Source organism: Varroa jacobsoni, unplaced genomic scaffold (assembly GCF_002532875.2).
Source record: "Varroa jacobsoni isolate VJ856 unplaced genomic scaffold, vjacob_1.0 scaffold_499, whole genome shotgun sequence".
Taxonomy (NCBI): domain Eukaryota; kingdom Metazoa; phylum Arthropoda; class Arachnida; order Mesostigmata; family Varroidae; genus Varroa; species Varroa jacobsoni.
In genome coordinates this window covers 1,741-73,829 of record NW_019213401.1, presented here as the reverse complement: position 1 = coordinate 73,829, position 72,089 = coordinate 1,741, and the positions used below count along the sequence as shown (strand labels likewise).

At 43.8% G+C, this 72,089-nt stretch overlaps 1 long non-coding RNA gene across 1 annotated transcript; it reads left to right on the top strand.

The window, feature by feature from the left end:
- Positions 1–36,717: 36,717 nt before the first annotated feature.
- On the top strand, positions 36,718–68,043 carry LOC147753429 (uncharacterized). Its single transcript, XR_015311284.1, has 2 exons — positions 36,718–37,745; positions 67,891–68,043. It is a non-coding gene; the product is annotated as an uncharacterized LOC147753429 (long non-coding RNA).
- The last annotated feature ends 4,046 nt before the right edge of the window (positions 68,044–72,089 follow it).

Genomic DNA, 72,089 nt, shown 5'->3' with positions numbered 1-72,089 from the left:
ACGTCCCCAATAGGGTCTAGATTTAAGGGCATACTAAAAAATTCATTGAAGTGGTGCTTACAAAAATGAACGATCCGGTTGGTCGTACAGACGACACTTTATTTAACAAATTAATATTTACCAATATCACTTGGCATAGATTGAGGAGCGATTTGGGTTTCGAATTGAAATCGTAACTGTCGTGGACGACACTAAATAAATAGGCGTAATCTTTAGAAACGGCATATGACAAAGATTTTTATTTAAAGAAATATATATATATATTTGTTTGAACACAGTCTTAGAAATGTAGCATAAGAAAAATTTCCAATTTCCAGCTATACGTATATGTAGTTGTGTTTCTTATTTGTGCCGTAATGTCAAAGTGCGCTTTCATTTATGAATCAATTGGCACCCGACGTTAGCCATACCTTCAATATAGTTTGTCGTTTTTTAGTATTCTTAGCGTATGAGTGGTTTATCTGTTATTACTACATTACACCCGCCTCTTCACGGTGCAACCAGTAATAGATCTCAAAAATGGGGATTCAGAGTATGGGCCTCTTACTAAAAGCGACATGAAGTCATCGCCTTTGCCGATCGACAGCACGTCTTTCCATCGACTTTATTAGATCTGGTTGCGCTTTTTGAACTTATTTAAATCAATGACAGCAAAGTGGAGAACGACGAACAGAACGATAAAGCAAAATTAACCAAGCAATATCTAGTAGAGCTGGCTCACGTTGGAGACATGATCACCCATTTCTCGATCGGACTATCTTGTTTCTTGCTTTCTAATGCCCCTCGTGCGACATCAGAGAAAAAGGGGGTGTGCTGTTTTTTATCCCTGCTGTTGCCGCCATTAATGGCAAAAAAATGGGAAAGAAAATCAAATGTGGAGAGAGGGAACCTAAGACAGAAAGCAAAATAGAGAGAACGAATGAATGCACTCGGAGGAGAGTACGTAAAACCACCCAAAAGAAGTAGAAATCGGTAGCCTGTTCGGGATCGTCTTGCGGAAGTGGAGCTGGCAGAAAAACAAAAAATTTTTTCTGCAAGAGAAGCGTTGGAGCATTTACTGGTATTCCCACATCTGCCGGTACAAGATCTGATACAGCTACTACTGCTGTGGCCTCGGCTGTGCAACTCTTTCGCTCCTTTTTTCCCGCGCCGACTAGTCGGTCTGTCTATATCTTTGTGCTCACGGGCACTCATGTCTGAGTCGTCCGTATGTAGCCTTCGAGGATAGTAAACTTTGCCTTGCTTGCTTGCTCGCCCACCCAAAACTGCTGGTTGTAGTTGTATCTGGACTTCGAGCGGGAATAACAGAGACATCGTACCCTAGCTTACAGCTTTAGCCAACTGCTTCAGCTCCGAAGGTTTAGCTGCTGCTTCTTCAGCAGCTTCCTCCCGCCATTGGCTGCCGGGCGACGTTCGACAGGCTGGGGAGCCTATCCGCCTGCTAGTTGAATTGCATTGACTTGCTACTGACACGTCGTTCCCACTATCACACGACCGTTCCGTTCGCCTAATGCTGTGGCGTGGCACAACCTCGACGTGCTCGGCATACGCCAGTGGCAATGGGTGGCGAGGCAGACGCAACGGGAGTACGCGCCTCAAGGGCGGAGGCAGAATCCGATAGAGAAACCGGAATGGTAAGAATGACGCGCGGGGCAGGAACGGGGGAAGCTCAGACTAGCAGCATGACTCCTCGCTAGTAAAGCCGGGCAGTGACTACACCATAGCGGCTATGGCAAACGGAAGGCTGAACACACTCGGGCACGGAGACATCGGGCACGGTGGCTATTGCCACGTCGCTGGCCAAACGACGCGGAATGGCAGAAGCCGAGCGGTACACAGACACACGCCGGCCAAGTGGTTCAGTGGACCCCGAATAGGCCAGCGGGCAAGAATGGACTCCGCCTTAGCGGCAGTTTATCGCTTCTCACTTCCTGGTAAAAGTGTACGGGAAGGGATATAATGATGGTGAATTGTAGGGTTGGAGGATACTGCTGGCCGGGTGTGGATCGGAGTGTAAACTACGACAGACAATACTTGAGGCATTCCAGCTCTTTTCTCCTAGTCTCCATCTCGGGAGCTCTGTGGCGCTCGGCGATTACGCCACTAGCCTCCATCGTCTCGTTCGCTCTAGTCCTCAATCTCGCAAGCTCCCTCTGACCTCGATTTTTCTCACTGTCGTCCCTGTCTGTCTCCGTCTCGTTGTTTCCCAGCCAATCTAAGAAATCCATTCCGAGTGCTAATTTCACGCGACATTTTCTTCCGCCGTTGCGTTCGGCGTTGCCGCGCACAAGTTCTCCTTGTTGCTCTCAACTACATTTTGTTGGTGGAGGGATGAGTAAGCGTCTAGACAGGCTGCTTGCCCCTTTTGCGTCGCTCAGGTTCACGACAGCTGAGTCAACAGCCAGCAGCCATTAGGACTAGGTATCACAATGGAGACTGTTAGCGTCGTCAAACTGAAGAAGATGATTATGTGAGACCAATGGGACCGTCGAGATCATCGTTGATTTGAAAGAAGTTTCATTTTACATTGTGAACGAGTGTGTGTGCCTTGGATCTGGGGAGAAGGACTACCAGCGTGCGCGCTCGTAGTGCTACAACTACTTCAGATGTTAATGTACTCGCCGTACCTACGGACGTGGTTGCTCCGCGTAGATTTAATAAAGACGCGGTTCATTCCTGTTCAGCATCTGCTTGACCTAGATGGTTTGTATGGAAATACGTAGCTCTATAGTTTAACAATTCGATGTACAGTTTGAACGTGTAATTGGCAACGGATCACACAAGTGTGCCAGTGGTTTGTAGCGTCAAAGTTGCGGTTCCCGCAAATTAGATTTGAGCATACTGATAGGGTCTTTTTCGAAATATCCGTCACGATTAATGTTGCCAGTGACGCTTCGTAATTTTTTTGACCGGAGCTTTACTGAAAATCCGTCACGATTAATGTTGCCAGTGACGCTTCGTAATTTTTTTGACCGGAGCTTTACTGAAAATCCGTCTAATTCAAATGATTTCAATACCAGTGATTGGAAAAGATAGTCGTGCCCGGCAAAATAGCACCGTGACCATTTTCAAAATTAATATTATTCTTGTAATTACAAAAAACCTATGCAGGCAACAGTGCGGCTAATCTACTAAAGCCACTCCACCCAAATTGGTTTGAGGTAACTTATCAAGGAATATTATAGCTAACTTTTTCAACCGGCGATAGCATCTGACTCGCTAAAAAGCGATCCCCTCCTCGAGCTAGCGAAGTTCCTGATATCCTGAATATATCAAAACTCGAATAAGCCTCGACGGTGAAATAAAAGCTCTGTAATCGAAACCGTGCCATTGTCTCTCGTCGTTTCGGAATCCTACCCAATTCGTTTGGTTACGACATTTTTGGTGAGAACTCGAATTGGCGAAGTATGATTATCATTTTCCCGTAGGTCGCCTTATTTTATCGTACTCTGAAATGCTTCCTTTATTTTTACGCCGTAAGCGTCCGTTTGTTCGTCTCGGTGTTCTCGTCTAAGTAAAGATTTGATTGATTTTTCCGTGATGACCATCTGATGATACTTAACGAGCTACACTTTTGCCCTAGATTTCGAACCATTGTCACTAGTAAGGTCGATAGGACTATTTTTTTTTCCTGTACAAACATTAGTCGGAGACTATTGTTACTACAATTAAGAAACTTAGCGAAGCCTTATCGATCACACCCGATCTATGTAGTAAAAAGTTATCCAAATGTCTATGCCTTATTCTGAGCTCGAAATCAAATAATGACCATATTTGTAATATTATTTTCACACTGTATGTAAATCGTGAGTGTTGCCGATCTTTCTAGCTAGATGGGTATACCTCTGATGATGTAATTTTAAATCTACCCCCCCCCCCCCCCCAAAGATTGTTGAGACGCTTTTTTCAGCCTTCAAATTGAACAGTCCTAACGCGAGTAAAACTCCCGCAAAAACTCATTGTATTGAACAATTTTATTACAGTCAAAGCACAGATGTTGCCTAGACCCACAAAAAATAGTGTTCCTTATGGCGAGCATGCGTCGTCGGAAGAGGGCACCGAAAATTTTAATTCCAGAGATTTCGATGTAAAACATACTGGTCGCAGTGATCGATGAGTTAAGAAAAAGTTCATCAAATTATTGTAAAACTTCAGTAATGACGACACATAGGTAGCCGTGACATCGCCTAGCTAAACATCTACTTCGTGTAAGCTACTTCGTGAAAGCTACTTATTATACAAACTTCCATATATGGATGAATGCAACCAATTGATTCGATCATCGTTCTATCAGGAAATATATATGGAAACACACGACAAAATCATGCTTCTTGCTGAAACGTCGAGTGTACATAGCAATAATGTGCGAAAAAGACATCGTACAAACAAGATAAAGCTCGGTAATCTACGGCAAAGCTCGCTGGACTGACGCTAAAGGAGGTGATGGGTTTTTTGGCTGGCGAACCACTTGAGACGAATATCTACTGTCAATAACAAAAAAAGACTACAGCAGATCATTGCAAGAACGTACTTAACGGAAGGGCGCATTGTCGTCGTGTATTACGACAATGTCAAACCACATACACGTTTAACTACCCGGCAAAAACATATGAATAGGAAACTCTTGAGTGGTGCTAATTTGTTATGGGGTGTTTCTAGGGGAAAAAGCGTAGTATGTTTCATAATACTGTCTTAGAATATTAAAAAGATTGTTCAACTTCAGCTTGGAAACCTAGCTTAGAAAACGTCTATCCTTTTGCGATCGCTCAACATATATAGCCCTTGAAAACACGAAGATGTTTAACGCTCTAAAAGAACGCTGGTTACGTAACCGGGTAAAATTATACTACGCTTTATAAAACAATGGGACCACGAAGTAAGGTGAGCTTTAAGCGCTTTTTTGTCAAGTCCCTTAAATTTTCCAACAGCTATAACTCACAGCAAGACATCGCTGGGCTTCACTCCTGCTACTAATATTCAAAGGCTAAAGAAGGACAACGCTCTCGACCTTCAACAAGGTTGAAAGAAATTTGAAATGAAGCTAGTAAAACGAAAACCACATGCGGTTGGACTCCATATCAAAGAGAATCTTTTGAGTCTGAGGCCCATTGTACAAAGCTTTTTATTATCTAATATAAGCCTATTTGAAGTTAGTGATTACATCACAATGGTAAGCCGTTTACGCCATGGTTTCAGCTATGCTTGTCGAGTGTTTCAGACATGTGTACCTCTCTTGTTTAGCTAGCGTGCGTATATTATACTAGATATTTAGTCTTAGCAGCAGAGTTAGAGTCGACGGCCATGGCAGCATGATACGCAATCGAACAGATTCGTAACGGCCTAGTTTGTTCAGTAAGAGTACAAAATTTGCTTGGCCTCCGTTCATTTTTTCGAGATGGACCTTTCATGCACAGTGATACGTAAGCATCTTTAAGGCTTCTATGATAAATCGAGCACATTGTGCTTAGAAGGCTACGTAGCTTCACCGTAGATTAATAGTTTAAGAGGTAACTTTCCAGTCATACAATTTGTTGGGATAATAAGGCCAGAAACAACATGGGAAAATGTACCTCAAAGATCACGAGACCATGCTAGGTATTCAAAGACCTTCTAAATATTGTACAGCGATAATAACACAAAATATAGATAATAGAAAGATGGCTAAATAACGAGCCTGTTATGGTAGATTTACAATGGAGTGTGTTAAGAATCCCCCCCTGATTATCTACTCATAGTCGCATGTTAAGGATGCTTCAGAGTGAGATTTTTTCTAGAACACTTCATACAGTGTAACAACCAGAAAAACCAGTGGGGTGATATTTCAAGCAACTTTCGACCGCTCCCCTTCGATTTTAGTGTTCCCTTACCGCCCCCTCAACGAGTTTCTTCTGCATCGTCTATAGTAATTTACGACGAATTCGAATTTTCCGAAAGAAAGCGCACGTTATGTCTTACACGTGTTTAGATGCCATCCTTACTTCAGAGTTCATTGTGCCTAAGCCTATTTTATTAGGTTTCGAAATATAAGCCTTTCCTGTTAACTTACGAAAATATCGGGAAAACGGTATTAGAACACAAGGTGCGTAGAAAAATTTATGCAGATGCTTTTCATGCAAAAAGGCTTACGTCTACTCTAATGCAAAAGCTACCAAAACTAGTCTTAGCTAAAATGCCTCCAGGAGGCAGTGTATATTCAGCGATATTTTAACTTTATTGCTTTATTCTTTAGTAATAGAATAGGGCATGTTTATTCTTTAGTCCTTATACAAAAAGAGTTGCTTCTAAGCAAAGTTGATTTCGCTCGCACCCTTTGCATAAAGGGAACTTGTGCTTTTATGCTTCTTCTTCTTAAACCTCACAAAGCCGGTACCATTCTCTAAAGCTTGATTATTTGACATACATAGTTCTCAAACTGGGGCTTCTACGTGCAGCATAAACTGTAGAAATGTGTTTATTATTATTATTATTATTATACGCATATGATTGCGCAAGGAAGAGTGGTTTCAATATACTAGGTTTTACGAAGAAGCAGAAATATTAGAAAGCACTTCAACCCTGTTTTCTAGACCTGAAATACTCATTTTTTGAACCCGATCAATCGAATGACGGTAAGTTCGAACGAATGTAGGAACGAAACCTGTTGCAAACGAACGAAAACTGCAGACGAAAACCATTATCACCTTCTGAATAAGCTAATATTATAAATAATAACAGAGCTTAGTTTTATCTTGTCAAATATACGATCGATATTTTGTTGCGTGTATCACATCTAAAAACTATTTCGATGTCAAACAATTATGGTATCCTTATAAATTACAGGCCTCTGTCCTATTCGCCTTACTGCAACGAGAGTTTGCTCAATCCGATCGGTTTATTACGCCCCGAGCAAACATAAAGCTTTTAGCAAAAGGTATTCCTTAAAAATCTCACTACACATAAGTAGTGAACGTAATTTATGATTGTGTATTTTGCTACAATCGGAACGTATAGAGTCGTGCCATTAACATCCTCGAACTCGTTCAAAATGTATGCAGATACAGGTTTCTAGCCTAATTTTATAGATTTTATGTAATTTGTAATTGTAAATTACAAAAGCACATCTCTACAAGGGGTCCGACACATATTACGAAAATGTACTCAATGCAGAAGCTACTTCTATTATGCATGGAATACAAGTTGACAGAAAAGTCGTTATACTGTGAACGATTATAATTTTTTTTTGTTACAACATCATTTAAGTTCTCAAATCTGAACCTCCGTCAAACGCGTGAACGTTTACCAACTGTTGCGGAGATGCACGACAGGCAAAATAGATGCTTATTTGCACCGTTTAAGAGATGCGATTTTTGCTGGTCATTAAAACGATTTTTGGTAGCTAGAAACGAACGATTTCTGACCGAAGCAACTTTCGAAGGTCAAAAAACGATTTCAGCTTCGATTTCCAGTGAGTTAAGTTCTCTGTCTCTCCTCCACGGGCCTTTTGGTGTCCTTCGGTGTCGGAGAGTGCGCGGAGCGAATCTGGCGGTTAATTTAACCCAGAAAATCCTCTAACGCGTAACACAGTAACTTTGCTGGCCGTTACAGAAGGTGATAGGATTACTGACGGATGCTCCTGGCCTTCGCCTGGCTCTAACGCTACATTCTGGATAAATCGGGACCATGAAAAAATCTCTTTCCCGTTGTCGCCGCTGTCGTCCTGCTTCTCGGCTGCAGATTTGCCCCGCGCCAATATCGGTTAAAGCGAGTGGCAATGGATGGCGGGCAAGTAGGTTAGGGAGAGACTTTGACCTCTCTGGACCACAGCAAAGTGAACGTCTAGTTGCTAGCTGATTTCTTTGTTCTTCCATTTCCTTTATCTCAGACTTATGTTTCCGGTAGTTGTCGATCAAACCACCAGACTTGGCCCCTCCGTCGCTCACTAACTATGGGCACGCCATTGGACGTTCCAGCATTTTCGACGGGCTCGAGGGACGAAGCAGCATCGAAGTTAGCTGTCGTTTTGCGCCTGAATATTGCTATATTCCGATTGTTTTCCGCTTTTGTGCAGAGTAAAACCTTCAACGATAGTGTCGTCGAGTTGCTGATATCGAGAGCTAAGGATTTCCTTTTACAGCTCTCTGTTCCCCATACATTTGCCACTCGATTGCGTAATCAATAAAACCGAGAGATTAAAAAAAATACACGGTACCGCTAAACATAATTGGTTCCTGGCAGCATTTCAACTAGTAGCGACGCCTGTATTTTGCGTACATTCGGATTAAATTGCTTAATCAAAAAGAAGTAGCTTTGTTGTAAAATGTATTATAAAATAGTGGAAAAAAGCGCCCAAAAACAGGGAGAAGGATTTCGCTCTGCTCCATCTATTATAGATCTGGGGCCTTCTTGTAAGGAGCTTACTTTTCGTCCCTAATGATCGTAACTGTATTGTTACTGAAAGTCGTGCAGTACAGCCAATGTAGGAGGTAATCAATATTTTCTCTTGCACGAACTTCCTCTGTTCGATTCTAATTGAACAACGCATTTTTTCTGTTAATCGCTCGATCATAACAACTTATACTAATAAACGCAACCTGCGATGACGTTTCATCTTGAAATTATACACATGAATAGGGCTTGTATCTGATTTAGGTACGGCATACAATCGGTCCATCCAAAAGGCTGCCCTAATGGAAAGATGTAGCGAAGAGTTTGCCACCAGCTTCGCCCAGAGGCAGCTGCATGTATACAGAGCTCTGTTCGTGTACTTCTTTGTGTAGTGAAGGCCGTTGCGTTGATAAATATCTAAGCCTTACTTTACGAACCGCAACGATGCGGAGCAAATAGATATAGCTAACAGAGACTCCTCTCGCCTCAGCTTTAGAGGGCTATTCGTCACGGTAACTGTCGAGCTGCTTTCGAGGACATCGGAGTACCATTGAAATACTGGTCATTCGGCATATCTATTGCGACTACCTGCAAGAGCATTCTTTTGTATATACACAAGTTCTGTCGAATATGCGGTTCGAAACGGGTCAGATATGACTATTTTGCTAGGTCTAGAGCTCTGCTAGCCATTTCATAAAAACATTTAACCCCTCAACTACCTTTCGTTATTTCAGGATCACCGCTCTAGAAGTACAGAACTATGGAGCTATACAGAATGTCATTCTCTGCTTGTAACGAAAGGATGATCCGCAGATATAACCATGTCTAGAACACGTCTAATAAGCCTGCCACAGCATGAAGAATAGGCATAATTGTATAATAACGGGAAAACTCGAAACACACTTTTGAGAAACATGCCTCACCGTCCATGCACTAAAAGTCTGCGAAGACATCGATCCCTGCTTGGTAAGAACGGTCGATGGGACGAAAATAAAACGTGATCGTTAGTACGGAAAATGAAAACATAGACGCAAACATCACAGTGTATAATGGCAATGAATGTGAGACGTTATCTAAGCTTGATTATTTTTTTTCAGTTACTAAAACCCCTTAACGTTTATAGCTCTCAGTGAAAGTACCTGTGATACCATGGAATCGATCCTGAAAATATAAGCAGATGATGTTTATGCTGGTCCAACGTAACCACATGGTGAAGTGAAATGAAACATTTGAATAACTAAAAAAAAAAAAAGATGATCAAGTCAGTTGAAGGTAAACTTCGAGGTTTTATGTAATTGTGGATAGCGTCCCGTACCCTGACAGCTGCGATAGAATGGTGCTAGCGATTCCAAGTGGAAGTTATCCAGCACATAAATTCAAATGATACGAGCAAGCTAAATAATCTTCTAATAAACGGATTCCTAGCAAAATACCTTCCATTGTACTCACATATTTGCGCGCCGAGGAGCCTATCCCGAAGTGCGTTCTAACTTAAATTATACGTCCGCTTGATGATCAGGTGGTTGACGTTTGTATTACCTATTCGACTGACTGTAACAGCACTCGTGTCCTTCCTAGCAGCTGCAGTTGGCCGTTGCTGAAGGCTGGTTGAAAAGACCCCGGGTAAAAAATACACAAGCGAAAGCGACTCTCTGTACCCTCAAGAATAGCTGGCCCTTATAATTATCATTCAACCTCATGTGGTATTTACTTAATGAAATGCCTTGTGTCGAAACGTCTGACGATACGGGTACCTGTTTGTGCACACAGATATTTAAATGAAGTATATGAGCAGAGGTAAAACAGCCCTTATTAGAAGTAATTTTCGATAATCGCAGACATACCACAAATATTCAATCAGGTGTACACCAAACCCGCATTAAAGACCATCGACGTCTCAGGATTGCATAACCTAAACATTAGCGGTCAAGATTACCATATTTCTATCAAATGTATATAAAAATAGTGAACATTTAACGTCAAGTTGAAACCTGTTATGTTACCTTCAGTAGGACGAGGTAGGTACAAACAGATTGGTGTTTTGCAAATAGTACAGGCGTCATAGATGCCATGACACTGTAAAAAATGTCTGGGGAACCAGATCAACTTGGCCTACCTGGGCTGGGACACAGTTGCGTGTAGCACAATTTAACTATTCTACGTTATCGGAACGTTTCATGTCCATGTCCCATTGTCAATAGCAGCAAAGAAAAGATTAATAAACTGTCAAGTATTCATTTGAAAGTCTTATTTTTGTCTTCGATGCCCAACACACGAGTTCTAGTTTACAGCAAATCTGTCATCGCTTCCTCAAACTGGACCTTTTCCGTTGTTTTAATGCAAATAGGATTAGCTCCGAAGTACCATTGGCATTTTTCTTTATCTAATCAAACTGCACAAGGTTTTCAACAGTATAATTCTACATATCTTTTCAAGACGGAAGTTCAACACGACTTTCAGGATCCAATTAGCAGATGTGAGCCATTTTCTGCGTCTCTACGCCTCGATTCGTTTTCGAGAACCGTTAAGCGGTACATTGAAGGCATACAGCAGCACGTGAAGATGAATCGAAGTCGTGATCCAAACGATCGATACCCGGCCAGTGCCCTAAATTGATAATAGGCAGGCTGATACACTTCTGTACGTCGCACTAGCGTTAAGCTGGAGACCGGGCCTTAGAAGCTAGCCCATGGAAGATGTTAATACGAAATCTCGTTTCTTCGAGAAGAAGCAGTCTTGCTTAATAGAGGTACTTAATTTGATACTGGGTCCCAACTAAAATCACGTAATGAGCGGATCATTTGGCGGACTACATCACCGTGTTTTTTTTTCATGTTTGTGAAGTTACTGTCGAGAAAAGCAGATTACAGATTTATAGGAAGGTTCCGTATTTATCTGGTACTACTTTAAAAATTTCTTGCCAATTATTTATTGTCAACTAAACGACTTGGGTGAAGAAGACATTTCAGTGAGGTGATCTTGTAGAATCTGTATGTTTCATGTATGCTTAGCATATGATGCTTCTTCATTTACGTTTCCTCTTGCATAAACCATTACATAACAACAAAAAGATCTGCTAATTTATATACAATAATAAAACATAGATACTTTACTTGAAAGAAATAAACAGAGCGCTCGTTTCCCGGTAACTAACGTGCTTTATACAGTATACAAGGTACTCGGTATATATATATACAGAGATCGTTTTTAATGTTACTACTACACTTAGGTAATCTATGATTACACCTAGGTAATCCCCAGGTCACTTCACTTCGTTTGATTCTTGAAAAAATAACTTAGTGTTCTCGGCTTCCACTTCAATCGATTCCAGATACCACCGCTACTGTTAAAGGTCAGACACCTCACTTTGGCATACTAATATCATAATTACAATGGTAGCAGTTTTCGGGGCGCAGGAGCAAAAAAGAGACCATTTTTAGCTAGCTTATGAACCTATTGTTTACCACAAATGACAATAAAATCCATTTATAATAGCAGGTTTTTTTGTGGACGTAATTAGGTATATTCCACCATCTCGTGCCGTTTCATAACAACGCTGGAAATAGTCCGCACTTCACGTATACTCCATCTCTATCGATATGTGCGCTGGCTTAGATACTTACGCACAGCCACGGAACGTAAAATTGAATGCAGCGCCATCCGTAAGCTAAAGGGAAAGATAAAATTTTGTTTACCGATGCGAATGCCCCAAAACTTTTGCCTCTGAAGTCTCTTACGCTTCGTTATTATGAAAAGCACGTTGCCGCATCCTATATGCTACTCCGATTCCGTTTCATCCTCTCATTATGGTGAACATGCTGTGAAAAAGACCGTTGTAAAGATGTTTTACGCGAAACTGGCTCATACTGCCAGCCTCTGTAACGGCAGCTATCGACGAGACAGCTCTGAGCGTAGCTAGTATAACCTCTTGGTATTATTTGTACGTGGTCTTCATTTTCAATTGAGGATGGAACACCTTTCAAATCAAGTCGATTATCTCGTGTGTAAATTCGAGCTAAGGTTAGTGGACGATCATACCGATCCAAACTTCAGTGGCTCTGCTGAACTTCGAAACCGGTATCCTGTCATGCATGGCTTCATTTTTCCTTCACTATGCATATTGTACCTGTTCATTCTCCTATTTTACAAGGACACACAAAATCAATCAGCTATCTTTTTAAATGTACAATTAGCTGAACTTATCGTAACTATTTTCTCGTCATCTGTTATTAGATATATGATCTATCTCCCTAGTGCTCAAGCGAACATAATGAACAAGGTATTCATACTAAAGAAGCCTCTTAAAAAAGTAGAGAAACCAAAGCATTTCTGTCCTGTGCACCTATGTCCTAACTGATGATATTTTTAGTCGAAATATGGCCTTGTTTTACATTACTAGAAACAGTTAATTAGAACGTGTCTGCCTCTATTGGCACTATTATCTTTGTCCGTTTGGTTTAAGAAAGGACCCTTTTTCTTTAATTTCGTCCTAAATATATATGAGGATCTGATTGGAGCCCAATCTACTTTATCATTACAAAGATACTAAATTCATGGTGTTTTTTCAAGCATCCACATTTATATATGCGGCCGTCTGTACTCTTTGTATTGAAGAGAGGAGCAGGCAATAGTAATAGGACAAGGCAGGCGTTTTGCCAAAACGATAACAGATTATAGATAACGGTGGTTGGTCTGTAATATATATAGTAATTTTTTTGCCAAAATACAAATACATTCTATCTTGATTTATCATTGGTAATTGTGGCTCTAGATTCAGAGATTATAGCCCCCGATATTCGCGCAAGGTCTTCAGCCACCGTAATACAGTGAAAACACATACATCTATTTCGTTCGTTCAGTAATACCGAAGTGGAGTAATCGATCAGAATGCCACTGCACTGTTTATCAATGGCATAATACGATTTATATAGCTTTCTCGAATTTTCGGTCGATTCATTTGTAGAAGGCGTCGGTAAGGGAGGTTGGTATATATTTATAGTAAGTTTTAAGTTCTATAATTGTTAGGTTTACTTCCTCGATTTAAATTTTCTAATTATAAACTCACCTCTTAATATACCTTTGTGTTTATTACACTTAACTCTGATTTGATATATAGTCGGCCAATTTTTATTTTAGATCGACATAAATAAATTCATAAGGAAGTAGCAGACAAGTATACGGAATCGGAAGTATTTATTTCGTTTTTACAAGGTTTATGTCTTTACACCTCTATGGTGTTTTTGATTTTTTGGACTAATTAGTCTTCACAACGATATGTCTAAGAAAACCTATTGACCACTTATGCGATGACCATCCGTCCTTGAAAAGAACTTTTACATTATATAGTATACGCTGGAAACAACGTACGCGTGTAACCGCAGTGCACTTCGCTGATGTCGGTTTACCTGCATGAAGAAAGCAGTAGCAAGCAACTAAATGGAGCCTTTTGGCAAAATCGAACACTTACCATAACAGCGAGCTTACCCTAGCTTCTTGCACTCTACCTTTCCACGGGCTCAGACCGCGTTCCCAGCCTAGAATTACAAGAGGATACGACCAGAAGGCACCAACAGGTACGAAGATAGCGTGCGGAACAGCCGACAGACGGTCAGCACTCGGCGCTTGAACAAAAACAGTTAATGATCCTTTGAACTGCAAGGGCTAGCTGTCGTAGTATGGCCATTTGGACAAGCAGCCCAACAGGATACGTTAGAGGATGAAGAGTAGGAAAGGCAACGCGGGGAACTATTGTAGCAATTGGCGCAAACTAGATCTCCGCCTGTCGATTCAACTAACAGCTACTTTACCATCGCAAGCAAAATAGGCCATCCACGTGACCGCACCCTAAGTACGCTCGCATTGCGTTTGCATATTGAATGATCATGTTATAATGTATTCGTGTAGGTCGTAGCTTAGATAAATAAGTTCTGCTCTACATTCGATGCATAAATAATAGGCGCTATTGCCGTGCCGACAAAAACGACCTTCGTAAATATCACCATCGCCAGCTTGTCGATAAAACCCATTAAAATTAAAGTTAGCAAAGATAAGTACAGGTTCTTCGTGTACGTGCTACTTTCCATCTACTAAAATACGCTTCATCGTTGGGTTTATAGCGTAACATTGGCCTTCCTGCCTGCCTGCCTGTCTGTTATGCATGCGTTATATTTTACTGGAGCCTTGAGTGATTAACTTTTAACCGTGCTTGTTTTTCTTAAGCGAACCTCAACTATCTGCGTGACGGTGGTACCACTTTCTATGTTAAAAACGAAAGTTAATGCCACTTAGTGATGGTGTTAATGTTGCTAAGAATTTTTGGGACTACGCTTTGAGTCCAATGTCAAGAGTATAAATGGCACCACCGTTTTCAGGACCGACAAACGAGTCCCGAATACAATCCTTGTTTTGGCTAATCTGTCACAGTGATTACCAATAAAAGCGTGGATAAAAACAAAAATTATTTCCCGGGAGCTTCCTTCGGATTTGCTCCAGCTCGTTACTACAAATTACAAGACGGTGTAGCGAGACGGGTATGCCACGGAGACAGGAGCACAATTGCCGCAGCTTCACCTCCAAAGATCCATTTGAGGGACCAATTTCTCCTAGCCGCCTTTTGCGCCCAGAGTTAAATTATCGATTTGCTTGACCCAAGGGGAAAACGTCGAAAATTTGTCATTCTTTAGTTATTTTTGAAATATTATCTTCAATTTGTCTATGCAACAGCTATGCATTATACATATATTGAGCCGCTATTAACTAACCACTGGGCGATGTCTACGCTAGTTTTCTTACACCAACCCTTTGGTTGTTTCCTTAAGTGAACTTTGACAAAGAAGAAAGGGAGACAAGATCAAAATTGGAACTGAATTTGGAGTTCTAGACCAGAAAATCGGATACGATATTTCCACGTGCGAGGATGTCGCCGCCGAATATTCAGTCAAATGTCTTAGCTGTATGGGGATCACCATGTTTCCACATCTTTACGGGTCCTGCTCTGGTAGATGAGGTAAGTCTGGGGACGGGGTATGCGCCTGGCGTACGAATTCACCGATTATCGAACCCCAGAACCATAATGACTTTCTCTGACTGCCTGAACGAAACGCATGTTTGGACCACTCCGTCGTTGTCGACCGACTCAAAGTTCGACGAACCCAACGGAAGGGATTTTAATTGGCATTAAATTAGATTCACCACTAAATATGCACTCAACATATGGCATTGCGAGCACAGAGAAGTCGTTTGTCAGTAATGCTTGAAGGCTATCTTCACCGGTTAAAGAGTGATACTCTAGCATATTTTAAATGCAGGAAGTACTTCTCATGTATGCCGCACCTATAAGCGCCATCTAGCTAGCGACCCATCGTCATATAGTCGTAGTCATAATCATATTGTCTGATGTCCTACTCTGATGCATTGCATCGTCGCAGAGTTCGGCCATAATGCCCCCACATATTGAATACGTCGCGAATGTGTTTCTAGTATAGAAAGAAATAGCTTGATTTTTGCATACGACGATGATATTACGATGTTCATTTTTTATGTGGCCTATTGGTTTCAAGACTTCCCTACGCCTAACCTGAATATAGAGACAAGCGAAAAAAATATAAAGGGGCATCGAAGGAACAAAGTTGACAAAAAGCTTCCCCAGATACTAGGACAATACCACGCGAACACCATGTACGCGACCAGCATAACGACTCAGTAACAAGCGTGAGACGAGCTGAGATAAGAGCCGAAGATACCGTTCTTAGAAACAGTATAGCGGTAGAACGGAAAGCGACAGAAGCTCTAAGAGAAATTTCTCAGAACCATATGTAAGAACGTGGCCGGTGGCCATGAGAAGAAGCTGAAGAGCTAGAACAAGTAGCAGATGTCACTATGCAAAATGTATGAAATTCCTCATTTTCGTATATGCATTGTATGTATTATAATGTCATTATTTTTCTAGCTTAAAAACAAACTTTCTTTTTTTTCTAATTTATAAACGTATATATAAATAAGTAAAAAATATAAAACTCAAAATTCATTTTCTATACAATAATTTTATAGCTGCTTTCCTTACTATAAATGACATAAAATCAAGATGATTGATTCATTTTCTCTTTACGTTAATGATCGTTGATTTCTTTATATGCAATTCTAATCTAAAAACGTTTCAAGTTTTGTATACTTACTATAGTTTACCATTTCTTATGAGGCGTGTCTTTTTGGGGGTGCATTTCCCAAACCTGGAAGGTAATAAGGACTGGGTAGTGAGTCTGAATTTCGATTTCTCAGATGCTTACATTTGTTGGCATCAACGCATGCGCAACGCGGCTTTATAAAAGTTTCAAAGATCACAAACAATTTGAAATGTGGTTAAAGTTTAACAAAACAAGTTCAGACTTAAATACGCTAATACCTAATCGGCAATAAAGGCAGATCTTTTTACGATTTCTATTTAAAGTTTGTGTGTCACATCGTATATGGCTCGTATCAAATATACGTCATTCGATCTTTAACAAAATTGCAGAAAAGGCCGTCAGCTGTTCTCACATATTTCCTTCACTTCATTCAAATGCATCTTCCCCATTGTACTGCATCGTATCGTAAATGCCTTTCACGTTAAGGGCGAAACTGGGAAAAACAGCTTCACTCAGAGGACAAAATTGCTTGACAAAAAGCACCTTGTACTTTTGGATATCAAACCAATCAATTTCTCAGGCTCTATACCCGGCCCAAGAAACACACCTTCGTCAAGAGGCCTATTATTTTTCCCCGCACCAATTTGCGCCTGGTAAGCGTATAGTGTACTGATAGGTTCTTTGTGGCTTTCTGCATCTGTGCCGCTACTTGCCATTGTTGCAGAAGGCTAATATTGAGTCTGTCTGGCCTCTTCTGGTGCAAGCTGACGCCAACGCCGCTCAATTAATGATCACGTACACAATAGGCACCCACCTAATTTTGCTTTCGATCAGGCCCGTCAAAAAGACAAGCATGCCACGTTCGTTCCTACTATAGTAGGATACTTCTCCTTTACCGTAAAGAAATTCTCCTGTATACGTATATGCTAGGGTACCGAGCCGAAGGTTACGCGCTTCACTGGTTTAATTTGTGACGCGACGCTTTTAACGATGGTCTCTTGCAACTAACATTTTTGACAACGATGTCAAATCAAGTCGATGGTATTACTATATTATCATGGCTTTATCCTGCAGACTTTGCCCCTTGTAGTGGTGGATCGTTTTTACGGTCTGAGCTCGCGTGTATTAGTGCAATTGGTGCTTGAAGGGGATCATCGCACAGAATTTTCGCGTCGACAAATTGCTCTTAATATCGCATACAAATACTGCCATACGCTGTGCCGGCTGGGCAGAACGCTTGCTAAGCAAACAAGCAAATATTTGTATTTGAGCAATAATAAACGTTTTTGTGAGAACTGGGACGCACGCAGAAATGTGTTGTTGTTGTACGAAGAAACCCAGGACCGCTGGGGTGTGCACTGCCAACTTTTGCTTCTACTATTTATCGATAAGCTGATTATTTGAAGGATAATATCTAGTACATAATGGATTAACGATAAAATGATCAACTACGTATATCGATAAATAACATATCGATATCATTCGAAAACGTCGCAGTAGTAAGGCAAGTTCCTATAGCCCAGTGTCGAAAAGTCAGTGGTTCAAACCAATATATTTTTCCACTATTACTACATAAAACACATTCTTATTTGACGCGTCTACATTCTATATATTTATCTAGCACACGTGCATGCTCTTATTACTATAGTAGAAGGTATCGTTTGGTATTTGCCATACTTAGCTGAACTACTGTAATTTACTCATCTCATCGTAAGCAAAGCATCTTCGAAGGTATATTTTTATTTTATGTATAGATATCACTCGTATGTGAGGCAGCCGATTAATGGGTAGCCGTCTCATACATTCAAACTTCGTTGAAGGGCTTCAGCTTCTATGCCGAAAAGCTCTGAAGGTGTCATCATTCATCATGTAGCGCAGAGCCAGATCCTGTTTAGGCTTCGGTGACACCTGCAAGACTGGCTTACGCAAGCAGCAATAGCAACTGTGTGTGCCCCACTGATCTCGTTTTTGTTGGGCACAGTTTCCTTTCTTTCCTATGGTTCTCATATATTCCTTTTAACAGACGTATTGGGTCGTAGTCTGGCCGGGCTTGCAAGGCGTAGTTCTCCTTGCGGAAAGCACCGTTTGAAGACTGTGGTGCCCGGCTCAGACACTCTGCTCCTTGCTTGTCGGAAAGTTTAGGCACCATATCGTGTTCGCCATAATTACAGATCTTGAGTCTGTCCCTAGACCGTCACAACCCCGTAAAGCGGAGTAATCTGCAACATATATCTTTCCGTCAGTTAAGCTATTAACTCTTTTCGGTCACGTAAGAACTTTCGAGGCGACAGATACCGAAGCATCCATATTAGAATATAGTATAATTTAGGCACAGGACAACTAACTGGCAAGATACGATCGGAAAAGAACTCGGTACTCGTAGTTTCATCGAAACAACAATCTCTATTAAAGTTAGCGGTTCTTATTCATTGCCTACCTATACTTTTGCGCTCGTTCATGGCCAAGTGTTACATACCGCTATAAAGTTCTTTACTATACACGGCCACAGTTGTCGTTTACTCCAGGTCACACGAATCTTCTAACCCTGGGCTCGATCGCCTCGAACTCTAAATGTGGACGCGTAACGTCAAAGACGAGCAACATTTGAGGAGTATTTGACTACTATGCACTTTGCAACGTCAAAAACTCGGCCAGGTAACTTGTAATACTTGCTTCACGTCCCTGTAAGTACAGTATAACTAAAAACTTTACAGCGGTTATCATCCTCGAAAGGCGGCTCGAAGCAGCCTGTGACTAGATTTCGAGTATATCCTTCAGACTACAGATGGCGTTCGCGTATGCTCAACTACTGAGTCTCTTTTTTGAACGCTTGAAATGATATATAATTAAAAAAAAAAGTTATTTGTTTGTGATCTGGATAATAATGAAGAAGAAGTTGTTCAATTGAATGTAGCACGCGACCATTAGCGAAGAAAAGTCAGAAGACGAAACTCGTAAATATATCACTAATTCACCCGCTGCAATGGTTACAGATGGTTCGCGACAGCGTAGCTTCATATACATCTGAAGTACGACCTATTCATGCTCTGTATGCAGTACCACTATCTAATTCAAGTTTGTTTCAACATCAAGATAATCTCTACCGGATAATCAGAGTTACGATCGCGACGTCATAAAGCTCTGGTGTATTTTCACAATGAAACAGCTCACGGTTTTGACACAAATGGTATTTGCAGGCACGTTCTACAGTAAGGACCGTTCATGTCACTAGGCGTGTATGCGTCGAATTAGGCTCGTTTTCAATTAAATACTTACACTAACAAAAGCGAATTGTCGCATCTGAAAATCAAGTGATATTAGAAAGCTAGTTTTAGTCCAAGTAAGGGATAGTGTAATACGCTAGATATACGCTTGACAGGCCGCAAGACCGAGCTCAATTTGTCTTCAAGCTAGTTCAAAACAGATGCCTAACATAACGATAGAACATTTTTCAAGCGAAGCGATTTCCCTTCGAAAAATTTTTTTGATCATTGGTCTTCAAGACCTTTAATTAGATCTACTCAGTTGAAGTCAGCTAGAAGACTTCGACTGCAAGACATAGTATGGTAATCGTAAGGATGAATGGTCCCAAGATATTAATGGGCAACGTGACCCGGGACACCACGTCTGCCTTACCGAGTTCCCCTTTCGCTTGGTGACGTCCAGAGGTATCTCATGTTTCAAACGAAAAAGCAGAATCTCACACAAGCATAGATATTCACTTCCCCGGTTTTCGAATTTTCGGTAAAGATACGAACTCTATGAGACTTGCATACCCTTGCCAGCCGAACAAATATCCCTGGGACTTGCAACAGCCAGACGACGATGGTGACGGCAATAGAGGAGAGAAGCGCGCCAGGAAACCAAAAGTAAACTGTGCAGCTGTTATAAGAGCAGGTGCTAGGTTAAAAGCGCTTTCCCATCAACGAATCATCTGGCGTTCATCCAGATGTGGTACTGCTGGTTGGTCAGCATTTCTTGGCGTGAAGAGGTATCGGACGCCTGGCACACAGCTCTTTACAGTCGTCCATTACGGGACCATAAGAAGGGGGCTTTACCGGTGGCAGCGAATGGCATCGTCTGCGACCAAGTCTTTCCACGGTTGTCTCCGTTAGCTTCCCGACCCATTTATATAGCTGGCATCGCATTCGCTGGCGCGATGAGGCTACTATATTGAGGGGAAAATTCAGGTGTTATTAGCTAATTTTTATCCTGGTCATATATTGTTGGCGATAACGTGTCTAAAGTGGTACGTTTCGGCGGTGGTGCGCTGAGCCAAGAAAGAATATCAATGAGAAGTGAAGCCGACCCGGGGGAGCGCAAGGGATTGTGAACTGATACATCGGGTACAAACAATTGCCTATCTACACGTGATTAATGTGGTGCTTATCAAAAGAAAAAAAAGCAAAGTACTTACATGTATTAAAAAACTACAACCCTTATTCATAGATGTGAAAATCCAATGGGGCAGCAAAGGGAACTTTTAACCTTCAATTCTATGGGTCTTGAGGACCTCGGAGCTGGGCCGATAAGTTAAAGTACGTTGACTTGAATTCTATTTTCAATGACAATTTTCGCGATAAGCACGTCTTTTTCCTCTGGTTTCTCTCAATCAAAGACCTTTACTGACGGCATACTGGGTTAGTTCTACTATACGTAATATATAATTTGTCTTGCAGTAAAACGAAGGCGACAATAATAGCAACGTATCAATATGTACAAGACCACGCTCCCGATAAAATTGTATCATGTCGGCCATAGATATAGATAACATGCTTATAGAGAGAGTTGCCAATGTAAATAATATAAAATGTATAAATAAAACAAAAACAACGTATATAATAAATTCTCATAATTATCTTTTAACAATCGGATATAACATAAAACTGAGCAGAATTTAAAATATTACTATCCAATAGAAGAGAGTTATTACCTAACGTCCCACAAGTAGTTTGGGATTCTAGATCGAGATATAAACGAAATGGAGGAGTACAGGAGCTTATATAAGGCAGGGCTTATTGGCTTACTCTTAGCTCGTTTCAGGTCTTCCAGTAACGTTCCTAGGTATTTTGTTAGCGCGAATTACAGTCAAACGCATTTTCAAAGATTTCCTGAGTTATTGCTCTATTTCAGGAAGTAAATTGTACAGTGCAGCGAAACTCAGGGTATGTTACTACTATACGGTCCCAAAATCGTAAAAACAACGACACTGACCTGCAGTTCTAAGGAACTACTAAGGTTCAAACGTGTACTACCTGAGCTAGAGTAGAATTACAGACTTGATTATTTCATGTAACTATTATATGATCTCACGATGTCTTTAGGGCATTGGCCTAGTCTACTATAGAGGGCCCCTCTTCTCCAACAAGCGATTTCAGTCTACCCATGAACTTTGCCTATCTGCGCTCGCATTTACCTAAATATCTTTCAGGTTTCAATGCGTAAGTTTCTTCTTATCAATGTCTAGCGCTCGTTGGTTCGTTTTTTTTCGCCCTTGTGCAGTTGCTCAATTAAGGCACTCATTATTGCAGCAGTGATACGAGTATCGGTTGCTACTCTCGTTATGGCTGCGCAGTGCTTATCGTTAAATGTGTACCACTAATCGCTAAGGATCCACTTATTACCCGCAATAATGAACAATTCCTTCCTTCCTTCCTTCCTATGCTTCTGTAACGGTAAAATACTGCTATACTCGTTAAGTATAGGTGATGTATGATAGCTTTGAGACCAATGGTATGAATTTAAAAGTTCCCTAACGTTGGGTCTATCATTCATTGAGTCGTTGTCACATGATCATCAAAAAATATATATCGCATGATCCACGTCGTGTATCTTTGTCAGCGAAATTGTTACCTAACGTCCCATAAGTGATTTTTGGAAGCTTTCAACTTCCATAAAGCTATAGTATGAAATCAATGCAACGATTGCATTAGAAGCTGGCTTCAACCACAGACCCTGACAAAAACTGAGTACTCCATAGGAGACTGAGCGATACATGAGGAATAGAAAAAATAGCAGGCTAGCAATATGCATGAACAAAGATAAAATCCAACTTAGTACATCCGTTCTGCAGCCGAGTCGTTCCTTCAAGGGCGATAAACCTGGATGGTTGTGAATATTAAAATATTGCATTCCTTTATTTATAAATAAAATTACTTCTCTATTCATGATGAAGTGTTGCTCTCTCGGAGACACAAAATAAACGCTCCATTCCCCTCTATTCAGCGGCTCTACCTGGTATGGCAGGTTCCGGCAAACTTGTATAGGTTGACAAACAATGAAGTTTAAACAAACCTCAAGTTACTTTAAGCTTGAACTCTTTTAAGAACGTACGAAACCCACAGATTTTGCACCGCATAATTGTACAAATAATCACAGGATGTTATGTAGAAGTATTGTATTGTATTGTATTGTATTATAATGTAGAAATGCGGCAAAAGTTATTTGAATTTAGAGCATTTGGACATAAACCCTAAACCCGTTTAATATAAGTAGCGCATTTGCTATCACATTTCTTTGCGTCTGCAGTCACAGCACAAACTGCATTTTGTGAAGATGAATAGGACGCTATTCTCCCCTACGAATCAACTTATGATCCCTCCACACGAAGGTCTCCGGTGGTGAAAAGCTTTTAGGTGTCGCGAGCGTTTAGCTCTTGGAAGACAACGCATTTCGTGTAGTTACTAAGGTTTGTTGCCCATATGCGCATATTATACATTATACTTTGTCATACTTGTAATGCGGCAAACTTCTACACGCCAAGTTTACGTTTGGCTCGTCCTTACTTCAGTCTCTGTTCGCTTCGATATTTGAAACCATAGGTTTATACGATACAGCCGTAAATAGGTTGATAATAAAAAGGAGCAGGATTATATGGGTTCTAAAAAATTACACACATCGACGACGTACGCTTGTGCGAGACCACAAAGTATTCATTCTAATGCCGTTCCCGTCCACTTCCATGACCCCACTAAAGGCAGTAGTACAACAATCTTCGAGGGTCCTTTCCATCCATATTTAGCCGTTTCCAATTACAGAAAAAAAAAAGACTAAAGAGAGATGGTCAACAAAGCAAAAACTTCAAACTTGCATTTTTCTTCATTGCCAAGCTCTCATCGCTGCCCAGTTCTGCTGTCGCCGCACAAAGCACTACACCAGACAGTTTCCCGCATCAGGGCACTCTAAGCATGCACACACAAACAGTCATAGAAACAAAAAGAGAGAGAGAGAGAGTATTGGTCAGACCAGTCAGACCTCCTGACTGTCAGCAAAAAGCCAACGCTCTATTTTATTATTCTCCTTACTTCGTCGATTTTATTATTGTTGTTATGGCGATTGGCCCTAGCCCAACAACGGTGGCGGCGGAAGCAGCGTTGCCGATAGGACGACAACTCGGTCGGACTCGGACCGATGACAAAAAGAGGGTTAAAAAACACTGACATACCGACCATCGGCCAGCGCCAGCCGCAAGTCTGCGATGGTACTTCATAGGTGATGACGAAGCGTCTATCAGCGCATCGCCATAGCCGCCTATGACCGCTGACCAATATCGTCATCTAGCTGTATATCGTGAACGACGAGGGAGGAACAAAGAAGCTATTGGGTCGATCGGTTGGTCAGGCTCCCTTCGGCCTCTGGGAACAGGACTGACCCGGCTGACCGGCCCATTCCAGGTTTGTAGAGGCTACAAATATACTGCCGAGCATCAATATCCCGCATAATGGCGAAGGCGACGGAGACAGCGCGCTGCTTTCACCCCAGCACAGCAAATAACTTAGATTGTATACTTTCAGATAACAAGAAAGGAAAGAAAAAGAAGAGCAAATATTTTTTTTTATTTCATATGGCTATTTATGCCAAATGGACGTGGATTGCGTTGAAAGTGTGTTAGCAATACGGAATGGGCACAAATTTGTCTATAAACAAGACTAACCACGAGGATCTGCGAAGTCCCTTTGTGCTGGTAGGAACTTTTAAGATACTGATCAAGATACGAAGATCCTTATTTTTATATGACCTACGCTACTTTTTGGATAAATTTGCAAGTTCTTGTGAAAAAGTGGGTGTTCTAGTTTTAATGAGAACCAAGTAGAAGATTGTAATTGCTTTACCTAACAAATAAAGAAAAACGAGTGTTAAATCGCAATTTCAGCTCGTGTCTAAACAGGGTGTTCATGTGTAGGCTATTGGTCATATACTCGTAAACTAAGGAAAAATACTATCGCTTGCCTAAACAAAATTTTTTTGAATAGGCTTATGGAAATTGATGATAAACACCTTCATCTGATGCTAACGTCTTTCAATAACAGCAAAAACAAGTTACGAAACAGAACTTTTTCTGACAAGATATGCTAAATTTTAATTGAAAGGGGATAATTATATCCTGGTCTTCAGTGCGTATATATAAATCTGTTAATTTACTCCAGCTAAACTTGTTTAAGAATTTTTAATACTACTAATTGCAAGCTTTTAGGCGTTCCGACATAACTATCAACGTACACATGTAGAAACTATGTTTATATCTGTTAAACGAAGTGTGTGTACTTCCTCGCTATGGCAATCGATTGCAATGGCGACGGAGACATACTGCCGGAGTAAACCGAATAAGAAATAGGTTATTTCTCCGGAAGGGTAACCGCATTAACTATCTATAAAAACTTGATATAGCTTTAACTTCCATGTGGTAAAACAACAAGTCCGTTATATATGTAATTATTAGCAACCCGCTGCTGTAGAACAATAATATCATTACCAAGTACCTATGTTTTATATGAAAATGTTAAGTTTAATTAACTTTTGGTGTAACTAATTGATGGATTTCCTCTAAGTAACCTATTTCTTGGTCATTTAAATATACTAGTTTTGCTCAAGTCCATATGTCAATCATTGCACCATTAGGCTAGATCCTCGAATCTTCAGTATAGCCACTTCTACCTCCCACACTCAGAGACATCGAAGAGTCGTAAAAGCCACCCTTGCAGAACTTTTCATGGTATAGTGAGTGGGATCGAACAGTAAAGGAAATCCCAGCGTAGCTTCTTCTCCATTTGCTGTTTAGTTTCTATGTGCGTCTTGCTTTTCGGCGAATGTTGCTAGAACAGCTTATAATTTTTTGTCGTTTCTGATACTGACTATGCTTTCGCTGTTTCGCTGCCGTTCAATTGTTCCCCGTAACTCACCATTTGCTTCGCTTCGCATTTATTTGTTTGACAGCGAGTGGTTGACTCTTTCCCATCCTATTTTGTCGACTCGTATCCGGGGAACGAACCCCCCGGCCCGCTTTACAGTTGGCCTAATTACTCCGCTCTTCGCGTACATACTTTTTTGTCCCTTCCCAGCGGCTAAGCGTTGCCATGAGCATGGCTAAATTTAGACGACTGCTTGAGAGAAGGGTAAGACTGAACGGAGTGCGCTACTGTGGCCGCTTTACCTTCAACTATGAGGCGATAGCATCGCTCTAGATGACATTGCTTGCAATAGAAGTCGCGGAAAGAAGTGCCTTCTGCCGTTGCAGCAGGAGCTCATTCACTTCAATAAAATCCAGCCGGATAACCGAAATTCTGACATCATTCAGGCTTTCCGTAGCTCAGGTACTTCAGCGTACTTCCTAGATGCTTTGTCACCAGCCCAACTGAATAGGAGAGCTTAATCAAAGTGATGTATACCTGTGTGTATGTCTAGCTGTGTTAATGTGGGTGTAGTTGATGTCTGAGTAGTGCGGCCACGGCACTACTTAATACAACCCGATCAGGCGCCCCTGTCAAGCTCCCAACCTTGGATGACGGTAAACCCCGTTTACCCATCCCAACGTTTGCGCCCAGTAGCTTTCGCGTCGTTGCTCTGCACCTGAGCGAGAGCCAGGTCTCTCCTTTTGTCGATGGTAACTGCTTTGCCGTCTATGGAAGCCTGCATTCGAGAAGCCGAGGAAGCCGATTCAACACTGCCTTACCGGCCACCGCTCGTATCGTAGTAACGATGGCACGACATCCCGAACTCTCAGCCGGTCATATCCTGTGGCCGCTGCTGCCTCGTCGACTGGCCTCGATTGATCCGTTCCTTCATAGAAGATATAGATAACAGGAGGAAAAAACAACTCTCTTGTTTATCTGTAGCCTATTAAACATATTTCGTATTTTAGTCTTCCACTCTCTTTCTTTTTACCTTACCTCTATGTGACTTCTACAGTTTTTTGCCCTCGCGCACGTCCATCTAATACGATGGGAGTGGCCCTATCTTCTTTTCGGTGTAGCCGTTTCATTTCGAGGCTAGCTTTGCATGACAGAAGTGTGTGTCGTTGGGCCGTAAACTGTTAGATGCATTGCTCCAACAAATAGGCCCCTTGCCTAATATATCGCCTAAAGAATTATAATTGTCACGTGAACATCTCAATTTTGTCTCGGTTTTTATTATTGCGATTGTGGAGTGCTGAATTACGGCGTACAGGCGGACGGAGTAAGCGTGTTGATGAAAAGCGTTTGCCAAAAACACGTTACCTTTGGCAATTTAGGAAGTTTTGATGAACCTACAGCATGTAAAATCCGTAATACTCTGGCGAAAAGAGGAAAGTCTCTGAAACGCACACGAAAAACCTTCGATCACTCGCCGACTGCGTATGTTTGTATGCTATAATTTATTACTGTATAATCGCAAGTATAACCGAAGAATGCAAAAATAAGAAAAGTCTTTACCTAGAGACTTTTCCTTAGACTTAGAAATTGAGATTATTTAGTATTATTAGGCGATATACGACTTGTTGGAGGAATGCATCTAGCAGTTTACGATTAACCGGCACACGCTTCTGTAAATTGTCTAAAAAAATACTTTCTTGTATCCCGAAAAAATTGGATAGAACTAATCCTGTGACCTAAAGCATCTGTATCATCTATATCATATATGGTATTATCTTCACATTTAGATTCTTAGTTGATGCAGTTACTTTCTTCACCAGCAGGACCTTGCCAATGCAGTTCGTGAAAGTGGGCGCTCTGATTAAAACGTACTGTGAAGAACCTTTCTTCCGTTTTAATTACAACAAGATTGCTTATTCTAAATGGGTTTATGTATCGCTTCCAAAACGCGTTGAAAATACATAGGCTAACAACTGGACAGCCGGTGTTAACACTGACGCTACTAACATCGTAACACATACAATTTGCTTGATTTTTTTAGACGTTCCTTGTGTATAACTTCAACCACCCATGTCATGCAGTCTTGGAAGTACTCGTTCTTGTCATATCTGTCGCTGATCGTCAACTGAAAATAGCGCAGACAACTTAAAGTTACAAGTGGACATTGAGGGCGTTCGACGCTAACCACTTTATATAGCGTATTTTCATTACTTTATTTGTATTAGCTGGTAAGTTGCGCGCATATAAATGTTGGCTAGACGTGTCTGTAGTAACCTTTGGCTATTAGGGGCAAAACACTTAGCGCGGCCATTGTGCTCAACGGTTTTAGCCTTATTAAGAAAAATATCACTCCTAAAATCCTAGGAAATATAAAATATGTCCGGTCGACGCCTCGGAAAAGACATCCTGTCAATAGGAATCTCAACAAGGATTACTCCAGCAGTCCCATTCCAATAATTTGCCGCCTATTTTTTTTGAATTAAACAATTTTATACCTTGGCCTTCTGACTGCGACGGTGTATGCAGTAAAGTAATCAATACAGACCATAAGCCGCAGTTCTTTGAATGCGCAATGTTCTTCTAAGGTATTTCCCAGAAAAAAATCACCTGTTAATTTTACTTGAGATGACTTCGTAATTTTCGAAATAATTCTCTTACTCACCAACGCAGCCCTCACGTATTCTTATTCGAGCCTTGTAGCTAGACGAATGAAGTTTCCGGTGCACACTTCTATCGAATCTGCTACTGAAAGATCTGATATTTTTTTTGTCTAGGCTAGAAAGCATTTTTTTGCTTTTCGAGTATACAGAGCTTAGCTTACATATCTATCTTTCGAAAAGAATTATTGGTGTCACATAGGTTGTTGCATCAATAAGTCTATCACAATGTAATTGGACAACGTAGTAATAGAATTTAGCATTATTTCGAATGTTGTTGCTACCATTCTCCTGTATCTTCACTTTAATGCCGAAGTTGACACTTGCGATAGCTGTAGATCGTAGAGTGGTGATACGTCTGCTATGGAACAATTCTTAAACTGTCGCACCTCCTAAAAGTAGGCTGTCCGAGGCATTTTTTTTTCATTATCAAAATCTGACCTGCCTGGGTTTTCTGATCGAACGCAGAATGGCGCTTTTCGGACGTAAAATTCTAGGTGTTAGAAAACTCCAAAATAAGAGGAACAATATGATAAAAGTAGAAATCAGAAAAGCAAATAGATCTGAAAATAAAAACATTTCGTGTAGTTAATATGAGTGAAAGTTACACTACATTCTTTATTGCTTTTGTGACAGTTTGGGCCTCCAAACTTGTACCGTTTGAGAAAGATTTCGAAACGATAAACTCTTAGCTACCACTGTGTACGTGCTCGTACGATCCCTCGTAGTACTCTAGTCCATGCCAGATTAGCTATTCCCATTATGCTAACTTCCGGTACCAACAGGTGAATTACGTGTTGCATCAAAAAATGCTAAACAGTTTCAAACTATTTCAATACCTTCTTGGTAATATACATCATTCTATATATATATATATATAGTCGCGAATGAATGTACGTCTTGTTTATTCATGTCAACGAGTATCTACCTGTAGCAGAATCTTTATCCACTTGATTCTCGTGAGAGCGGCACTTACAGCCTCATCCCTCTTGAAGACGTAAAGCGGTACCCCGACAAGCAAATAGTGCATGCTAAAAATACATACAACGCTAACAGTGTGCATCCCGCTACTACGGCCGTGCTCAGCCTCTCTTTCTTCTAGCGGTGTACAGCTGAAGATACGGACGGATCCAAATACCATCCAGGTAAAAATACATACTATTGATGTTTTCGTGACTGAGATTGCTACCACGGCGAAGGTTTGCTTAAATTCGTTGTCGAGGTTAACTACTTACCTCACTGATGCGTGAGCAAGTAAAGCAAATCCAATTGGCAGGGATGCGCGTGTCTAGGGGTAACAGATCATTTGGGGCGTTAAGAGCGCGAACAGTGGCAGGAATAGTAGTGGTAGGGCTCCTGCACTGTTCCGCTTTTCCATTCTTCTCTACAGATGCCATGGCCAGCTAAAAGATGGTCACAGGATGAGTACGTGCTGTGGCAAAGGCCGGGAACAGGGCCTAAAGGGATGCGAGTTGTCTAAACTTCCCGTAGCACATTAAAAGCATTGTAGGTCTTGTCAGTTCTCGGGGCTGCGGCACCAACTGCGGTAGGTAAGCTTCCCAAAATAACCTCTCAGCTTAGTTCGGTTCGTCGTCGTGCACTCAATTGAAGCTCCGGCTCCGCTTCTTCCGAACCCCTCAAACGCACAAAGTAATACGCTAGTGTGCAGTCGCTGCAGTCTCTTTTTCTCTAGGTTCCTGCTCCCATCAACCTCTCCTGGTACGCAGTTTCGGCTTTAGACCCCGCTAGTGTTTGTTCGCCTCCTGCTTACCTAGTGTCTTCCTTAGTTATGGCGGACCCTAGTTCTCTCAAGAGTTCAACTACTAAAATATTTTGATCTTTTCTTGCTTCTCCTGCTCGTCCTACTTATGGGCCCAGTCACCACTCCGTGTCATCCTGTACTTCTTCTTCCACTCTGTCGTTTACTTCTTTCGTTTCTAGTCGAATTCAAATATAGGTCCCTGCGGCCTTCGTCCATCCCTTGGTCTGTCGATCGGTCGCTTTATTGGCGGCAGCGGCGCCAATGCCAGGGTCGTAGTTGTGATCTTTTTTCGCCATATCTCCACCACCAACCCCTCCTTTACCCTGCTCTCCAATGTATTTCCTATCCTAAACTGTTCCTCAGGTGTTTCCACCCGCACATCCCTTCACCTTTCCTCGAGCCCCCGAGCCGCCGTTTTATTTGCCTTATCTAAACCTGCAGCGGTGTGAGAAGGAAGAAAACACTGGGGCATGGGGACGAGAGGAAGAGGATGTCCTAGCAGCGAGCGAAGATCTGCCGCCACTATCGCTCCTTTTGCTCAGCTTAGCGAGGCTAGCACTGACATCGGCCGCTAGCTCGTTCGGACCGCTTTTTGTTAAACGTCCTGAAATGTGCTGCGCTGTTAATTCTGCTTCGAGTCATCCACGCACTCTCCATCTCTCCACCCTCAGCTAGTCCCGGATACCTCTTATATCTCCTTACTCCTGGTGAACTACGTCGAAGGAGTAGGAAAAGGGCAAGGGCAGGAGCCAGCCACGCAGGGCAGCCAGCAACTCTGGGGACTTTGTCAGTAGGGAATCACTGGAGGCGACCCGGACGAGCTATTCGGTGGCTGAGTAGCACCGTTGATGATGAAAGATCTCTTTTCCTTAGAGTACTCTTGCTGAGCTTCAACTCGTGCTAATCTTTCTCATCTTCTCCTGCTCGAGCCGCCAGGTTAGTATGTATAATAGGACCTAACGGACCGGTTTCTATTTGACCGTTATAGTTTTACTTGACTAACAATATTTCGAGATATGCATAAGCCCAAATAAACTTTGCTCGCCGATAGAACCTCTCACTGTGAAAATAAAAATCTCTGCATGACTAGCTCAACCTTAATAAACCTAACGTAGTTGGCTGCTAGTAAATAGAAACTAATAAATTCAAATTCTGGTTCGCACTAACAAGTGCTATGAAGGCCTTTTTAATACGTATGTTATAACCCATTCGAGTGTAGAAGAAAACCCGCAAAAAAATAACGCAGCTTAGTTGTCAGAAAGAGAACATAACTTCTATATTTGAGATTATAGTTAATTGATAAATAAATGCTGCCATTCCTTTTCGGTCGCCAACTTTTGCTTAAGAAAGCACGATACGAAAGGGTTCAGTCAACGATAAACGTAATGCAAAGATTTTCGTTTGCTTTATTAGACCGTGATTACGCCTAGATTTAGAAATTCGTTCGCTTAATCTCAACGATGTTCCACAAAATTTCAGTTGTGTAACCTTATGCAATATCTAAGCTTTGCTCGTCAAATAAAGAACCAATTGCTGAAGTACATGAAAGCCTGAAGTGTTCTCCGCTCAGCGGTCCGCAAATTCTCAGGCAAACAAATAGCAGTTTAATGAATACGACTCCCTTGATCTGTTCAGCGACGTTTTGCCTAAAATAGAGTTCGACAGACACGCACGTGCAGCTATTAGATTGAGTTGACAAAAGAACGCAGAGGGTAATACGTACAAGTCCGGCTAGGCCTTACTCAATAAAACATGGTTTCGTAACCGTCTCACGCTTACCTCAGTTTGACGTTCTGTCACCTACGAGATCGTACCCTCACTAATGGGGGAATGGCAAGTGAACTTGTCTGACTTGACTGACGGATATACTAGAAGGCTTTGATTCGCTAACCCGTTCGCTGCATTTAGTCTTCGGGTACCTGTTGGCGGTGGGGTGGAGAGCGCATAGGGAGCGCTGTCACCCCTGCATCAGCGTCCTGAGCATCCTTTGTTAGCTCGAACGCTAATACCGCCAATGGCGCATAAGCTATACCGACTAGCGGCAGTGTCAGCGATGCGAAGAATGATAACCATAAAACTGCCTACGTCATTGCTTGCTCCGTTCTCTTCCATCCCCTGCTTCTATGTCAAATTCACCGTTCATTCGTGCTCAAGCTCCGATAAAGCAGGTAGGACTGAACAAGTCCGGATTCGCAATATCGAACAGACTAGACCAACTTCCTGCTAGCTAGAATAGAGCTCTTGCCTTCACAACCCCACTGCCAAGCCACTACCGCTGCAGTGCCTGTAAGGGTAGCACGATGGCTGGCCCTGCCTGTCATCGATCTGGCCGGCGACGAGAACCAGCTAGTGCAGGTTAAAAGAGAGAGGTGGGAGCTACAAAGTCATGCTGTTGCTAGTGGATTGCCAGCAAGCTAATAGGATTTCGCACGCTCCGAAAGCCCCTCGTTGGTGCATGCTCCCACCAGTCTGGACGCCGACGGTTCTTTCAGTAGCTCTTTCATAGTTGTGCTAGCGATATAATTGGGAGCTCGTCTGGACCGATGAATGGGCTGCCCTCCTACCGTAGCCGCTGAGAAGGAGCAAGCTCGGTTTGACCCGCTTGTAGCAACGGTTGTTAGCCATGGCTCTGTTGGGTCCGTGAAGCCGCGGCAGTATCATAGTCCTGCGCTGCGTGGCTGGAACGACATATGTGGTTGAAGAGACACGTTCAGTCCGAAACGCTGAAAGAGGACAACATGGTTACGACCGTCAAGCAGCCGGCAATTTTGAAAATCCTTCATGGATACCACGTTTGCCTGTACAAGAGAGTGTGCGATGTTAGTACCATTCCTCACTATTTGTGTCGCCACTTGAAACTGCCTAAGGGCTTGTAAGGTCCTGTTATGGATCTGGGTCTCGCGCCTCTGCTAGATCCAACCTACAGGCCGAATGCTAGAGTATCGGATTCAATAGCAACGCCTCTTGCTTTCCTGTACTCCGCCACGACCAGAACCACCTAACCGGCTTCTTTCTCGAGCTCGTCGACAACGATGCTTGTGGCTCTTCCATCGATTGGGGGACCACTATGTTACTCCCGAGCACCACCGCACGTCCTGCTCTAATCTGTTCTGTTAAGCGATCCAAGTCTAGCTGAGCAGTAAGGGACCTACGTGCAACCGTTTCGTACATGACCCAATGAACTCGCATTCTCTTCGTTTAGTGGCACGTAGCTGTGTTGGTAAGTGAAGATGAGCATATGCTTTCGTAGAGACGGACTAGTATGCGGCTAAGCATTGCGGTTGAGTGGAGACGGTGAAAGGGACTTTGCGTGACATCCCATAAAACCGCCACAGAATTGACGGAGCTGAAAAATATTCTTCCGTGCTTACTGCAACGTCTTTCAGCCGCTAACGCATTCACTTTTTGTGGTGTATTCACTGTTAGCTAGTGGCCACCCATTGTACCCTAGGATCTCTACAATTGCTACTATTACTGAGGATACTGTTGATCGGCTATTGAGGACAAGCTTCTTTGTATTTGAGCGGAGATACCAGTTTGGTACCCTTTTGCTGTTAGCCTGCTCGAAGCTAACGATCCGAAGTACGGCAGTGCAAAAGCACTTTACTCGAGCGCCACCAAATCAGGGAAGGAATTGATTTCATGGTATATACATGGATGAGTCAAAGATATTTCAAAGTTCTGCATTAAATAAATGTGTCTTACCCTTCTAGCAGTGGCGTCTCACTGGCGGCGCAGGGCTTGCCCGATTATAGGTTTAATTATTACAAGTAATTTGCGGAACATGCCATATTATATGTCTAACTAGTATAGATAACAAATAAAATGATCAGATTTACAGCCTATGCCGGCTGCCGTGAGTGGCTCTTATTGGTGTGACGAACACCGTTCGTCTTTAGATGGCGATCCACAGTGGAATTTTCTGTAATAATGATGCTGATCGATTCTGAGCGTACCCCAACGGAACAGACAGCAGTCAAGGGAGTCATCGTTCTTGTCTTTCCATTCATCCAATAGCGTCACCATCAGCAATTGTAGTGGAAGCAGTAACGGCAGGGGCCAGCGTGCAACTAGCGAAGACTTGACTCCTCGAGGATCCACTCGATCAAAAAGACCGCGGCTGAGAAGCGTCGGGAAACGACAGACAACTCATCCCATTCGTTGAGCACCTACGGACGAACAGGCACTCCTGAACGTAGGTATCATGACGCCGACGTGAGTCCCTGCTATACGTCTGTGTGATCGGCGGACATCGACTGCGGTGCACTTGTGTCTGCTCGAAGTAGCCGGGAGCGACTACAATGGCAAGTCAGTCTGGTGCAATCGGCCTTTGTCTCACACCTGTCCAGGTGAAATCTTTCTCTTTCTGTCCATGAAACGATGAGCACCGATACTCGAAAATGAAGCTTGACGAGAAAGAAGTAACAAGCCCCTATGGAATGGAAGATCTTACAGTAGCGCAACTCACGACTGCTGGCTGCAGAAACGGCAGCAACAGGAGTGGCTGTAGAGCTCAATCAAGGTTGTTGCCTGTTTTCTACTGGGGTTGAACTCGGTCCTTCCTTTCGCTTTCTAGGTTAGAAGCCTTAGCTTTTCGGCCATCATGTGAATGACTGGCAGTGATTCTACTGTTTCCGCTACTACGACTATTTGTTGTGTAGCTGCTAATACGGGAGGATGCTGCCGCATCAGCCGCCTCTTCATCAGACGTTTTCGTCGTCTTAACTAGCAGCGGCGTGCTGTACTATCTCTTCTGCCGAGCTCGTGTAGACTAGCAACCCCGCGCGTACAAAGCCACAGACTGCATACAGACAACGAACGCGAGGAAAACAGGGAAGGGCATGTAGGGTTTCCCTGCCTAGGCGGTCTAACTTAATCTAGGTAGGCTAGCCATCGTCTGTTTAGTTGCTGCTGCTGCTGGCGGTAGGACGGCGGGTCACATCGTCTTTGTTCAATGTCTCTATTTGCTTATCGCCCGCCACCGCTCGTCGGTACAGCTGCCTCTCAGGTTGGATAAGGAGTAGAGAAGCTTATGGGGGTCGAAGGATGGTGAGAGGGGCGCCCTCTCCTAACAGACCCCCGCTTGGTCCGCCGCATTTTGAGTAGTGCCCACCCCAGCTGCCACCGCTTGTACTGCCACTATGGCCAAGGCGACGACGACGATTACTACCGCCTCGCGCATAGCGAGTGCCGCCGATCTTTGAGCCTTCGACCCTACCGACGTGAGGGAAGAGAAGGTTTTCTCTTTCCTTTTCACTCCCGATGCTCTTTAGCTGAAAGGCAGTGGGGAAGGGAAGGGCATTTGAGCCGGATCACTAAGGACTACGGGGTTAGAGAAGAAGGGGAAAAAGCTTGAAAAAGTCGGAAGAGAAAAGAATCAAGGGCTCTACGTGAACGGGGCCAATCTAGCAGCCGGTGACTTTGGGCGACAGTAGCACTCGCTGGCCACAAGAGAAGAAAAGAGAGAGTCTCTTAACGAAACAATCCACTCGCTGCTGCTACCTGAGCTCCTTCCCGCGCTGGCGATGGACGACCGGCGCGTGCCCCGCCGGACAACGCTGCTGCGCTCAGAGAGATCTTTCTTTCTCTCACATTCTTTACAGGCGCTCTGCCTGCTGCTGTTGATTACCCTTCCCCGCGAACCGCTCTCCGTCTCCAGGCAACTGCGTGGCTTGTGCTTACCACCGAAGCCGATAGCACCATCTTCGACTGTGGCTGTGGGGAAAAGGGTCCGATGCCTAACAATTCCCTTATTTTTCCCGTACTCTCTCCATACTGCCCTGTTGCCTCGCGCTGCTTCTGTCAGTTAAACCCTTCGTACCCTCCTCTTCGTCTGCTTCCTTAAGAGGGGGCATTTAGGGAAGAGGGTGAAAGAGAGGGGTTCGTAGAAAGCAGAAGCAAGCAACCATGCTTTGGCCGTAGCGGTGCTCCGGGGGCCACGGCAATGGCGTTGGGTTGATTCGTCGTCTTGACGCTGCTCTCACTCTCCGGCGGTGAAGGTTCCATCCTGCCTCCTCTTTTCCTCCTGGTGTATTCTCATTCCTGTCGCTGAGCCGTTCCGTGTTATGCTGCGCCTAAGGCTGTGTCTGAGCTGCTGCTGCTGCTGCTGCTACTGCTGCTTTTCTTTGGCCCGATTTTGGCGTCTAAGCAGGTCCGCTAGCGCCGGTCTGGCAAAGTAGGGAGGCAACCCCGCAGAAAAGGCGAGCACGGACGCCTCCGGTGGGCAGAAGGCAAAGCAAGGAGTAAAGGAAACTCAAAGCAAAGTAAGGCAAGCTTACAGAGCAGTACATGGGGTGTGGGGTTTTTCAAGGCATTTAGATTTGCACCAGCTAGCTTGAACGAGTTGGAATGGGGCTCCTGTTCGGAGCAGTACACACCCATAACGACGAGTTAGTCATCGGCGTTGTTGGTCACACCAGCTAGTTTCCATGTAGCCGGCACCAACATTGTTGGTGTTGACATCGGACGAGGTAGTCGTGGCTAAGTAGTCGCTGCTCTCCTTCTTGTGGGATCCTTCCTCTATCCTGCCGTTCTACGATCGCGCCATCCTGCCTGTTTCAGATCCCATCCTTTCGCTCCCTTTGCCCCTCTCACTCAACTGGCGGTGACGTTGCATTTGCCGCGGCCGTCCCAGCAGCGGTCGCGGCCGCTACAGCTGCCGCCGCAATTCCCATCCCAATCACCTGTTAGGGCAGCAGCAGGCAGGGAAACAGGCAGGAAGGCCCCTCGACCGACCGAGCGACCCTTAGTGGTACCAGCTGCAGCAGCAGCATCGCTGTCGTTGTCGTGAAGCGAAGCTAGTGAGCGAGTGAACGACCGAACGGGGCGAAGGCAGCAGCTTCGGTGGGCTACCAGCCACTACATCCATTTTACTGTTCGTTCACTACGACTGTTGTTCGGCCGTCTGCCGTTTGTCTGTCTGTCACCGTCGTCATTGTTGTTTCGTCGTCTCGCCGTTCGTCCGACCCGTACTTCTTTTCGCACTTCCACTTAGTAAGTTTTGTTATTGTTCATAGACAGTCTTGCAGTTCCATTACGGCTACAAGTATTTGCTATAACACTGTTAGTACGGAGCAAACATAGATCGTCGTCTGTGCTGTTCGCACCGCAACAATAATAACAGCAAATCGTAAGAGTACACAATATTATCTTATTGTCTCTACCTTATAAATCTGCTATTGCAATTGCCATTGATAGTGTACCAATAACTACGAGTACTTGTTCCATGTTGGAGATCACACGACATCTAGTTCCAGTGCCCATTCGTGTGTCGTTCGTGCCTCGATTTTTCTTCTGGAATAAATACTGCAACGGTACCGCGACAGCGACCGATTGTCGCTTACCATTGAGGTAACTGCGTCGATTCTATAGTGATTTTGTTTCGACGAAAACAGCGCTTCTGCAAGCAGAGTTCAGGTGCGCGAGTGTATAGTTCTCTTTGTGCGTATATCGCCCGTTTGTGCTGTTCGATGTGTATTCATGTTTGTGAATGAATGACAGGCGGCGGCAGCAGCAGGGAAAAAGCAAAGCAAGAAAAGGCATAAATTAGAGGAATAGCGAGAAAGGCGGATCGGCAACCAGCTGCAAGTGAACGAGGAGGGCTGACGAGAAGCACTATTTATAACAGCTACAGGATCAAAGACGAAAGCCTAACCCTTAGCGGGAAGTAGACCGAAGACAAGTGTTCTACTGCCACGGAGTCAACTGCTGGGTAAGTATCATACCGACTCGTATTGAATCCTTCCATTGAAAACAATATAGTTCACTACGAATTGCTCGCAGTGTGTTCTGCTATCAGGGTCTATCTACTATATACTGAGTTTATGAAGTGCAGGACCTACACAGCTGTGATGAATGCGTCGGATGTGCAGGAGGCCATCCAACGGCAGCAACGGCAGTGGTAGTCGCAGCCGCAGGCGGAGCCGCCGAAACCGAAGCAACAAGTCTCCCTCTGGCCAGAGCGCTTTGCTTCTGCTTGTCTCTCTACCGCTATCCTGCCTCCGTTGGTTGGAGCGCGGCCGTTTGCGTAGTGGCACGTTGTGGCTTGCCGCTCCTGCCGCCGGCGCCCTCCCGCGCGCCCCACACCCGCTGCTGCCGCTGAATGGTTACCCCCACCCTATGCTCATTCGTCCCTAGCGCCCCCGCCCACCTCCAGTCTTTTGTCCTACTACAGCCAGCCAACTAGCTAGCTAGCGAGCGAGCGAACGCTTCCACCACGGTCGTGCTCTGTTAGAGCCGCCGTACGTAGAGTCTGCAGCCTTACCGGCATTAAGACTACAACAGTTACGATCATTCGTGCTGTTTTGAACGTTCATACAGGAACTATTCGCTTAGCGCCACTGTCGTAACTGCCAGCTCCACCTGCTACTCAACCTCGACCCAGCCGCCTGTTGAGCCTATGTGGCCGCCCAAGTAGGTCGTGGTCGTCCAAAGCTAGCGAGTTAAAAACAAAGCAAAAACTCATAGCAAAAGTGGCATCGGCAGGCATCGCTTCCGAACGGTCCCTCTTTCTCTCTTTAGCGTCATACCTTTTCGCGTTAGTGGAGCAGACGACTCACGCAAGCGTTTTGGTCGTCGCCTGATCGAAACTAGTTAGCTAGTACGTACGCCCTGCGCGATGCCTCCTTCTAACGTTTCGCATACTAATGCACGTTCAAACGTTTGTACAGTATTCCTAACATGAAAGCTGTGCGAAATGTGTTGTTCCATGTAGAGGGGAACACCTGCAACTTCGACGTTAGGAAGGAACACATTCGCTTGTGGTCCTATAATGTTCGTTGAAGCACTTCGGCAAAGCTGCGTGATTAATTCCTATCAACCGCTACGGTTGTGACAGCCGTACACGTGTTCCTCCGACTGGGGGCACAGTCAAATGCGGAATTTGCTACTGTTACTTCAGTTGCTAGCAGTGCACCCGGCTAGCTGCTAGCAAGCTCTCGCAGACACCTCCTAATTTGGTCTATACTACTACATCGTCTTATTTATCATCTAGGAATAAATAGCCGTTTAAGTAGTACGATAATCAGTAGCTGACGACAAGGAGTATTTACGATAAGGAGATGAGGGGAATAGAGAGGAAAAGGTTCGAACAACGAGTTCATTCGCAGATAGAGTTGGGCGCGGAGACACTAACTAGTGGGTAAGATGTTGTGAGTGAAGTGCAGCGCAGCGAGAAAGAGGATAACGAGTGAAGCCTGCTATGTGATGCGTGTTTTGTGCAGAGTCGGCGCCGCTGAAATATACGATAACCTCATCGTTACTGAGCGCAGACGAGTCGATGAAACGGTCGTGTTTGTATCGTTCAATACTACTAGTAGACGCGCGAGGATGTGTTTGAAAATGTAGCGTGTTTTTAAGTGATTTTGTGGTTTTACAAAATGTGCGACAACTAAAAGTGACGTCATTTGAGTAATCATCTAAAAAACAAATGGCGATCCAGGTAGTAACTACGATGACAGGCCTGTGGCCATTATTACACGGTCATGTGAAAAGGTGACGAATACCGAGTGACCCCAGCTCATGTGAGACAGCAATGTTCATCTGTTAAGTCGAAATATCTTAGTATCTGTGTGATGCATCCTGTGGTGCACGTATTTCGGATAGAATAGGTGTCATTGATTCGTGCTGCCGGCGTATCGGATAATTTTCATGCATTTGAGAGTAAACGGCAAGGACTGAATAAAGTCTGCAAACAACTCTTAATGAACAGCCATTATACTCATAGTACTCAACAGATGGCGTTGTAGTGTTTCTATTTTAATTCAAGTCGTGTACTTATTCTTCGCTTATACGGTTACCATAATATGCACATGTGTGTCACACGTATGAGATGCCCCTTGAATAGGCGAGTTACTGCCCTTGTATGCGTTGTCATGATGCTCTCGAAGGATTAAAATGCTTACAGATTCCCGATAAGAATCGGCATAACATGCGGAAACACGGACTTCCCTAATGATAAAAAGCACATGTTGGCTTTGTTCATGTGTCAGGCGTTCTTCCTATGCAGACGTTAATAGATTGATGCCCACTCACACCTAAATAAAAGGAATAGGTAGCTAGCAAGCAAGGATCTGCTTATATGATTATGTCGTGAGAAATCAATACAGCTGCTTCGATGTAGCGCAGATGTGCCTGCTTCATTGGCAAAAAGTCGAACTCCAAGTGCTCATATCTTCAGTGGAAGAGTTGGCCTCGACCGAGGCATCTCGGCGCCAGACGGCTTAAAATCGACCCATATTGGGATGAATCGGGCGGCAGTGGGAATAGTCCACCAGATGCTGTTGTCGAGGGTACCTAGAATGCTACTTGGGTTACTCGAAAAACCTGTTTGAATAGTAAATTTAATCCAAACATCAATTAACTGAAAAGAATGCACTTCGAGACATTGCAGATATCTCTATCCATTTGGGTCGGAGTGGACGAATGGTTATTAAATTACCGAGTCTTTTAATTAAAAATCTCATATCTTGCTGTGTGTCCTTCAATTGCCGAATCGCTTGTTCCCAAATAACGGCGTTACTACTGTGACCGCACGTTTCGATTTGTTCATATTATGCAGTTCGAGCAGATATACCCTATATAAACGTCTGAAGTTCCTAATCTTGGTGGTATTGGCATTAACTCATTTAGCCCTCAACATAAATCGAAGTGCCGCTTGGCCCACTTTTGAAGTTCGACCACTCCACTCGTCCTCGAGTTTAGTCCCCTATACAGGCTCTTATTTTTTTATAGATATACATTACAACCCACTGTATTAAATTAAAATTCCTTACAGAAAATTCAGGCACTTGCGACAACCTAACCTAATACTAAACAATACAATTGAGAACTCAACTTACGGAACTATTTTTGAGGCCCAGTACAATTTCGGCGGTTCTAAGAGACACTGCGTTTTCTCTATAGAATTAACGATACACCTTCGATGCTGCTTTTACGGCGACTGCGGTAAGAACGTTTAGCGGAATTCACCGAGCATCTTCCGGTTCCCTTTTCCACTTGAGCGTTGCGGCCATGTCGCAATTTCTCGTTGCACCATGTGATCGCAATTAAAAAAAGTAGCCCGTCTCCAAAAGGGCATAACGTATTTTCGCCGGTTAGTTCCACTGTATCCGTTGTCGGCGTTTGGTAACAACGGAGGTTTTCTCCGTTCGCGAAGACAGCACACGAGTCACGGATAGTTAACCTTTTGACTAAATAGTTGGCGACGTACTCGCTATGTAGACGGTACACCAGTGACTAACGGTTTGCTCGGCTGGCAGATCGGGTTATCACGCAGCTGCAAGGAGGCTGCCTGCTATTCTAAGCCCGGTCCTGACGCCGATCATTGGATAGCCCTTTTCTAACGATCGGCTTTGGTAGGGTGGGTCATGTTGGGTCGAAAGTGGACGCATTTCTCAATAGCTATTATAACGCAGTGGTCTCGAAAGTTTCCGGCAAAGATACCCAACTCGCGTTCCTTTGGCAGCTGTAGATGTGTGGTAGATGCAAAGTGCTTGAACAGATGTTTAATAGAAATGTTCCAGGTGGCGACCACGGTCAATTATCTTTGGCCGGATCTTCGTTTTACTCTGACGGTACTCACCAGAAACTTACCGATTAGAACTGATCGCCCGACCGTTGAAAAGCAGGCAGATCTAATAACTATGCAATTCTTACATGCTATGCTTATATGATCATTTTTTAAAATATTCACCTGCCTGTTGTAGAAGTCATTGTGTACACTGCAAATTTATGTAGCCCTATAGTAATAATATCAATGTTTACCAAACGCTTAACGTGGCCACTCACATGTTTTACGGTTGGAAGATACAGTTCATTTACAGCACGAAGATCAACTTCGCAGTAAATTTCTTCAGACCGGTCAGTATTAGTTTTCGACTACTACGCATATATGAAAGACGACTGAATGCAAACACCCCACTCAACTTTAATTTAACAAAAATAAACGTTATATTGGTAGCTAACACGACATAGACAGCACTAGCCAATTTCTCTGCGTTTGCTTGTATCTCAATTAGATAGAGTCGGTCTATTCAACGGCCGGATGCATCGACAAATCAAGACCTAGTTAAAGAGTTTTCCTCTCGATCGTTGGTAAACGCCTTCATTTGTGATCATGCGCATGGTGCCCTCTTGTCGATTGACCTGCTTGTCCGCTGGGCTTGACGGGGCTTCAACGACAGGCTGATGGGACGAGCAACAGCAGAAGGACGGCAAAGAATTCGAACGTCGCAATGACTTTTCCCAGTTGGGTGGCGATTGACACCAACCACAGAGCACCGCCAATAGCAGCAAACGCAAATTAGCTATTAGAAGATCCCTATAGTGCTGCTGTTTTGGGTCAGGAACCACTGAACCAGGTCTACGACCAGTAGTATGGTGTTGCCGGTTAGCCAGCGCAGCTGCAAGGGTTACAGAGGTAATGGCCTCGTATTCAGCAAAAGCAGCACCTCGATAAATGGAGTGATTTCACATTCTACTGCCATTATTATTGCTACGACTATTATTGCTATAGGATATCTACTTTCTCTCGGTAACTGCCGTTGCAGGGGCTACTGGCGGGCAAAAATTTGAAGAGCTAACCGCTTTTGCCGGCCGGCCACGCGATCAAATAAAGAAGGGCTTAGCAACGGATAATTGCAATGAGGAACGAATGCGTAGCCCCGACACTTTCTCGCTCAACATTTCATTTTATCTAAATTTCCCGTCCGTCGCTGCACTCTGCTTGGCGTAGAGGTTTCCTACGACAGCATAAAGCGTAAGATAGGTAAAATGGGCGGACCTAAAAAGACAACTGCTGGATATGTGTAGGCAGGTCGTTTCAAATGGATAAAAACTCTTTGAAGATGAATCGTACTAGAGGTATAGGGGGACGTGAGAGGATTCCCCGTACCATCATTTGCTCTTCCTTGCTTTGCTTTTACTAGCGTTTGGTTTCGCTCCCCTGTGCTTCTGCTAATGTCGCTACTGCCGCAACTATGCAGCGTAGCATCGACAGTAAGAGGACAAAGAAAACAATGACGGTACGGCGAGCAAAGAGGGATGGCCTGTTAAGAGTACTGAACCCCTGTTTTTGGTTTCCCGTTACGGATGGAAGGCTGATAGACCGCCCACCAATCGTCGTCGGTGCTGGCTACGGCGAGCAACTCAAAGGCAGTTCAAAGCTGTTTAGCCACGCAGAGCCTCGTAGACGTGCAGAGGCTCTACTTCAGCTAGCCTTTAGCTGGCCTGCTCGCCAGCTAGTCACCGACGCTAGACCGCCAAAACTAGAGAAGCTCTTTCACCCGCTTACGTTCAGTCAGAAACATCGTCCGAATGACAGGGTGCGAAGAGGATAGGCAGTCGTTTGCACCAGTTCTTTCCAGCACCTCCTGTGCTCCGTCCAATGATGCTGGTTGTGAAAAGAAGCCTTAGCTTGAAAGGGCCTGGCTTGAGCATGTTTGAACTACCTCGGGCTGCTAGGACAAGCTGGCTGCCGGGCTAGCTGGTAGGCAAAAGAACCTATTTCACTTGCTGTTGGACCATGGGCAGGGTTGTAGGAGAAGGCAAATAGTCCAGGGAGGCATTATCAGACTACTGGTGACGCAGACGTGGTAGTGCCTATTGCAAAGCGAGAGTAATACCACGATAGAGGAAAGCCGGCAACTGGAAACGCTGCTGTGAACGCCGGTTAGAACGCCAGCGACGTGAAGTTTCAGAAGTAGTCATGTAAAGCTGTGTAGTCTGAAAGCCGCTATACGAGAGAACTGACGTAGACAAAACAGAGAGCTAGGAAAAGTAGAAGTTAACTTTTTTCTTCACTTCGGTTCCAGTCTGTCGACAGTTAAATGAAGCCCGCGGGTGTAATATGCGAATCACGGTACGACAGCTCACGGACTGCGAATTTGGACTAACACCATAATACGATTTTTTATGACATGCAATTTGCGATAGGTCGCTTTTCATGCGTGTTTTTTTTTAACAGTCATCTTTTCATGTTCGAATGTACATCTTCTTATATCATAACGTTCCCTTTTGCAAAAAGGACTTCTTCTATTACAAGAGTCAACACGATTTCAAATCACATAGAACAACAGGTGGCAGATAGAGGCCGACTGCCGTTGCAGCAACGAAAAAGCACCTGTGGCAAAGTACACAAACGGCCGTAAACGTGAGCCTTAGTCAATTCAACGGTTAGCCATATAAATGGGGTTCCCTGTCTCACCAAGCAACGCCTTCTAGCTTCGTTTTTGTTGTATTCCCTTCTATTGGAACTCCTCCCACTGAGAAGCCGTTGAGACTTAATACACTCATTTAGAAAGCTGGCCGTTACTGTAGATCATGTAGAACGTATCTCGAGGTCCCGCATCACAACCATTACCACGTCCGTCGAGACAGTGCGGCTGTGACCCCTTGTTTTTCTTTTCATAGTATTTCTTTTTCATTTTCTTTAGGGTTTGCCGCTACTCGAAGAAACGAAGCTAGTCTCTAACTGAGCGGTCGACGTTGAACCGTCTCGGCAAACCGTAATAACGAAAAACCGGCCGCGCTTTTCTGGATATGAGAGAGGGACGTGAGGCTGAAACGGGTTTGGTAAATGAAGGTAAATAGTCTGGTAGCTAGTAAACCATTTTGTGGCGCATGTGCGTGAACTAAGCGTTCGTAAATCTACCTCGTAGTGGGAGCTTGCATTGGGAGATTGGCTCTCAGTGCAAAACGGCTATAAGGACTCCATTACGGCTCGCCTTGAAGATTTCGCTTATCAAGTAAGGCCGTTCGTTCGGCCGCTCGGACCAAGTCCAGATGGCTTGTTGCAAGAAGGCCACTACTGTTTTTACCATTATACGATAGCAGTCCTGGTAACCGCCGGGATCCCTGCTTGCAGCGTCAATCGCAGGTTGAGGAGTCACTGACACCAGCTACTTATTTCTCGTATAAACGCTGGCTCAGACTACACCATGGAGGCCACGATAGCTAGGAGGTGGAACAACAAACGCGTAGGTTGGAGAGACAACTTCTACTATAATACCAGCTAATACTACGAGTCCAAAAACACCAGCTGTGGCTGCTTGATTCTTTGGTAACCTTTACCAACGAGCTGTGCAGACAATCAGGAGAACGGCAGGCGAGGCTTGTTGGCTGAGAAGGGACCGCTTGAGGGTGAACCTAATGTTCCTTCATTCCCGGCCGGATTCCTGGCAGGGATAACTTTATTATTCAGCCAATCACTGTCCATAGTAGCGCCAACAAACCAACTTGCCATAGGCAGGCCCGAACCCGAGCTCCAAGTCGAACATGCGAGTCCTGCGAAAGCGACGACCGCAAGGGAGGTCGCCACGAGTTGGCGGCCAATGGCAACAGGGAGGTACAAAATATTAAACACGAAATTGATGAACCGCCTAATACCACCAAAACAGTCATTCATTATAGTACTAGTGGCGAACGTATGGAGGAGGGGATGGAGTTCGGTTCTTTTGGCTGTCACAGTTTTCTCGCTTGTTCATTCACTCGAACGAAAACAGGGTCTAGTGGTCAGAGGCAAGCGAGGTGCTATACTCCTACGACATTCTACGCAACGATGGCGTGGCGCAAGCGTCGGCTAGCAAACACACGACGCACAACAGAAGTGTGCCTTTAGTCAAGCAGCTGGCTGGTTGGATATGAGTGCCGGAGGCAAGTCATACCGCCTAAGGCTCTTTTCTTGATGCTAGCATTCTATAGCAACCTCAGGTCGATCTGTTATATACCTATAATGATAATTATTTGTACGTTCATATACAAATATTATGTCTGTGAAATGCAGAAGCACGTTCTAGGTTATCCGCTTGTAACGGTGGAGCCGTGGATTTTGCTCTAAAAAGCGACTGCCTAGAGAGGAAAATAATCGAGGTTGTACTTTGAAATTGCATCTGTGTGCATCCCCGAAATCCCTTGGGTTAATGGATTCGTAGTATAGGAAAATCCTGGTTTCCTATATGCGACCTTGCGGCTCGTGTTATACGTACTAGCGTAGCAAAGTAACTCAAGGCAATCAATTGTTGTAAAAGCAAACCTGAGAAAGGATGCCGGAACAAGTCGAGCAAAAACGATGAAATACTAGGTCGATTATGAGTGTAGCCTCGTGCAGAAGTCGAAAGAATAGATGCAAAAGTACACAATCGATTTTTTTCTGGTCATCTGTATTACATAAAACGAATGAAGGCGTTTCAGCGCTAAGGGGTCATGCAGTGTTGGTGCATAGTGTAGTGCCTAAAAAGTCTTTAAGCAACTAGAATACTGGGAGTCCGAGTTTGCATAGGTGGCAGTAACAGCTGCATCCGACAAACATGCAGACGTCTCTTTCGGTAAAAAATATCCAACTAAGTTCATTGGGTACGAATGAGTACCCTTTTAATCTCCGATCGCTGCTAGAATAGAAACCGCTAAGTATCTATCCCCACCACTGTAGCATCTTCGTCACTCAGGTACAAAAAAAAAGGAGGCACCTTCCCGAAGGAAGGGATAGGTGGTTCTTGCTTGGATACGACAGGAGTGGATGATGAAGTGGCCCGAGCGAGAGCGGTCGTCTTGTTCTGTCGTGTTGCTGGAGAACAGTACACGGAAATGGAATAGATCTACCCACTTAGAGTGCCTCGTAGGGTTCTGCTAGCTCTATCCCAGCCAAACTTAGCAAAGCCCCACACCAGAGGTTCCGTACTATAGGCTCCGCTACCATCAAGCACTCGCCTTCTTTGGGCTTTCTCGAACAGCCTCTTTTCCCTTGTCGAATTCCCCTCGTCAGAGCAGCGAACCGGCGACCTACCCAAACAACGAACCCCTGTTCGACCCTATTCGTGCCCCTCGTGGTCGTTTCGATCCATGGGCCAACGAGATTGGACACGCCACCGTCTCGCCACTACGAAAGCGGCGAGAAGCGTGTGTTACCTGCTGCACTGGCACAGCTAGAGGTCCCCAGCTTCTCTCTAACAACACCCGGAATACATACAGGCAGCACTGGCCAACGAGCGGTGTGCTGTCTGCCTACCCATCGGCCGATTTGGAGACGGCCCGAAGACTCAAAGGGCCAAAGGCAGGGCCAGTGGAGGCGGCAGCAACAAAGGCAGCGGCCACCCGACACACGACCCACCGGAGTAGCAGAAACGAGTAGGATAAGGCGCGGCTGATAGTGCTCGACGGTTCTGTTAGTGGAGAAAGAAAGGGAATATGGGTTTTGTTCAGTAGGCCCATGCCAGTAGGACAGACGCAACAGGAATTGTTGGCTCAGGACGGCAAAGTGTAATGGATATCCTAGCACTTCTGTTAGTCGTCGACAAGCATTAGGACTGACGGAAAGACAAAACAAATTCTTCCACGACGTATAATGCGAGGAGTAAGGAGAAAGGGGGTATACACTTCTCTGTTCTCTCTATAGAATGACAGTTTTATGCAATATAATATATTGCAAAGCGAAACGTAATAAATTAGCTAAGCTAATGATAACCAATGGGGCAGTACGAAGATGATGTGATACAGTAAGTACCTACAACAAACTTGTTTGATATATCTATCAATGATATCCACGTCGATCCACGATGTATTTACATCAGTAGAACATTGTACAATGTGTATATGTGGTTAGACCCAACAAACGACTATGCATGTCTATGTAGTGCCATACAAATGTGTTTGAGTCACTTTACTGAATATCAAAAAGTAGCGACCATGGCGTCTCTGCTGTTCACAAGTCACGTTTCAGACGTGTGCGTTATTTTGCCCGTTTTTACAAGTAAGTTTTAGCTAAGTGACTTTCAGCACCAAACAATGCACACAGGCCAATACCGTGGGAAAACTTTCTAAACCAGGCCATGAGTTCGAACGAATGATACAGGTCGTATCAACAGCTTCATGATGGATTCTGAGTGACCTGTCGCAGAAACTGCAGTGAAAAAAAAGTAAACCAAATCCATGCCAGAGAATTTCTGATTGATCCTTAAGGGGCTTGCCGAGTCGTGTAGGACATATTTTAAAACATCATTTGGAGGCAAGGAGGCTCTGGGCAAAAGGATCTAAATTTCCAAATGAAGTCGCAGGAGGACTTTTGGGTACCTAGAGAAAAACATCGACCTTACTGTTTATCAGATTTAACTAACTGCAATATTTTTTTTAGAAGCTCAAAAACGGCTGAAAGGAATACTTACTTTGCCGCGTGCTGATAAGGACAGGTAGTCTGTTACGATGAAGAATACATAACATGCGCTGTGGATACACGTCCAGCTAGTTTTGAATTATATTAATGCAGTTTCCAAACAAAGCTTGAGTCCCAACTATCCATCGATTCAAAGATAGATTACAGTTCTCATGAATCACTGCAGATATTTTCGACCTTCCACTAGATTTTTTTATTACCATTTCACACGACTTTTTGCATGTTCTCTACATGTCATGCACGCAGGCACGAACGTACGCACAGTCAGTCACTGATCCACATACGACGGCGCCCACTACTGCAACCAAACTTCCGGCCTTCGCTTATATGAAATATGTGGAAAGGTGGTGTACGAACAGCAGCAGCGGCAGTTGTAGCGGTAATGATGGTGCGCAGGATGGAAGCGCAGAACAGATTGAGAAGGCGATTTGCACCACCATCGATACATCGTTTCGGGAGAAATTGCCCCATGAAGCTAGCGCCCCGTGGCTCGTTTGTAGAGATATCCTTTCGATCGAGTCGCGAAGCTCGCTCCCTTGCAAAGGAACTATCCCACCAAGATGTCTTTGGTAATGGGACTCGGTCGGCGGCAGCCGCTGAAATAGTGAATAGTGAAATAGCAACAGACCCCCTATTTTTCCCCGTTACAGATGCGGCTGGGAATGGCCTGCTTTAGCCGTCCTACACTTTACGGCAGAGAATGAAAAGGGTCGTATTTGAAGCTTAGAGGCTTCACATAGCGGGGGAAACCACTTCTCTCTTCATCAGGACTCGCTGATTGGCCGTCATTGTTCTTCCCCCTCTATCCCACCTGGTTTTCACGGCACAGGGAGGCATAGCGAGGACATACTATGGCCATATAGGACAAACACAGCACTGTAACGGCAAATAGGCTTAAACGACCAGTCAGGCCGATTTACCGCTAGATCTACGAGGCAAAGTTAGACAAACGGAAAACTCCACCCCAAAGGATAGCAAAATGGTGGTGCTTTTGTGAAGCGATCATTCAACCGTCCAAGGTGTTAAGGCCAACGTGAGCTCAGCAGACCGCTGAGATTCATGCCAATTTGTACGCGCTGCAGGAAGACGAAGCAGGAGGCACGACATTTAAGCGAATACTCACGAAAAAGAGTTAGCCTGTAGCAGACAGACGTGTGTATGGAGGAGGCGTACACAAATTTATATGGCATGCATATACATAATGTTGTAAAACCGTCAAAAAATTGAGAACCGTTAAAAAATGTACAGGTTTACCTGCCTCTAGTGAGTGCTGCCATGATAGATATGATAAACGCATAAAGGTATCTCTACATAGTTTTATGGACTACAGGAACAGAATCTCTTAGGTTCACAACCAAAAGAATCATTGAAAGGAATCACTTTTTACCATTCAAGTGCATTGGAAGTGAAATATAAGAAGACGCTTCCTGAGACCACAACGGTTTTCTTAGATGGTAAATTTTAAATTTATGATCCAATAGAGTACCTAAACGAGTTGGACTGGAGATACCCACAAATAATCTAATAATACACCACACCGAACCATAAACATGTGCGAATTGCGAAACGGTAGAAATTTATCGTTTTATATGTATTTGTATATATATAATCTTATATTTTTAGTGACCTGGTAGATAACAGGTGTGAATTTAGCAACTAGGTTACGATTATCATCATGTAAAATCTATGAACGTTTTTAATATACCTATAAAATATTATTTACTGCATCGCACAAAAAAAATTACGCCGCGAATAGCTCGTTAACTAGAAACGTGTAGCAAGAGGTATTATTGCTTAGAATGAATTTACTTCTAGCTTTGCCTTTTTGCCCCATATGTCAGTAAAATGGAAACTTTTAGCTTAATAACAGCTTACTTTGACTACAAACAAAAGCCATATTCTTGAGAATGTTAACCTAGAGTTAGTTAATTTCCAGCTACGCAAAGCAATTTGGAAGATACTTGTCTATAAACACTGGGAACTCATACACCTCCGCCAGATTAAATAAACAGATTTACTAATATCTTTTTTATACACAGGGGCCAACATGAAGCGCCCACTTACTCGTTCGTGTTCAGCGCATGGTAATAACTGATCAGGTCACTTAGGAACTCGCATAGTACGGGCAATACACCCGTGTCCCTGAAAGGGCATCGCGTCGATTTCCACAAAGTCGAGTTTTCCGGACAACTTGAAGATGTTACGTTTTCAAATTTTTTGTCAATGCAAAATTTACCATTCTCAGCGAGTGAATGTTTACTTTCAAATAGTTGGTACTGTTTGACAAAGCTAACATATTCCATTCTACAATGGTCGACCGCATCGCTATTATCGTCGCAGATTTGTGCATTTCTTTTATGCGCCATAAAGAACGGCGGATCATTCGCTTTGAAGCTACGGATAATGATCATTATCATCTTCTTTTTCTTTTTCCCACCTACTTGTCATTGGATTAGCGAATGTGGATAGTAATAAAATTAATATTGGGAACGAAGATCGTCGTCGTCATTGCCGTTAACCAGCACGAACACCAAGACTATGGAGGGTGATTTTCGCCCACCCGATTCGCGTGTCACCGTCCCTCTTGCACAATTTCTTCTTATCTGTCTAGTGGCAACGCTTGTGGGTGCTGAGCGAGTGAACAGCCGGACGTAGCTTGAGGCTACCACTCGCGCCCCTCGGGCCACACAGCCTGGTCCTCGGTGGTGGTGGGTCGACTAAGTTGGTTACAAGCAGCAGCGGTGGTAGGGGGGCAAAGTTAAGGAGCAAGGGAATGAAGCTCTCGTCGCTTGAAGCGCTAGGCTGAAGCAGGCTGAACCAGACAGAGGCGGTCGATCGTAGCCGTTCGTTGACGTCCGCTCGACTGTACGCTTGCTAGGCACGCCAAGCGAATCGGCCTTCTTAATTCTCTCAAATTCCTATTGTCGAAGCTGCAGCAGCGATGTCGGCACCGGCCTGTCGACGAATGTGAGCATACGAAGGGTCGAAAGTGGACAGCGCCTCTGGCTTTGTTGTTGTCGTCCTGTAGCGTCGACGAATAAGAGTGAATAAGAAGGAGTAGTGGTGCCGACGGCAATACTACGTAGTCTGCCCGAGCGTGAGCCTAGCTACTGGAGAAATGGCGGCTACCGCGGGCACCGCTGAAGAAAATCCCGAGTGCTTTCTTTGCCTTGGCTTCCGTCTCCTTTTTCTACGACGTAGTAAAAGTAGTCGTGTTGACGCTAGGCGCCGGCTGTTCGTAGGGGGGCCAGGTCAGCCAGGGGCTGTCCTGTCGCTTTCTATCTCTTGAATATGACGGAAGGAGTGAATGTAAGAAGGAGAGGGGGAAACAGCAGCTAAATGGGCAGACGGGCAGGCCGGTGACGGAGTGAAGTACTCAAGTGAGAGTTGAAGTAAGGGACCGCCAAGGCGGGGCTCCTTCCTAAACCCACTTTCTGTTCGTCGTTAAGGCTTATACACAGAACTTCTCCGGCCTAGGTTAGACTGCTACTATGATTACTTCCAACACTCACTATGCAATAGTATATAGTCCATTTATAGGCACCGCAAACAAATAGTTCATGCAGAAAGTAGCATTTTCAAGCCTACGATAGGCATTATATACAACTGCAAAGAACTGTGCAGCGTCGCTTGTTACGAACTATGTTACGTACGGCTACGACTAATATAAATACATGTTGTTAGGTCTAATGCCACTGGCTTCTGCCTCGTTCAGTTACGTCATTTTAAACTGCCGCGCCGACAAGCAGAGCTTGCGCGCTCTGAAGTTATGACTAGCGCAAGATGTCCGTCATTTAATCACATAGACTTGGCGCCATTTAGGTCGCGTATTTTTATCAACTCCCCGTTCGACTTCTGTTTAGGTTTTGTGCTGCGACACACACAAAATCCCTATTTTCAACGGAGGCAGGTCCCATCCGTGTGTACCATGGCTAATGGTCACTATTTAATTCTGCACTGCGGAACAGTACAGAACGCTTGCTGGAACTTCTCGCCACAAACGTGTATTCGTACTCACCAGCACGTTTAATTATCTATCTTTATACTAATTCCTATAAATATAAATGTCTTTACAAAATATTTCAGTACCCTTAAGTTAAGAGAAAACATGATTCCTGCTATTACTGTTTATCGACTTCTATTGCCTCCCTGCATGATATCTGTCAATAGAGCGCCATGGTCACCTGTTAGCTTATATCGAAAACTTAAGCAAAGTCGACCGAGCTCACAATTCACATTTAAGAGGGGTACGTCTGGGTACGAGGCGGTAAAGTCCGAAGAAGTAGTGGCAGAAATGGAGCAAGGCTCTTTGGCCAATTTGTTATGGTACAGAATAGCTGCACTATTTCATTCCTCGCAGATCCACTGCCTAATCTCTGCTTCGAATTGGCGTTTTGTGCTCTGAAACATCCATACACAGCAAAGAGAGGCGGAGAGAGAGTATGAGTTCCGCTTCATTCTAGAATAAAACGGACATAGGCCCCAGTCGCTGAGACTCTAAACTAGGAGCAAGCAACAGGAAGTGCGAAATGACACGTGTCTCACGTTAGTTCCTCGTAGTTAGCTATTAGAAAGAACGAATCGCAAGTCTTTTGCTGAGTCAGAGTGGGACCTGGAGATATGGAAAGGTAGCGCGGCGCAGGCAGAAGCAGTGGCGGCCACATCCTCTGAGAAAAACTTGCACGTGGGGGCAAAGTGGTGACAACTTGATCCCGCCTTGGCAGGGCGACTTATAATGCTGACGTGCCAGCTAGAGCAACAACATCATCAATAATAAAGAGCAGCTGCTGGCAACGACTGCAGCACGTTTATGATCATTAACACCACCAACAACATTCTTATCAACAGGGGCATACATATACAAAGAAACAAACTGCCCCTCGTATCGCAACTGTTGACGACTGGCGGTATCACTACAACAACAACAACAGTCATTTTGCTCCTGTCGCTGCTGTTGCAACTGCGTCAACGTTTAACAGAGGTGCTGCGACAAGCCAGTCCAACACAAGCACCCAGATAAACAAGATTGTCTTCCTTTCATAGCAAATCTTTATAGACTATATACACAGATTTGGCGTGTGTGTACACTCGTTCACTAGTGAGATTTACGGCGGCATCGAAGGGGAGTGTAGGGGAAAGGAGAAATCGCAACGAACCTCTTAGTGTTGTTCCTGAATAGCCCGAGAAAAAGAAAGACACATATATTTTTTTCGAAGAAGCGACGCTACATGTATATACCTATTATTTGTTTCAACTCGTATGTGATATGTGGGAGAAGGTCAGGATGAAAATGTAGACAGATCCTATACAAGGAACTCTATCTTTATTCTTAAATGGTTTATATAAGCATTGTTGGCATATATAAGGTTTAAGATCCATGTCCGCACACGGTGTGCCCGTCCAATAGTATGCGTGTTACGTTACCGACGTTGGAACACAAGGATATGTTTTAGGTCTAGGACTGACTCTACTTGATGTTAGTGCAACTTATGGAACTTTTTATTATCATTAATAAGTTACGACAGGTTATCAATTTCTATCTTTACAGCGTACGTATGTAATATTCTTATGCTAATTTCGTACGAATAAAGATGTCAGCGGAGATATATATTTGTTACGGCCATACGAATAACAAGGCCAGATTGGCCAACTTGGCCATGGATGCAGCGTTGAGATCACAGAAAACACCAACATGTAGGCGAGAAACTTGGCCGTTCACTTCGGGAAGTAGAGGGTTTCATGATAAGAAGCCAAAAAAATAACCGAAGGACGTAAGCGGCTCGCGAAAAAGCGGAAATAACCACCGACTGACAACAATATATCTCGGGTCCAAAAGTATTTGTAGCGGCATCCTTTCTCTCCTTCGATTTGTAGGTTATCGTTACGAATACGTATGCGAACCTCAAGCTACGTTTTATGACAATTCTGTACCCAAAACGAACGAAACGCATTTGAATTGTTTTTCTTCCTTTAAATGTGGAGGGAGCGTTCGGGTGGCTTGCGCAAGCGGAACAGACCTTACAAGACGGCCTGGGCCTTCCATAAAGGGCTTTAAATTTTGCTGTGCAACATCGAACAGACGAAAAAAAAATCAATGCGTTTCAGAAATGTTTGTGTCTGCTACACAGATGAATTTGCCTAGTGAATTTATCGATATGATCAGCTATTGCATGCGGGTGGTAGTGACACTCCATTTGTGAGACTCGCAAAGTATAAACCCTGTTTATTATTGTTGTATTAAGGGAAGACGCGTCGAGCTCCAATGCGACCAGTCAAGCTATCTATATATTTGGACGAGACAAGGCAGTGTACAAGCTTCCGGTTTTATTAGCGTAGACCGGCGCCGAGAACATGAAATCAAAGCGGATAAGGAGCATCGTTGAAGGGGCGGCAGACCGCCTGTATACGGTAATAACTATGTTGAAGAATGAATGAATGAAAATCCTATAGTTTCGCGATTGTGCACACTGAGCTTGATCAATTAGATCCGATGGGATTGCGCCTGTGTTTCCATCGGTAGCCAAAATGTCGGTGTTCTCATTCTATTATGAAAACAACCTAAGTGTGGCGAAGATATTTTATGTACATACATATAAGTGTCTTTATCGTATTATTAAGAAGACCGTTTGTCAATCGTAAACCTGGTAATTTCCCGATAGTTGGCTTTTAAGATTCGAGGTACATTCCCGTTGCGATGGCTACAAGTAAAGAAAAGGTAACAGCGAAAGTAGAAGATGCTTGGCATTGAGCTAATTCCATTAAAATAAGCTTAAGGTCAGTTAGCAATAACGAAGCTTTCGAGTCGCTGCCGCCAGCTAATGCGATCAACAGTTGCTCTTTAAGGTTGTATAAATAAACACATGAAGAAATGAAGATATAAATACGTGAAGTTTTGCGAAGCGCGCTGCTGCAGACGTCAAATTAGTGAGAGCATTCTGTAAAACGCGTCGTGCAGACCTAACAAGAAATACGTCCCATGAGTGTGCTCGAGTTGTAACAGATTCACTGCTGTTCTAGTGCCAAAAGACTCCAGAGCCGGGAGCTGTAAAGTAGTCAAAGCTCTGTATCGGCCAAATATGAATGTAGTAGTTACGTCTGAAGACTAAACGTGCCCGTTGGTACGTCGCCCATCGAAACCGATCTGCTTCCATACACAATTCGCACGTTTGTGCTTCGGGGCACAACGCTCAAATTGAAGCTACCTGTTATAGAATGCTGTCTAATTCTATCCATTTATTATTCTTATCTGCATTCGGAATCTCTGACGTCACAGAACAATTCGGTGGAGAACTTCCTGAAATTAGATAGAACTCTTTTTTGTACAAATTACTTTCCCGGATGTGCGATGTTGCTGCTGGTGTACAAGTTTCCTACTTCGTCAACATGATATTCATAAAAACCATGAACATGGCCCTTGTCACTACTACTAAGGCCCAAACAAATATGTTCGGATGAACAGGCGAAACGCCATGACTGGGGTTACAGGAAGAATGAGTCAAAGATAAAGGTTGTAAGCCGGTAGCAAATACTAAGAGTCGGCCAGACGTAAGTATCCATGAGTATTCACTGTGAGTTCTCTACACATAGCGCTTATATTTTTGGTATATTGTACCCCAATTATACCATATTAATAGATACGTCTGCAAGCCGTCCGGCGTGGGTGTAATGAAGCGTATTGAAAATGGCCACATACTCATTTGATTGCGCGGGCGGCGGTTGCGGAATCCTCTTTTGTGGGAACTTGTCAAAAAGTTAGCGGGTATCAAGGAGGAGAAATGGTCAACTCCTGTTAAATAACGCATACAGTCAAGCGTATTATTAATAGGCAAACTTAGATATGATTCAACTACAGCACGTAATAAAAGTCATAAGGTCCACGAATCATCTGCTTTCTAGTATCGAATGTTTAACGTGTGCATCAGTGTGGCCCGATACAATACAAAGCGAACCACCTCTGATCTGCTTGATACTTGGTGTACGTATGCGCAATATATTTATACGTTCGCCTCGACCACGTAAACCAAATATCATAAGATGCATGTATCAAGTGGCTGTTGGTACTCCGAGACGGCGATAAGTAGATCTACGATGGCTTTCATCCTTAGTCGGCCACAAATTGGGAGGTTAAATATCCGGCAGTGGCCCCGATCAGAGCAGTAGGTCAGATCATGCAGCTGGTCAGAAAGAAAAGCAGAAGCAGCTGCGGTTGAGCGGCGGCACCGACGGCAGTGGCAAGAATGAGGGTTGTCTCTACTTGTCGCCGCCGTTGCAGCTGTTGTCGCTGAAAAAGCGACGACTCACTTCTCCACGGTTGCCTGCCGACGCCGACCATGTCCGACGCTAGAAAACGAGCGAACAGTTCGGCCAGCGATTTGCTGGCGCTGTAGCTGCTGGTAGAGTCGGAACGAACGGAAATTGAAATTTGCAAAGTCAACAAAGTTGTCCGTACTATTGCAGCTGACCTGCACTTCTTATTCCAACTTTGCCAGCGATCCTCATAAAGCACACACTCGTTGGTGCAGGAGCTGAACGAAGTCAAACTTTGTGTGCAGGAAGCTGCTTGCTTGCTTGCAGCTCTTCCTCCCACAACTGCCTCGTGGGTTCCGCACAGGATATGACGGCAGAGAAAGGATGTGTCGAGCTACAACAAATACAACCTGCAAAGTTGCTGGACTTTGCGTGCCTCTGGGTTAATCAAAAAGATGCCTGTCCAGTGTCCTTTTTCCTTCTGCCAAGTTTTCGCTGACTCCCATATCCAACAGTATATGGCACTCTATACTTGGGCTGTCGGTGATCGACCATGCGCTGTTTTTGCTCACGCGGCGAGCTCCGATTACTAGCTCCCCTTCGCCCAAAAGATGCGCATACGACAAAATGCAATAAGGGGGAAAAGTAATGGGGCCAATACAGCAAGTCGGGGATATCGGAAACTTGTTCCGGTTACAAATCTCAACGAATCAGCGATGTGTGGGTTGGTAGATCTAGCATTTCCGTCGGTTCCGTTTGCTAGTTCCCGGTTCCCGTTCGCTAGAATCTTAAATACCGCTCAGCGGCCTGTCTGCCCGGTCCTGGGCCGCTTCCAGGCAATTCTAGCGAGCTGCTATTCTTCCTTCTTGACATGTGCGGGACGTGGTGCCTGCAGTAGCGAACTGGCCCAAGCTAGGCAAGTCTTTTTCCCGAGGAATCAACTAGCTGTATAGCAGGGACACGCCTTTGGAGCTAAGCTTCTGTCAGGAGTCACAGCGAATATAACTGCAACGGTCACGGGAACAGTAACGAGCAACAGAGCAACGAAGGACTTCGAAAGTATCTGTGGGTTCGTGGATCAGCGATTCGCTGTTTGACGGGTTTATGAGTTGGGGACTCAACGACTGCCCAAAGGTTTGCAGCAGACTATGCAGGTCCTCGAATTGCTGTGGATGTCGTAATGGACGAGACGTTGACTCTGACATAGTGGAGGGTGCTGGCATCGTATAGTCTCTATCCCTAAGTCGCACTCGCTACGATAGGGAGAGGCTCAATATGATCTGATTCTAGCTCTATGGAGGCTTCGAACGTTGTTGGTGGAGTGTGAAAGCTATTATTCGAGATTTAGCATTCAGTGAAAGCTGGACGGTCAGCGCGGCGCCTTGCTGCGGCCATCTGCTGTTTCCATGTTAGCTCCTGTTAATGTTTTGCTGTTGGCTACTATGTTACGCTTGCTGCGGCCGTTATGCTCGTTGGATAATCCCTGAGCTATGAAGGAACACTAGCAGAAGTCCGTGGACTGACCCACCTCTCACAGACATATGTCCCAATGTAGAAAGCCACCGCCGTTCGATGCATACAAAAATAGAAACTATTGCAAACGACGTCGCGCTTGCCTTCTATCTTGTGCTGCCGCTCAGGCTTATAGCGCTACTTCGGTTTTCTGTTTTCTCGCTATGTAGCGCAATAACCTTCGCACGATACCCGTAGCTTATTGTTACTTTCTCGTCGTCATTCCATAAAACTTATCAACATATCTCCCGCAATGGACAAGGACAAAGTGAACAAATAGACTTGGAAGAGGGAGTAATTGATCCTGCCTTCGATTGCACGGCTCTGTATATACCAAATTTATAGAGACCAAAAAAAAACTAAACAACGGGGCAATCGCTAAAAGGAAACAGCAAACCCTGAACGCCTATGTGTGCCTTGTATCGAACAGAGGTTATAGGCATTTGCGTGTTTTGTAATTGTAAAAACAGACCCTGTGGTTGCGACTTAACGCGATTTTATTTCTGGTTCGTATTTACAGCTCATGATTTAAAGCAGAACATATACATACATACATACATAAATTAATTTAGCTGCGTTTATCATGTGTTGAATTCAATGTAACATTAGAAAAGGCGAGGAACCCGATGTGCGATCGTTCGCAGGCGGTGCTACGGTCTAGCTAGAAATCGGATGTTCTGGAACCCCTACTTCACTGTAGATTTTTACAAACCTTGAGGTGTATTTCATTCACGCTCTATATGTATATATAGATATATCCATATGTAATCGTTGCTATGTCTCGAAATGACAGAGTCGCGATATAGCGACGGAACTGCCGCAGTTTAAACTCACTTAGAAGTGTTCGCCAAAAGCATACAATATGAGTTGTATCCTTTCCAGATGTCTCTATAGGCTTGTCTTGTACCTATATATATAAGCTGGTATTATTAGCTGTATGGCAGCGTCAGGCTGCAGACGGTAATGATGAGGAAAACATTGAAGCGTTTTGATTTGGTCATTTATCAACTAACCCTCTTGATATTAGATAATGAGACCGATGACTCGACTCAGAAGAGTCCTCCATTTCTTGCAGAATGAGCGTCACATACTGTGAAGTTGCCACGGCGATTCTCGTCAACACGCGTTGTAGAGTTCATTTGCCGAAATTCATATGTCTAAATAAGCTCTGACAAAAACTAGCAGACCTTAGTCCGGACCATCATATCGAGCCTGGCGGCCATTTCGGGAGATACAAATGAACTAAAAGAATTCAACAATTTGTACGATGATAAATGATGTCTCGTTTAGGCTCTCAGCAGCCTGAACGGTGCAGGACTGCCGAGCTGTATAAGGTCGTCTCTCGTGATGTCAAACGGAGTTTGTGTGTAAAAACTAAAAGGAAAATATCTAAACGGAAATATTTAGCAATATAGAGAACTATTTGGACCCTGTAGGTTTTTAATAAGCAGTCGTTTACGGTCGTATTTTTTAGGTTGCCTTCGTAATTATTAGCTGCAAAAATCGCTTGAATTTCCTTCCCAAAACTGCACAGAATTTTTTGCGAGTGTAGAAAATACAGTGGCTCATGTTGCGTTTGAGTGCCGACGGGAGACACGTATAAGATCTAACACGGAAAACATTTGCAGGGAACTTACCGTAAAAATAATTAATTGGAAACTCTAGTCAAAATACAACGCTTTAAACAAAACATTATCTTCAAATAAAAGTTTTCTACGTGCAACCAAACTCGCCCAAGGATAACAGACGTTCCCTTGAAAATCTTAAATACTATCTGGCTCATAGAACAATTACTGGCCTTTTTTTTAGTGGTTTTCTGTTCTAGTTGGTTGTTGGTAGTTAAATGTTAAAAAACGTCATCGTTGCAAGACCGATGTTATTGATTAGTCGTAATCCTAAAAGTATACCTTATGTTTGAACTTCAAGATTATGTATATCGGGTAGGATGAACTAACAGTATCTAATACTTCTCATTCGTCGTTCACTGAAGTCAGAAGTTGTCTAAATAACTCGCTATAGGTGAGGACTGAGGATTCTATAATTACGGGCACTATCCTGTGATATTCTCAACCCGGAAAAATGCATTCTAATAGACATTTCGAGTTCATCGATGACCGCCTCGAGCCGCATATGAAGGAGCGTACTTAATAAGTCTATATTCATACCAATCGTGTGCGGAATAAATTCGCGGATGTCTTTTTCACCCACCATATCCGTCGTTGAATTTTAAAGTCCAGTTAAAATCTTGCGACCTAAACAAGATAATGGAAGAGATTTATAACAATATATGACAGCTGATTATCATAAAATGAAAAGCTAAAGTGGGAACTAACTGAAGTTACCCTAGTTATGCCGTGGAATCTCTTATATATGGGCTGAGGTAGTGGTACGGATCCGGGATGATTCAATATATAAGGAGTAGGGGCTGAAAATCAATTACAGAGAAAAAAAAAACAGAATGATAGAAAACTAGAATGCAAGCAAGGAACAGACATTCGTAGCAGCTGAATACCTTGAAAAGAAAGATTGCTCTGAAAACCGTCGAGCTCGAACGAGATATGGTCTTCAATAACTACCGTATCTCTTCTTTGATAGAAACGCCGTTGACCCCAACGAAGAAAATCTGTCGCTTATACTCTAATCGACAGAAAACGATAGTCAATATGTTTTGTCCCCTCAAAACTTCTTAACATAAGTACTTCCTCAAAACTTATTAACATACTTTACTTAGTCTTATATATTTTAACCTATATCCTTTGCTGTTTTGGTCTTCTTCTCCAAAAAAGCATCTCGCCCATCGACTCATTAATGAAAACGGAAGGTGTTCCCTCCTTTACATGTGATATTAGGTACAACAATCTCTGCTTTTCTTCCATATAATCTAAAGATCTTATGAGCTCTAATAAGAGCGTTTTAATTTTGCTTAAACTGCTTAAGTTGCGGTTTGCACAGATCTCAAGTAACGCAGCTTCATACGGAGGCGAAGGTTCCCTTGCGTAAGCACCGCTCACAGTTATCCTCATCGAAATATCTACCATAATTACTATGGATCTATGGTATGACTGGAGCTGTAATCAGTCACCTGTATCTGCATTGCATCGATATGCTATCGTTCATGCAATACGTGCATAGATATCCTTTTCCGTTTCCCCGGTATGGCATTATTGCTAATAGAGAAGCGATGGCAATGAGGGCGGATCTGAGGCTAGTGCCTCCACTGTTACACTGCCGTCACCCATTGGCATTTGGCCTGAACCATTCTTTGTTAGAGTTTTCTAACTTTATGGTCGAGAGGCAGCGGCCTACCTTATTGGTTTTCTTTTGTTTGTTTCTCGTCTGCTTCATCACAGTTTTGTCCTTCCGTCAGCTTGTCCCTCATTTGGTTTCTACCTACCGGTAGAACCAACTACAGTAGCAGAACCTTTGTGAGTTTCTGCTACTGTAGTTGGTTTTGTATGAGTTTCTTTCTCTCTCTCCCTCCCTCTCTCTCTCTCTCTCTCTGTTCTCTGCGCTCGTTCATGCTGAGGATAGAACCCTGCTTAGTGCTTTCTATTTCTCTGAAGCGCAGCGTTCGCCCCAGGCCACCATCACCACCACAATATCATCTTAGGCGTGATTGAAGCCCTGTCTCGTTTGCCGTTTCGCGCTGTTCACAACACACTAAGGGGCCGGCTCGAGTTTTCTCAAGACTGAGAGCTTTAGGGTTAGGAAGCTTCAGGGGCAAGGATGAGCGGCCGGTAACAAGTGATGAGAGGAACCAAAGAAACGAAGAGTGGCCGGGACGTGGGATTCAGGCCCGTCCGGTGAAGAAGAGGGGAAAGCATGGTGTATTGCTGAGCAAAGCCAAACCGAAGTTAGGGCAGGCGAAGCACAGGCATGACGCTCACTAGCAGGCAAAAAGAACAAAAAGCAAGTCAAGCCACCCTCATTTGCCTCCTAAATCACGCTCTTAATGTACAGTAGTTCCTATCAGTTTTCGAGCCTGCCGCCGTCTGCCTGTTGCCCTAGTTTGGCGATAACAAAAACTGCTTGGCCCTTATTGAGCTCGGGATTTTCGTTGCCGTAAGCCTGCCGCAAGCACTTGCGCCACTCACATAACATGAGAATTTAACGCACAAAACAGGTGTTACGTCTAGAGCCCCTATCGGGAATGCTGAAAACAACGACGACGACGATGAAAACAGCCGAATGAGTGAAAGGGCCGAGTTTGTTTTTTTGGGCCTTACCCTATGCTGCCCTCATTGGTACCGCGATGTCTTGTGATTATGACCGCATGAGTTTATCTTGTATTCTCGCACCGGGGCCCTTGTATCCTTTCCATATGTCGTAGCTGTCTCTCTCTCTAACTTTCTGCTGCTTGGAGGGTCGGATTATTAGTGATATCGCGCATGGCTTCGATGGCGGCCGCTAATAGCTGCCAGCCGACGGGTTGTGTTCCTACGAAATTTCTCGTCCCGACGGTGCCCTTCCCCACTTATTCTCCTACCCATCTCGCATGTTCTTGTTCGTGCACCGAACGAAGCCACACCTATCTTGGTTCTAAGACACCTCTGCTTGTGTCTCTTCTTTGTCTTCCCTGCAATGACGGCCGCTTTCAGGATTCGGAGCAGTCTAGGCGGCAGCGGTTAACCCAGAGCAACCTTCCTAGTGGCTATCCAAAATTTTTCGATTAGTCCCGTCTTTTCCCGTTTCACCCGTACAGCCTTATTTCCCACGAGGGAGCACTCACAGGCCGGGGACCTCACATTTTGTTCGTGTCGAGAAAACGCCTACCAAGGGCCAACGAGAATCCTTGTTTCGAAAAAATAAGCTGTAAGAAATTGAAAGATAAGGGGAAGCATGAAGAACGATGACAAGCGAATGCGAAACACTGCTACTGCCACGGCCGCCTATGCCGCTTCCAGCGCTTGGGTGAACTATCGCTAAAAAAAATATTTTGCACTTTACAAAATGGTATCCATGCACGAAAACGTCAGGCTTTCGTGTCAGTGGTAAAGCCGCGGCACACGCCATGGGATCAGAAACACGCTTGTTTGTATTATGCATATTGCATCCTAGCTGTCGCAGAAGCATTAGAGGAATGAACCGAGTCAGCTTAGACGGTACAAGAAAAGCCCCGATCAGCGGCAGAAGGAGCAACAGAACGCTCTGTGACGTCACTATATGAGAAAATTCAGTTTGCATACGCACGCCGTTAACGTTAAGGCTCCGTTTTCTTTTGAATAGCGTGATACTGAGTGTTGTGGTTACCGGTGATCTATTGCGTAAAGTAGCGAATTGCAGTTGACGCGTGGCAAAAGCACAAGACGAGCATGACAGCCGTAAACAATAACTCACTGATATAAGATTAAGTTAAAAACTTTTTATTATACTTGGGTGCGTTTAATTTTCTAATCGTATGGATTGAAACACAAATCTTGTACGGCATAGGTACTCTGCTAAATTTGCAGAAGACGGACAATATAGATAAATGAATATATAAAGTTAAATGAAAGACAATAAGCTTTTTATAGTACATGAAGTATCATTAATATTTCGAGGGCAAAGGAGCATAGTTAAAACATGCCGAATTGCTTCGACTGAATATGCCCTTTTCGTAAAAGGGAAGCAATGTTACAAATAGCTATGAAAACAAGCGTAAGCGTTCCGATTGATAATCGAAACGAGGAGGATAGAGGGAGAAGCTGACAGTGCCCTTGGATATCGAAACAATGAGCTGTGTAACAGAAAAATGTGCATTCTTTATCAAGCGAAGTCAGTTTATTCCTATCTGCTAGCTTGCTAAGTGAGCTATTTTTTGTCATTTTCGGTTCACGTAAAATATAATTTATATGTTAAGCACAGTTTATGGTATTAAATCAGTGGGACGACTAATTCCGGCTCGAAAAATAGGTAGACGTTAGGCTTTCTGAGGGCTAGGTGGGGATAGTGCGAGGACTCCGATAGCTAAGATCTTTCGAAGGGAAGAAAGTACGGAGCGAAGGGAGGAGATTCTTCTTCCGTTTTACGGTGATATACGGAAGCAGGAATGTGTTTAGCATATGCCTGTTTCTAGCTACTTGCGTTCGTTTCTTGTTGGTTAGAGGGGCGTTACACATGGTTCTTCCAGCTTTCATAGTCTAGCCAAGTTTCGAGGGAGAAGCTAGCTGCGCAAGCTTTCCAGATCAAGCCCACTATAATGGCGCCAGAAGTAACAATAGCAACAGTGGATGGCAACTATGCGAGGGCAGAACCGAACGGCGTTTCCCTTGTTTCTATGACTTGCAGCTGTTGTTGCTGCTAGCAAAAGTCGCTGTTATAGCGCTAGTGCTGCTGCTATTGGCCAAACGAGGCTTTTACCTGCTCTCTGTTCATGCTGAACATCGGCTAATTGGTGGACTGCAAGAGCAGAACCAGCAATATCAGTAGCAGTGGTAAAAGCTGAGCGTGATAACAATAGGTCTGAGTGGCTGCCCTATTTTTCCCCATTACCCGCTTGCTATTCTCCTTACTCTTGACTACACCAAAGTTACCGCTGAGATGGAACGGTATCCGACCGCATACCCTCTACACTATCTGCGGCTTGGTTCCCCAGTTCCTCTGTTCACCAGCCCTGGGCCATTCCTTCCCTTGCGCGCCCACATTTTCGCTTGAACTGTGGGAAGCGCGAATGAAACTAGATAGGTAATGCTCGCCATTGCGGCGATGCTGAAATTACAGTGTAGCGCTCGACAACTGTGCCAACGGCCGAAGCCGGCGCCGTCGGCCCGGCTGTTTGAGGCAGCAGAACGTCCAACACGAGCAATAGCAAGGTGACGACAACGAACCACCGGAAGAGAACACAAACCACGTTAACTCTTTTTAGGCCTGGCCCAAGCAATACTGGCGTGCAGTTAGTTCTTCTATGTTTTCTGCGGAAGCCGAGTTGCTGATTGGGCACAGCTAAAAACATGGTGGCGACAATTCCTGCGTCACGCACCTGACCTACCTTGAGTAGACTAGCTAGACTTCAGGACTCAGGAGGAGTATCCATGGCGGCAAGCAACTTATAGAAGGGAACCCAGTTTAAAGAGCCCAATAGTGAAACTCCGAAATGATATTATTTGTCCATGGTATCGACTATAAATAAGCTCTGCACAGTACAGATGGTTCCTTTTAAAGTGGGGACTGATTGCGATTTGAAGATGGCATATTGGTTCGAAAAATCTCCAGTTGTCAGATTGAGAAGCAAAGAAAGTACGAGAAAGGATATAAAAACTGGGTCTTCTGTCGTCTTAAGCCGCATTGGACATGTGAGGGCACTGCGCTCGCTGCTTAGCGGGATGAACATGATATCCCCTGCTCATTATACTAAAACCCAAATGGTTTATTTGTGAGACGAGTGGTCGTACATGATAGTATATCTATGTTTCCATTTTTTTTGCAACGTGAATGACGAATAATGCTTGTAACTAACAAATGGGCGGTAAATGCGGGTTCGCTAATATATATTTACTCCGTGCATTCTGGACTGCTGCGATGGTTTTATATCAGCCGCAAAGTCACCCATCCAAATTTAGCATTGTCTTGTTAAAGGAAGAACTTGTTTAAACTTGCGGGGCCAGGTGGCAACACGAGCGCAAGAGATCAACGAATGAGGCGTGTTCGAGAGGGGGGCGAAGGAAAGCCTTATTTAGCTCTGCACCGCAAAATGCCCAGAACGTCGCCGCCGACTGAATAGCGCCGGCAGTATGGAGCGAATAGGACCCACCTGCAAAGCCTGCAATCCACCGCCGTACATTGAACCATCGTCACAACGGCGGCCTCCGCAATTGACGCCAGCCTCGCATCTCGCGCGATGGTGTGAAATTATCTCTGAGGGCCACCGAAGAGAAATGCTATTGCGGAAATGAGAACTGTCTGTCCCTAGTTGGCGCAAATTGAAAATCAAGAGAGTAGAAAGAAACAGAGATAGAGAGAAGGATTTGTTAATAAACCGCGATGCTCGACGAAGCGTCTGCTATTATTAGGACGACGGCCCACTAACAAATCATTCTACCTTCTGTTCCTGTAAAGACTGGCTCTTGCCGAGACAGCCAAGAGGGAGCCTTCACTGACAAACGGGAAGAACAAATCTTTCCGTTATCATTGCGATAATAGAAAATGAAGTACACTTTTGAAGAAGCTACATCGGTGAAGTACCAGTCTTTTTCGTACCCATTGAAAGGAAGCTATATGGACATATCTATAAGAGCCGAGGATTTCTGATTGAATATCTGAGTGAAACAACGCATGAACCGACTGCTTCTAGACTAATATCGAGTTAAAATATATGCTTACCGTGCTAAGTAGTAGACCTTCGGATGAAGCACCTTGAAGAGATTCCAGCTCTACGGACAACATCATGAATATGTTCATGTATAATGTACACGCGTATAATGCATTTCTATATCTTCGTTCGTAGGTATATAATCGAAATTGTCGAAACACAAAATGGAAGTTATGCGTTACATTCTTTTATTAATTGAAGTTCAATTAACGTTCCGGTATGACCTTTTTATGGAAATAAAACGTGAATTTATTTAGTGTGTATGTACCCTAGATGTTTGTTTGTGAAGCATATCGTACGAAATACCATAGGGAAGCCGTCGGCTTTACCTAAATAGAATCGGAGTGCTAACACATTTTCAGGTAACAGGTTAGATAACAAAACTAGAAATGGGGTAGACTTTGCTATTGATGGGATGGAGATACGGCATTGGTACGACATTGAAGTAATACATTTATCAGGCCTTACCTATGAACTTGTATGCCCCACGTATAATGCTTCCATCATAAATAGATAAAAGCGTCTTCTGCACAGATTGAAACCGTATTTACTTGAGGTTAAGCAGATGTAACCGAACGGCATTATATATAGATATATACAAGGTTGCGCATGGGAATTCGGACAACCATTGATTGCCTGTTTGTCCTAGCGAGCACGCTCTTCGTATCAGAAGAAAGCCAATTCTATAGAATGAAATAGCAAACTGATCATGGCGAAAGTCATGATGTCATTTTTAAAATTCAAGCGAAGATCAGTTATTTTTAAATTTTTTGGACGAATTTTTTGGTTCAATGGACGAACCCTTACCGACTTGTGCTTTTATTCGCAATTGACAGTCTACATTGGTAGCAATCTTGGTGCGGCTTCTGGAAGGTCCGAGAAGGACTTCGATGAAACGATCCTGCATAGAGTTTAAACTGAAAATTTACATTTATTTTAATGCAGAGTGTTTTTATACACAAATTAACGCTCGTTGTAGAGATGAGAATAACTGTCAAGACAAGCTCCAACGGTTTGCAGCCTTCTTTGTCCGCTTTAAGCCCTTGCACCCTTCGAACTTCTGGTTTGTTTAAATATTGATGTGGGCTAGTTTTTTCTACCCAACGATTAAGGAACTAATATTTTGAAAATTCGTAGTGCTTTAGGTCTAGAATCGGACCTTTCATCGTGGTAAATGACGCTAGCTGTGTCAAACATACATTATAAAACATGCAAAAAAAAAATACTCAAAATATATATTTTTATGTATGTACAGTATTAGAAGCAATGTACGAGAAAAGTCCGAACTTAGATACCAACTTTATGTATATTGTCATATCGCTCTCGAATTCGTAAAAGTTAGGCTGGAACAATAAGCCAGAAACTTTTCATTGTAATCATAAATATAACTTAACATATAACTAGAAGCGTAACTATCTTTCTCAGATTAGAATGCTACTAGAAAACGAGCAACGTTGATAGAGCTGTGACGCGCCTATGTGGTAACTACTACAGTTTTCGTACCAACAGCATCGTAACCGCTATCAGCACCATGAGCATCACTGGCAAAAAAGACTAGCACGTACCTATTCATTAGGCTAAAGATAGACATTATCATAATCCCTGCGTGTGCTCCTGTTTTTGTCTCTACTTTGTTTGTTGTTACAGCGACGAGGGCTGACGAGATTCAAGAGTGGACGGAAAACTGTTGCTAAGGGAGGTGCAGGAGAGAACCCCACCATTTCGTCCTTATGACAAATGCTAGTTCTGATGACTCGGGCTCCGCCGCTTCGCTGAACGAAACGAAAAAAAGTCAGAACAGTAGTGGAAAGGGAGAAAGCTGTCGGGACCCGGGTCGACGATTCAATATGTAATAGCGTTTGAACAAGTTGTTTTAAAGGGAAAAAACATAAAGCGAAAAAAGCCCAAGAAGAAGCGAGCAATCGGAAGGCCTCAAAGGTGCGAACCGTTTTGCCGCACCGATACGTGTGTGCGTGCCTGCGTGCGTGTATGTGTGTATGTTTTTGCATCGCCAAATTCGAGGAAATCGCTGGGCGCCGACACCACCGCCAACGAAAAGCTGTGTAGAGAAAAATCCCCAATGGTCGATATCGAGTGGACGAGTCTTACGGCGCCGTCATCGTTCTCTTGCTACTACCACATGTCATTTGTCTGTTTGTGACCTTCTCGTCATCTTCGTTGTCGTCGTCGTGAGACGCCGCTGAAACGAAAAGAGAGAGAGAGAAAATCGTCGCCGCTTTTGACGAAGTCGCAACCTTCGATAAACCTTCTTCCACTTGTTCTAGATGTTCCGCTGTCGCTAACGTTCAACGCTACGAGTACTACTAGTATAGCTATTATCGGCGCCCGTGTGCGCGTCCGCGCACGAAAGCAAAGCAAAACACTCAACTGCTATTACTTCAAGTAGAAAACAGAAAGAAAAATAGGCCCTTCAAAACCGAAATCGAAAAAAGCAAGCAAAATTTCCTGTCGTGTCTCTCGAATAGAAAGACGAAACGCCCTACGACGTCTAACGTGCGCATAGCATGTTACTGACTATTTACTAAGGAACAAAAGGTGAATACCCTACGCCAGTAGTTGACCAACCAAAAACACCCTCAGCTCAATGTGCGAGTGTTAGCCAGTAGAGACTAAAGTACCCGTTTAGAAATTTCCAATTATACTGTGTCTCGGAAGGACTTCTATAAAGGCCCTTCGTATAGTTCCAAAGTGCCGATTTACGGATAGCATATTTTCTCCTTCGGTCAAGGACCTTATTCCTGAAAAACTGCAACATAGTGACGCGAAGCCTTCTTTTATATCGATGCTTGTTTCGAGGCGAGAAGGATTCCTATTACAGCTTCCGTAGCTACGAAATTCTGCTAAATCGCCCCGCCTACGAGGTTCCTAAACGAATCCGTAACACCTTTATGGTCATCCGAGTTTGAAGCCAATTTTTTAAGGTTGTTCAGTATATGGAACCGTAGAATCCTCTGCGTTTGTTTTATCCTCCTTCAGGTCGGCGGTAGTCCTATAGCAGTCCTTTTGGCGGGAGCCTATTCAAAAGTTCTTCTGATTTGGCACCTTTTTTAAGAATATCGGCTGCGCCGACGAGCACAAGTGGTCGACATATAAGGATAGCATCAAGCTGTATGGACACGCCTTACTGACGACTCTTAAAAAGTCTTCAACCACGTCAGCTACGCTTCCAGTAACCATCAGTTACAAAAGTCATACAATATGTCATAATTGAAACAAACGTGCCAAAACATTTCAAGGTTTTTTCTTCATAACCTCTACTAAAAGAGATAGACAGAGATACACGAAGCCAGCAACGACAAAAACCGTGTCACAACCAGCATAAACCGTTCGTGTTATTTAGCTTCCGTGCCCTAATCGATGCGTGCCAAGTGCAAAAAGACTACTGTGACGGCCGATAATACAACAAGCCGTTCTCTAGTTTTCTATCGCATCGCACCTTTTGTTTGGTGTTGTCAGGCAGCCGAAGAGGGATATATATCAAGGGAACCACAAGATTCAATAGATGAAATAGGAATATTGTGTTAGGAAAGCTTTGTGCGAGAAAAAATCAAAAAGGAAATTACCTTCAGTTAGGGAATACATCGGAAAGCAAGGGAAGGGCCGACGCAGAGAATGTTAAGGAAGATCGTGACGAGACCAGCAGCGAAGCAGTGCTAGTTGGGACTAATTAATTGGTTATTATAGATATTCGTGCACCAATAGTATCAAGCGTGCCCCTATCTCGCAGTATTCTTATCACCCCTCTCGTTGAACAACTGACATCTCCTATTCTTCGTCTGTACAGAACGAACATTCTGTTGATTAACTTACAACTATAATGGTAATATAATCTGTGTGCGACGACCAGCGCCGACCGACCAGTTCGGAAATAACAAATAGAGGAAAAAAGACGAAAAATATTAGAAGATAGACAGCCTCTAAGAAAAGAAACGTTGAATGCCATTGGACGTCCTCAACCTTTACGCCTTTTAGCAGCTGTGATCTTCCGCACCTTCTTTTTAACAGCGACTGACTGACAGAATCAGAAGGGTTCTCTTCTCGCTAACCACACCTATCTGTGAACGAGCTCTACGGCAAGAAACTTCGCTCGCGGACGGCGGAAACGAGATAGCGAAGCAGCGCAGGATACGAAGAACGCAATAGCGACCGAGCGTACGACATGTTTCTAACCGAGGTACGTATAGCGTTGTACTGTGGATTTTTTTACAGACGTGCATGGCCTTTATTGTTTGCAGATGACATTTACTGATTTAGAAAAAAAGGTTTAATTTAGTTGTTAAAGATGATTTGCTGTGTTTTGAGGTTTCGAAACTGAAAATCAAACGTGTTCTTCGGAGTAATATAGTATTATGTTTATGGGCCAAGTCAGCCAAACCGGAAAATGTATGTAATCAGCTTAACATTTACCTAAGTAGATTGTTCTTGTTAATTGTGTAATATTGCTGCATGTAATATAAGGAATATGAGTTCTAATGAGTACTGAGGTGTTTTTTGCTGTCTATCGCCAGTTTTTCGGCGTTGAATAAGCTTCATCTCCAAGCAACCAAAAAGGTTTAACAAATGCAAGATAGTGAAAATTCAATACTGAATATCACGCACGATACTGATGTGACAATACATGCCATTTGAGAATTGCGCGTGGGACTTCAAATAGGTTTTTGTCGTTCGATTTCCCTTTCGAGCCTTCACTCGGTCGTCAATATTGTTACGGCACCTTTTTTACCTACGCGAAAAGGCAAACAAATTTTCTTTTTTCAAAACAGATGCTAGATTGTAACGTCAAATTCTTCTAATGAAATCGATCTGAGCCTTCGCTCGAAGGGAGCTTGGTTCTCTTGGCGAAGAATCAGAGATTAATTGACTAAAATGCTTTCTTGATCTCATGATAAGATGCGCAATAAAAGCTTATAAAAGCTCTATTAGTACAAGTTTTGTTTCTGGGAAAAGATTACCTGATGAAACTGTTTTCTGACATCACTTTGACAGTCCTGAACAAGGAACTGAAAGTTTGGCCACGATTATTTGGGCACATCCATTGTAGTCTAGTTTAATGGGTCTACCAACGCCCTCCGGATTTGCTCGTGAACCTCATTTACATCGACATATTTGCCTTTTTAGCAAAGCCAACCCGCTGATATGTTCGCTCGTTTGGTTCGATTCATGTTAATCTTCTTGTTCAAAACATTCCTGCCTTACTTCTGTCTGGAACACAAATGTGTTAGGCGTGCTTCAAGTTTTACATCCGGTGTCGCCCTTAGACAATTTATCAGACGGCTGGCTGATTCCCAGCCATCACAAAACGAACCGCGTGTTTTCGAACCATAACGTCTTTCTAAGCTCAGCGGGCAAATACGTTACTATCACAGAGACGTGTTAGCCATGCCTAGCACCACTTTTTCACTCAGCTTTTTTCTCTTAATCTTACTGTAGATAATTACTAATCTATTGGTGCACCTTGGCTTGTCTAAGTAGTTTATCCAATACGCCTATATCGGACATTCATACTAGCAACAGATCTTCAAACGCCAATTTCCCATGCCATCCTCCAGCTGCTCATCTCGAATCAACCTGCTTGCGCGTATGTTTGTGCGTCTGCTGAATGACGTTCTTTTTAACTTCGAAAAGTGATCATTATTCTATCTTACAGCATCGCCTGCAATATAACTAGTACAACCCTTTTTACCTTTCCTGTTCTCTCCCCATCTCTCTCTCTGTGTGTTTTTCCCCTTGGTCGCCCTTCCATATTTGCCACACTTAGTGTACCTCTTCTTCGTTCTATATCATTTTTTTCCTCTGTCTTTGGTCTTAAATTGCCCGTGGCAGCA